This window comes from Rosa rugosa, chromosome 1 (assembly GCF_958449725.1).
Source record: "Rosa rugosa chromosome 1, drRosRugo1.1, whole genome shotgun sequence".
Taxonomy (NCBI): domain Eukaryota; kingdom Viridiplantae; phylum Streptophyta; class Magnoliopsida; order Rosales; family Rosaceae; genus Rosa; species Rosa rugosa.
This window is the reverse complement of record NC_084820.1, coordinates 21984275-22054443: the sequence shown is the minus strand read 5'-3', so window position 1 is coordinate 22054443 and position 70169 is coordinate 21984275. Positions and strand designations below refer to the sequence as shown.

Sequence of the window (70169 nt, the reverse complement as noted above, 5' to 3'; positions counted from 1 at the left end):
TTAATGCAAGACGGATCACAAGGTTTCATGAGCTCATTGGAGCTATGAATGTCGCTAAAAAGCATGACAATATCCTTGTGAAGAACTATAATTCGAGATCCGTGGAAACAGAGCATATTCCGGAATCCAATTATAGTCGCGCCTCTAAGAGAGGGCGCCAAGAGCGAAACCCTAATCTTAGGGATACTTCTGAACGTTCTGGTCCATATAATCGCTCTCCTTGGGAAGGTAACCGCCAAAATAGGCGAACACGGAACCGAAGAGGTAAACGTGGAAAGAGAGAGGGAGGCAACGCCTCTGGCCATGTTGGTGGCGCCACCAACACTAAGAGCCATCTAAATGACGCTTTCAAAGCGCCTCAATCAATGGAGTTCGAGCAAAGAGATGTATGTTCTCGATGTGGAGTGTCTGATCATTGGGTATACATTTGTAGAGCTCGTGAAGAACTTGTCACCGCCTACAAAGCATATTGTGAAGCAAGAGAAGCTCACTATGTGGAACAAGAAGATCAAGAAGATGATCTAGAGTGAAGGGTTGAAGACTACAAATCTAGTTGGGATCAATAGATCGCCAATTCTGTTTAAGTCTTTATTTTTCCAAGAGATGTAATAGGCAATTGTCATATACTTTGTAGTAAATGTCAATGGTTTAGTCTTTCGTCAAAGTAGGCTCACCCAAAGTATGTGTGATGTCTAGGAAGGTTCTGAGATTAGTGGTACTTAAGCGAGCCTTGCTCCACCGACATCTCTCTACTCACCTGGTCACATTTATTTTGGAATTGCCGAAAGAAATTAGACGACTACCATTGTTTTGCATTAGCTAGCATTTGGATTAGATTCTCCTAATGGTTAAGAAACAATGATGTACGTACTCTGTTGTCTTATGAACAAAATTTCGAGTTCTTTTCATTATGACTCCATTTTGATTCTGAGCATATGACTTTGTGACTAGTATTAATTCAAGGACATGGAATAGCCCAAGTTTCACTTGCCAAATGGCACCTTGATTACTGTCACAGAAACTCTCTACGCTCTTAGGGCAAACCGTACCCTATGAATAGCCAACGAATTCTATGCGAAAATGCATGTAGAGAACGGAAATGAGTTCCTTTGCAATACCTTTAATGATTGCGAACAAAGGCGCATCTTAGAGATGTTTATGTGTCTCTCTAGTGGACTCTATGTCACTATTCGAGCTATTAATCCAATAAAAGTTATGAGGGAAGATCTCTTGGATTTAGACACATATTGGCTTTGTCACGACAGGATAGATCATCCTAGTCATGATATGATGATCCGTCTACAAAAGACTTCACACGGACATCTTTTCTCTCGAGCGAAATGAAGCATGAATCAAAAGTTGATTCCTAGACTAAGTGTGACCGACGCTGCTGCCTAGGGCACCGCCTCCGTCCACCACCAGCCTAGGGCTGGCGTAGTCCCTATCCATGACGCCATGGATGGCGTCCATCATGGTGATGGCGCCCCAAGTGATGCTGCAATCACCAACTTACTTCAAAATAGCGTTTCAGACGCTCAGGCCTAACCAAAATTCTCATTGGTTGCTTCTAAAGCCTCTCTCTCGTTTTACAAAGCCCGTTCCTTAGGGAAATTAGGACTGAGACTGTCCTATGCAAAGGATATGAAAATACTCATTATGTTCTTACATAGCATCCGTAGGGATTCTATGGACTGATTCAACCAACTTGCGGACGTTTAAATATCTCATGATATTGGTTGATACGCAAACACGCTGGTCACGTGTTGTGCCATTGTCCACCTGTAAATGCTGCTTATGCTACACTCCTAGCAAATATCATATGACAATGGGCTTACTCCCCAGATCATCCTAATTCCGTCAATTGGACTTGACGATGCTAGAGAGTTTACATCGAAGACTTTCGATGGTTATTGTATTTGGACTAATGTTGGACATTATATTCCCATAAACACACCCAATTGGTCTCGCGGAAACGACTACGATGGTAGTCCGGACATTGGTAATGCGCACTAATTTCCTTATATCCGCTTGGGGTGATACAATATTGCATGTAGCTATGCTAATTCGTCTATGACCCACCGCCACTCAACCTACCTCTGCGTTACATCTAGTGACTGGGTACAAGTTTCGTACTTACGCATATTTGAGTGTGCCTTTATGTGCCAATTGGGCTGCCACAGTGCTCTATAATGGGTCCTCACAGACGAATGGGCAACTACGTTGGATTTGAGACTCCAACAATCGTCCGCCACTTCACGCCCTTGCTAGGCGATCTCCTTACCACTAGATTTGCGGATGTCACTTTGATGAGACAGTTCCCATCGTTAGGGGGGAGATAAGAACATAGATGTTCAGCAGGAAAGACAGGAATTGTCGTGGTCTGTCCCCACTGTGTCTCATCTCGATCCCAACTAAAGTGACGAGATCTCACAAATATGCTACAAACATGCCTGCAAGGAATGACGTCCCTACGAGAAGACGTAGCGCCACCCTACACGGAGGAAGGCATGGCGCCAATGCCAAAGAGAGTGGCACTCTGGCGTTATAGGTCATGGCCCAAGCTAGGATGCGTGGGAGGCCCATGAGTTCGAAGGATACTTTGGCACATTCCAATCCTTTGATCATCGACACTCAAAATCCGTCTCATGAGTATCTTCCGGGTTATGGTTATCGTTGGGGGACGCCTCAACGTCAGAACCTATTCCTGAGAATATAGAGCTCTATGAAACTTAGACTAGTGTACATGAGACGTGGGATAGAAACTTCATCATAATTGATGATGTAGTTGCGCATGAGTTTGTTGAGTCCGATGATATCGAACTACGCTCCATTGATGAATGAATGCCAATGTAGAGAGATTTGGCCTAAATGGAAAGATGCGATCCAGGTTAAATTGGATTCTCTAACGAAGAGGAAGGTTTTCGAGCCAGTAATGCCAACACCTCCTAACATAAAACCTATTGACTAATAGGTCTTCGTTAGAAAGCGTGATGAGAAAAAGAGATGGCAATCTCGCCTTATAGCGCAAGGCTTCTCAAAAAACGCCCTGGAATCGACTACGATGAGACATATTCTCTCGTAATGGATGTCATTACACTCCACTACATTGTCAGTTTGGTAGTTTCCGAATAACTGAACATGCGGCTTACAAATGTGGTCACTACGTATCTATATGGGGATCTAGATACGGAATATACATGAAGGTTCATGGTGAACTTCATTTACCCAAGTCAAGTGGCTCTAGACCACGGAGCGCGTTTACAATAAGGTTGGAACGCTCACTAAAGTGACTACTTGATTGGGAAGGGATATGCCTGAAGGAATTGTGTTCTAAAACAATCATTTTGATGTAATTATTATTGTAATTATTATTAATCAAAAGGGCAAGTTTATTGTTCATTGCTTATATTTAATATTTGATTGAACAAGGTCCAAGGAATATGAGTTAAAGAGAAAGTAATCTAAAGAGTTAGATGTGTGAGACCTTTACTCTTTCACACTCTTATCCTAAAAGGTTCCTAGTCATAGGATTGTCACTTGGACATTGATAATCCGGAAAGACTAGCACATACTATGTATGCTCAATATGGAGGATGATATGTCTCTTGTCATTTGTGTAGAGACACTAATACAAGTATGTGGGTGCTCTTAACTTAAAGAGTACACTGAACGCGATCATTAGAGTTCTTGTATGGAGTCTTACTTACATGTCAAACTTGAACTCTAAATTGCAATAATACAAATTAGTCCTTTGACCTGAGACACCATAGTTGTCTTATGAGTGAATGGATTATCTCTTGATGATGCAATAATATTGTGTCCCTTAATGGATATAATATATGCATTCATTGGTATAATCAATTCGGTCATGAAGACATGTGAGTGTACAACAAGGAATCTCTATCCTTATGTAAATAAGGTGTATGTTCAAAGATGTGATTCAATGAGTCTTTGGCCAAAGCATTGAATGAGATTTAAAAAGGAGTTTTTAGTCACATTCTAAGAATCACATAAGAATGAAAATCACATTAGGGGATTGACATATCAATTCCATACCCCGATGATGTGATTTAGAACATCGTGTTAGAGAATGACCATATTGTATTGTAATTCCAATTGAATAGGTTCTTTGTCATTCTACATTAACTAGGGTAGTTATGATATGTTGCAAGACGTCATTCATGACTTGTGAAGTCCCCGAGGATTAATAAACATTTATTATCCTAATAACAAGGGAGAATCAAAAATGGAGTTTTTGATTCGTAAACAAAATAGAATGGTTTCTATAAACTTCACTACCTTGTTAATGAGAACCTAAGAGATCGCACACCATATAAGTGGATCCTTGAGATTGTATATGAAGAAGATTAAACAAGAGTTGGTTATGAGCAAATAATTAATTAGATTTATTATTTGGACATAATTAGAATTTTTGGGTAAAACCCGAACCTATTGGGCCTAAACGATTGTCGGATTTTGGTGTGAACTTGGGCTTCACTAAATGAGATTTAAATAAAAGCCCGAGACACATTTTTAGTGCCCAATAACATGTATGGACCAGCCAAAATATTGGCTTTATGAAAGTCAATATTTTTCTTTTAGTAATTGGAGTTATTTCCTATTATATAAAAGTGAAAGCATGGACAAAGAAATAAGGGTGTCTCCACACTATTATTTTCAGATTTGAGAGAGAGAGAGAGTTCTCCCTTGGTCCATTACAAAATTAAAGGAAAGAAGAACACTTGGTGAAGATCCTTAGAGGCCATATCCTTTTGTGGCTCTACTTGTTACATCAAGGAGAATATTACAAGCACAAGAAGGAGTACAAGAAGGAGTTCTTAATTTAAGGTGCTTCAAGGTGGAGGAAACACACACAAGGAGAGATCAAGGAGAGGAACTTTGGTGGTTCACTTGGATCGGATTAAAATCACGCTCCAAGGGTGAGTAGAACATAAACTCCCTCTTTGTTCTTCCTTACCATGCATGCTATGTTTATATACATATCACAATAAGCCAAGATCATGGGTTAAAGGAATGGATTTTATGTTTAGTTAGTAGTTTAATTGTTAAACTAATTCCGCACTAATTAAAAAGTTTTGAAATTCATCTATTCCTTCAATGCCCACGCGTTTCCATAACAAGTTTTGGATTCTATCGCGGTTCATGTTGGACATGATCATCATTAGAAGCCCTTAAAGAGTTAAGGAAAACCGCTGAACACTTGAAATCCGATTTTGAGATGAAGGATTATGGGAGAACACGATTATGTCTCGGTTTGGAACTTGAGCATCGTGTCGATAGATGCTTAGGCATTTTGACAAGGTCAAGCCTTCAAGCACCCTCATGATCGTCCGTAGTCTTGATCCTGAAAAGGATCCTCTTCGTTGAAAGGATGATGACAAAGATGTGCTAAAGGCAGAAGTGCCTTACTTAGTACAATAGGCGCATTATTGTACTTAGCTAAATGCACAAGACCGGACATCTCATTTGCAGTAAGCTTGTTAGCTAAGATATAGCTCTGCGCCAACGCGACGCCATTAGGATTGATGTAAAAGATATTTTTCGGTACTTGAGATGTACGATTGATATGGGCTTGTTCTATCCCTACAGAGAGATGATGGGTTCAAACCCATCACACAGCAGGAACGCCGCCAACACTGGCCTGCGTCCTCTATCCCTATCCCAAAACGACATGTATTTTGGAAGGTTTTGCTGATATTGGGTATCTCTCTGACCCATACAAAGGTCATTCCCAAACTAGTTAAGTGTTCACCATGGGTAAAGACCGTGATATCTTGGAGGTCTACAGAACAGACCCTAGTCACTATATCTTCGAACAATGGAGAGATTATTGCTCTTCATGAAGTGATTTGTGAATGTATATGGATTGGATCCATAGTTACGCATGTTCGAACATTGTGGTTTGAAGTCTACCACAGATGAGCCTACGAGCATATAAGATAATGCTGCTTGTTTTGAAGCAAGGCTACATCAAAAGCGACCACACCAAGTATAATCAACAACAACAAACTCTCCTCAAGATCAATGTGAACTAGATTCGATCTGAGGACAATATGGCAGACTTGCTCACTAAGTCATTGCCTAAATTTCACTTTCGAGAAACATGTTGGTAGCATCGTTTGCGGAAGTTATCCGAACTCCAATGACCGTAGTCGTCAGGGGGAGATGCAAACATCAGGAGGAGGTGTCTACATGTATAGTCTCGAAACATGAAGGGTGTGTTGTGCTCTTTTTCCCCTTCGACCGAGGTTATTTTTGTCCCACTGGGTTTTTGTTACTCGGTAAGGTTTTTAATGAGGCAACGAGAGGAACACCACGTTTGGGCGACACAAGGGGGAGTGTTCAAGTAAATCCAGAATATGTGTCTGGCCCAAACTCGAGGTTACTTGCTCAAGTTGAAATAGGGTTTATATTAGAGATATTCTCGGAGAATCTTAGGAGATATCCAATCAATGTACGATTATGTTTCCATGTAAAACTCTATCTCTATGCTTGTAATCCTCTATATAAAGAGGTCCCTATTATCAATGAAAGTACGACTCAATTAATTCTCTCCCAATTCAGTTTTCCTTAAACATAAATAATATTTTAGTTATTATTTTATTTTTTTGAGAAGTTCAAGTTAGTTTGTTACTTAAAATCATTATGTACATATGTTGCATCAAGTAGGCCGTTTATAATAAGATATTGGAGGAAATTAAATAAATTATTTTTCTTATAAGTACCACCCTTTAGAAATAATTTACACTGATTTTTCCATCAGTGGGAAAAATCAAAGACCACCCCATCAAGACTTGCAATCTCTCTCAAGAAAGAAGAGGGCAGCTAGGGTTTCCTTGGGTAAACTTGGAGGCTCTCGTCTGGAGGCTTCCGTGCCATGTCAGGCTTTTGTCTGGTCAGTGAGCGGTGAATGCAGCCGGGCGGGGAGGTTTTCTTGATGGCTGTTTCTCAGCCTGTTGCTACGGCAGCGTGGCCTGAACCTTGACAAGCTTGCAAGCCTTGTGGTGGTTTTGCGTCTTCTGATCGTTTAGAGGCTCTGGCGGGAGCAGACTGGTGGTACCGGCATTCTGTTCCCTTGATCGGCGGCTGCTTACAGGATAGTGTGAGGTGGGGTTTTGACGAGCTCCTTTGGATCGAAGTTTTCTGATCTGATGTGGGTGCTTCGGAACCATGCGGGGAGAAGGTTTTAGGGGAGGTGGTGCTTCATGTCGGCATGTTGGCGATAATGGAGGAGTGGATGGTTGCCGACGGCTACTTGTGGCGATGGCTAGAGTCTCGTAACCGTGGTGGAGGCGTGGTGATCGCTGCAGTTTGGAGTTTGGCTAGGGTTTGGTGCTTTTGGGTCTAGGTTTTGTTTTGGGCCCAATTTCATTATTTGTTGTTATTTGTTTTTGTCTAATAATGCTCCATCTTTTACGAGTGGGTGTTGTGGGCATTGGCCCTGTATACCTTGTTTTCTTTAGGACGTTACAATGTGCCCAAGGGTTAGTACTGATGTACACCATGAGGGTCTTAGGCAGATGTACTGACTTTTTAGTGTTGTAACTTCTTATTGTTCAAGGCGTAGTAGTCATTTTTTTAATGTGCAGTCAGAGCACTACTTGAGCAATGAGTGTAATATGAGGGGTATTTGTACCCTTCATGCTTGACCGAATAAGGTCGTATGATTTTATATCAATGGATCAGTCTTCCATTCCCCTCAAAAAAAAAAAAAAAAAAAAAGACAAGCACTTTAGAAATTCAAACATACCTAAAAAAAATAGAATCTGATAATTGACACATCGGAACAAATAGAGTGCCTTGAAAATAGATATATGAAACAAGATAATTAGCGTAATAGATAGCAAGCCTTTACTAATACTTCAACCGGAGTTGAGTCATTTTTGCACAAGTATTCCTCTAACTCGGAATCAAACGACACATGGATATTTTTGTTTTGTTTTATTTTATTTTTAATTTTTTTCTACATAGCAATACATATGAATCATTTAAGACCTCCAGAACCTTAATTCCCTATCATATGGCGAGGGGGTCTCCGAAACATGCGGAGCGACCCCGTAAGGCGAAAATTAGTTTTCGTGATGGCGGCGGCGAGCCTCGTGCTCTCCAGTCCAGGCAGAGGCGAGATGACGGCGGCGTGGGATTGAAGAGTTTGTGGTCTCTTCTGCAATGATGTCGGGATCTCGACCAAGATTCTTGAAGGCTCCAGTTGAGGTGTTTCTCGGCTGAGGGTGTTTTTTTGGCCAAAGGTTGGCGGATCGAGTCGGAACTGGGACTTTGGTGTCGGCGATCCGGCTCTGCGTCGTGGTATCGAAGTTGGTTGGTTGGTGTCCGATCTAGGCGGCTAGAGGTAATGCCTTTGGTGGCGTCGGGTTGTGATGCTGCGAGTGTGCAGCGCTTTATGGCAGCGGCAGGAGGGCTTGCCGTGACGCCGGCGGTGGCTGGGCAAGATCTGGAGTTGGCTGGGATTGTTTTGCCGGTCCTGGCGGCGGGCTGCGCGTAGGAAGAGAGGTCGGAAAAACCGGCGGGAAACTCTAGGTTTGACCTAGGGCTTACCACTGGTTTGACATAGCTGGATACTGGGCCGATTGGGCCTGAGGTTGTGGCTGGATTTGGGTCTGATCTTCATGGGCCGCTGTCTTTGATTGAGCCTGTTTGTAGAGGGCTCAATTTGGGCTTTATACTGCAAAATCTCCAGAAGGGCTTGAGGAGCAATCTGATGCCGAGATTGTTGGCTACTGAGGAGGCTGAGAAAGGTGTTGGTTCCAACCCTATAGGGGAGAGACTAGCCCTTTCTTGAGTTCTCTAAGCTTTTAGACATTCTGGACTCAATCCTTTTGATGTAGGGGTAATTTCTATAGGCTTTCTAAAACGTTTCTAGTTGATATTTGTACCACAATTGCGTAATTGGCAGATTAGACTAGATGAATATATTTTCCTTAGAGAGCGAGATTAGTCTTGCTTAGTTTAGGTTTGCTGTTCAGCGAGCGTCCCTTTAGACTTTAATGAGTTTAGTTTGTGGCTTAGATAAGTTACCCAGTTTGTTCTGGGATTTCTTATGTAAGTTATGTTAGACTCTGGCCTGTCTTCATGGCTTGATTACTAATGCAATCAACTTCTATTAAAAAAAAAAAATACATATGAATCATTTAAGTTTACTTGTCAGAATTCCATGTTAACTACTATATTAACTACATTTGACCCTATTGATTGAAATTGTGTCATTTGTCAGTCTCATACTGAATCTCTGGAACATCTGTTCTTACATTGTCAGTTCTCAAGGCAGGTTTGGAATGCTACTTCCTAAATTTACAGTTAGATAATTGGAATAATTCATTTTTGGACTGGTTGCAATTCTTATTATCCTTTAAATCTGCAGATTCTACTCATAGTTTTAATATTGCCTTATGTACTGCTTATTTTATTTGAAAAGCTCGTAATGTATCTTGTTTTTGGAGATGAAACAACTCTGCCAATCCAGATGGTTCATGCTACAACTTCTTTTTATCAATCCTATGACAATTGCAATCCTGCTCCTTTTAAGAAACTAACCTCAGCCTATTATCGGATGGCTGCCACCTCAAAGTGGTTTTCTGAAATTAAATTTTGATGGTTATGTATTACCAAATCAGAGCAGTGCAGGACGTTCTATTTTTGGAAATGATGAAGGGAGCCTGTCCTAGCAGCTTCGAATCATCTAGGAGCCACATGTGTCAAACAACAGAAGCTCTAGCATTGAGAGCTGGTTTACATGCAGTCTGGCTACATGGCTACCACAATACTGAAGTTGAAGATGACTCCAAAATTTTGATCGATAGTTTGACTAGTCCTATTCAAATGCCTTGGAGAATCAAGCCTTTGGTCCAGGATATTCGTATGTTGACAAGCTTATTACAACAAGTTTCCTTCAAGTATGTTAAGCGTGAGGCAAATTTTCTAGCTGATGCTCTAGCTAGTGTTGGTCACAATTCTTCTGCTCAAAGTCGGTTTCATGCACTGCCTCTGGCTGCTAGCAGGGCTCTTCTTTTTAATGACCTAGGGGTTGGTTGTTTTAGAGGTTTTTGCTTGTAATTTTTTCTGGTCTATTGAATAAACTACATTTGCCTAAAGAAAAAGTTAACCACTACATGATTCCAGTTATCTCATGGTAACTCTTAATCTCTTATCGTAGCTGTCCCATTCCACCAAAAAGAAAAGAAAAGAAAAAAAAAAGGACGGGTTTATCAACATTGTTTAGAGAACATTCCCTTTGGGGAAAATACCCATGGCCTATCAAATTATGCGGATTTTGGAACCAACGATATCATTAACAACGTCTCAATATATACATTGTTAGGGTAGGAATATAGGTTCATTATATAATGATCTCATAACTAGATTTGAATTAAACTTGCTCCGTTGCCTACAGTTCATAACCTGGGAACCTCGAGTTTTCAAGAACATGCACGTCAAACCAGAGGCAAGCAGTTCCAGCAAGTCCTTGAAAAAGGGAATAGGCATGTTCGGCTGCATGTGTAGTCTGCCCCGCAGTCACAAGTTGTCTTGCATTATGATACAAGAAGCTTGCAAATGCATTTGCTCTCTCTTCGTATATGCTCTCTCCGGTTAGACGATAAAGAGAAAGAAAGGCATAGGCATTCCCAGCCACACCATCAGCAAGGCCTACCTTCTTCAGCAAACCATTCTTCCACACCACTTCTCCAGCTTCTATTGCAGCATCACGAAAGTCCCTATCTCCTGGAAAAACCTGAGAATAAAAACAGAATAATTAAGTAGTCGTTTAATTCAGTTATGCTTGGAAGAAGATCGAGAAACAGACAAACACACACATTACGACTCGCAAATCAAGTCGTCTATCAAGATTAGATCAAAGTGTAGTTAATTTCTAACTGAACTGGGTCTAGTTCGTATCCTTAATTGAATTGTGTAGAAATAAAACCAACTGCATCGATGAAATAAATCCACAAATTCAATTAATTACAACTGTCTGCAAGATTAAAACTTTGAAACATACAACCCAAATAAATTCGCAATACTGCGAGGCTTACTATGTAATCGCAATATTCCCAAATATGCACACATAGAACACCCTCTTGTCAATTTTAATAGAAAAACTTGAGCATCTTAACATAAATTTTCAAGTCTCATCATTGTGCCTATACTATGGAACTCAAGCATCATAACCAATACGTGTGTCAACTAGCCAAGCTGACAATTTCATCAGAAAAGTTAATTCTGCTGGAGTTACTAACCTGTGATGCCTTGCACAAGGTGATGGCCATACCGGCTGCACCATGAGACCACTGCACAAACTTATCTCTTGGGTTTCCTTCGCTTGAGGGGTAATTTCCACTGTGAGGAAACCGATTAGCCATCATATACCTAAGAGTTCCTTTCACATCTTCTGCATCCTCTTCTGAAAGAGGGAAGTGAAGTAGCACTTGCAAAATTCCAGCCAGACCATTTGCTGCGCCCAAGTACCTTGTTCCATGCCATCTGTACATAAGTGGGCATGAAGGGTTATCAGATGCTCCTGCCCTTCCTCCAGCCAACACGGCATTGACGATGGGCATCAGAAGTTCACTGGGCACATTCTCTTGTCCAAGGTGCTTGTTTATGAACAAAGCTGCCCATAGAAACCCAGCTCTCCCATAAAGAAGATCATATGACATTCCAAAACCACCTTCCTCGGGCCCAACAGATAGGGCCTTCTCTTGTGCTACCTAATACATGATAAACCAAATAAGCGTTGAGGACAAAAAGAATATATTAAATGAAACAGAAATGCTATCCGCTAATCTCTTTGCCCTTTGCAGCACATAAGACTTATTCATCCAAATATGATGGACATATTCTACAGATTCTAGTTAGTAATGGCATGCATTGAGGGCCTGGAAGGACAAAAAGATGCAGCTACACAAGTAAAGGATAAGTTTCCAACTTCAAAAGCCTCATAGGACCAATCAAAAGGTTCATTTCAGAGACATGAGCCATCTAACTGGTACTTCGTCTTTCAATAAAATTCTTTTCTCTTATTCCATAAACCTTTTTTTAACCAGCATGAATAGAACGGGTGATTACTGAACATATAAATCGTAGATAAGAGATTTTTTAGAGGGAAGGACTGACTAACTTGATAAGTAAAGTTCCTGACATCTTATGACCTGGGATCCAGATGGGACTCCACACAGAATAAGAACAAACAACAAATAAACGACTTCTATTTGTATGGAAAAAGGTGCTGGTCCAAGAATATGTGAAATTATATGCCAACACAGTGCTGTGGACAGTAACACAAAATAGAACCACTTTATATAATGAGCCTCATGTGTTTACATTAGTGCCTATATGCAAACAAAAATTTCTCTGAAGATTGACAGAGACAAAAGTTTTACTAAAACAAGATAAACAACTTTCAAGGTACCCTATAATCAAATTTAAAAGGATCGAAACACTATACATAGTCCATATAAGCTTTACAACTTATATACACCAGTGAATTCTGTGACAGTGACCTAGTAGTATCCATACAAGTAATGTCTTTTGGCTTTGCACAAAGTATAGAATTTGAATCTTGATAGGAACATCTTCTCAAGTAATACTGCTTGAAAAGCTCCATGAATGGCCAGGATATTTAATTGGGATCTAAAACATAGAACACACACACACACACACACACACACACAGAGTTTTAAGGCAGAGTCCAGAATAAGAAATGATATAACTCAATTTCCAAATGAAACAATACATAGTCCGTGTAGAAAGCACATAAATATCATACCAACAACACGTCTTCATTTCATGTCTCAACTCTCAACTCTCAACAAAGATATGCACAGAAAAAATTGGCATGTACAACAAATTACTTGGCAAGAAAGAGTCAAAATGGTATTACCTCCAGCTATCAAAATTTGTACAAGATACAATCAAGTGAATCAACTATAACATCCAAGGTGTCACATATCTTATGGACCTCACCATTACTTAATAAAATTTTGAAGTACTGCAACCCTCAAATTAACTAGCTTATAACAGCTGACCCTAAAACAAGGAAATCTCAATAAGCAATAAGAAAACAGTCAAACACACAACAGTGGACCATCCAATGAGAGTAAGAGGCTTGTTTTCAAGTACTGGACCACCAACTACAGTCGAAGTTGATATGGTACATTGGCAGATACGGTAATGAACGGTAAGTTACGACAACAACAATCACATATCAGGTCATTGTTGTCATTATACTTTTTATTTGTTTTTCTTTTTTCTTTTTCTTTTTCTTTTTGGTAAGAATATGCTCCAAGATATTGTAAGACACTCTATCAACCCTCAACAACAGGTGAGCCTAATAAGACAAAAGAATACTCATTATCACACCCAATGTTAAAGAGCCTTTCTCATCAAACCTTACTAAAAAAATCAGGGTCCTTCAAGCAATCCCAAGTTCACTGTCTAGAAGATTCATAGCATCACAATACGTAGGGAGCTCTACTCACTATTAAAATATCACAAAATGAGAATATGATCGTTTTCTATCCGTTATAAGTTGACTATAATAGTTTTATGCAAACATCTAAGCTATATTACTCTTGACAAATCTAACCCTTAGACCCTTTAATCAAACAACTAGTGGACACCCTCAACTCTTTACTTTGCATTATTGTCAGATGATTTCACTTTAGTATTATGTTTACCTATTTTTTAGTATTTTCATAAAAATACTGTCATATATGTATCAGAGAGTAGTAAGCTAAAAGTTGGACAAATAAAATTACCTCAAGGAAGAGGTTCAAATACAAGTCACGTCTTTGATGGTCCCCAACCAAATTAGCCACAACAGCTCCAAGGGCGTAAACTCCTCCTCTACCACACAAAAATGTCACGTGCCTGCATATAAATAAGGATGCCAAATTTAAAGACAAAACTGAAATATCATAGCATATGCTCCTCAAGTGTAGGAAGGAAGCAAAGTAATTTTCTATTCAACTGATTTCACAATTCACATAAAAAAAAAAAAAATGCGATCTTTAATAAGGATCCAAAATGAAATTCAAAATATATCCTCTTTTTTTACTGTAGAGGTAAGAATTAATAACCTTGCTGCATAAATAAACTATAGTAACATTTTGCATGGTCAATTTCTGAAAAATAGTCAAATTTTTGCAAACGCGTTTGAAATATCCTAACTATCAAAGTCTGAAGTACAAAAACTTAAACTCAGAGTGAAATTACAACGAAACTTGTTTCAAAATGTACTACAAACTACCACGAAAATGTTTATATTCTCAATATCAAAACTTTTCCAAAGAACAATATTCAAAACTTCGTCAAAAAAGTCTAAAATTTGATTTCTAAACGTATCACCTACGCAAAATTAAAAATCAAACATTTAATCTAGAAAGAGATGGAAGGGTGCAAGAAACCTTAAAATTCAAACTTTATGATTTTAACCAAAAAAAAAAAATCACATTTTTTAGCAAGACAGGGACATCGATTTTTGTGTAGAATTATCTACAACGGTCCCCACGTAAGATCTTAAAACGGGTCACTTGTCGGAACAGAGAACATGTAAATTACCTGGCGGAGACACGTGCGACGGCCGCGCACTTGTCGGCGATCTCGGCGCACAGTAGCAAGTCCTGTCGGTTTCCGGTGGCCTCGTACGACCTCAGGCACGTGAACGCCGTGCCGAGCAGACCCGTATACACAGTCGGATCCAACCCCATCCCGGAGCTCCGCTCTCCTTCCCACGTGGCCTTCACTACCTATAAAAACAAATTTTGAAATTACTAAATCGACATTTTCCGCAAATATTTATGAGCAAAAAAAATTAGTTTCGAAATAGAAGGGATAACATTTCGATGGTTTTCAAAGATAGCTGTTTAGGTAAGTCGGAACAGACCTGATCCTTGAGGGACACGGCTGCTCGGAGAAATGTCTCGCCGGGAATTAGTGACAAGTCGGAATTCGTGGGACGAACGAAATCGAGCCGTTCGTTGTTGCCTTCATCATGGCCTTCCGGGGACGACGACGATGACGAAGCTAAGTATCCCACCACGGACGACATGTCGTATTATCTCTCTCTCTTTCTTTCTTTCTTTCTCTACAAACTGAACTCTCTTCTTTGGCTTTTTGAAAAGCTTAAGAGGAGAGGAAAGGTTTTTGTAGGAGGAGCGGAAAGGTGTTGGGTTTTGATTCTATGGAATGGCGGTGTCTTCTCCTCTCCACGCGTGCCACGGAAGCTAGCTCAAGCGAGTATTTTATAAGAGATTCTTATATAGGACAAACGTATCACTGATACGTGGCCGTGGGACAGTTTAATCAAAACTCATAAAATTTTAAATGTGTTCTGAAACTATCTCTATTAAAATAAAATATTACATGTTTACTGATTGAGCAGCCCTACCGGTGTACGTTTGCCCAACGTAAGAATATCTTGTATTTTATTGCTGTTTGGTGCATGCGAATCACATTCCCTATTCCCTCTCCTGCAACTTGCACAGGGAACAATTCACGTTTTGGATATTATTGTTTATTTTATCTGAAGGGTTTTATTATTATATTCTGGTGGGAATTTAAATCACCATCTTTCACTTTCTTTTATCAAACCTGGGGCACGACCGACCTAAAAAAAAAAAAAACTGGGGCACCGTGCCATTAATGGTATTTGACGATAAAGGTCCACCATCGAAAGATCTACCACGAAAAAAAAAAAATCAATATGGCGATGATATGCACAAGGTATTGGTGTATGTTGACATTTCGATAGGATTTTGTTTTTAATTTTTTTTTTTTCCAAAAAAGGGAAAATCCCCTAAATTGGAAGGGAAGTTCTCAAGTGACAATGTAACTGTCCATTGCCAGCTCCCAGTATGATATTTTGTTTGTGATTTTATGGCATCTTGACACGTGGCAGTTGATCCCTTTGATTTTGAGTGTGGATGAGTGACGTTAGAAGTGTTCACACAAGTGATAAATGGTTTTGGATAGGTCGGTCCTTACGGACACCCATTATTACGACACAATTAGACAACCCCTTATGGACACAGAACTTGAAAAGAAAGCATACATTGTGAGAAGGGATTCAAGGATCGAACACCTACTGCATGATTGATCGGACAATCATGGTAGCGACGGATACATGTTGTGATAATGTGCTGAAAGTTTCACGATTATGACTCTCCCACGATCAACTCAATGCTTTGGTTTTGATCCTCTTGGTGAAGTCTGAAAAATGTTTATGAACAATTAAAAAGAAAAAACAGCTTTACACTGCGACGACTCCCATTGCAGGGAGCATAGTTTCCTTCTAATATTGAATTTCTGACGTGCTTGAACAGATGAAAACAATTAAACACCCTTTTTTGCTGACCATTTCAATCTTCTGAAATCAATATACAAGTACAATTTCTGCTAGAACTATAATTACATGTTCAAATTTGCAATTCTCTAGGACTAGAGCAGGATTCATTTACTATAATTTACTGTGAATAAAATAAGTAAAGAATCAGATTAAACTACTTAATATCAAAACTTGAAGAGCAGTGCAAAAAATACAGCTTATCTATTCTGGTAATGCTTCCTTCTTGGTATCTTGTGAGGGTTCCTTCTTGCTATCCAGTGAAGGTTCCTTTTTGAGATCCTGTGAAGGCTCCTTCTTTGCGTCCTGCAATAGTTCCTTTTTGGGATCCGGTGATGGCTCCTTTTTAGAGTAGGAATAAGCAGTACTTCTCTTTATAAGATCGCCAAATCTTCTTAGCAAGGCTTTCTTCTTTCTCGAGTTCTCGGCGTGAGTCCCATCTAGATGATGGTCTAGATGATCAAAATCCTCTGGATGGAGGGGTTCTCCATAATCTGTGAATGCAGAAGAAGTTCTCCGGTGATGATTAGCTGAGCCGGGAGACTGTACCTCAAAGATCGAGCCTTTGAGAGCCTCGTCTATTTCAATCTCATCATCATCATCATCATCATCATGAACAACATGAACAACATCATCGTGTGAGTTTGAGATTCTAAGCTCCTTGAGACTGAAGCTGAAAACTTTGCCAAGTATGTTTCCAGCCTCTTTCTCCTTATCACTATCCTCCTTTGTAGGCTTTGACTCCTTAGCCTCCTTCTTCGACTCCTTTGTAGGTGTTTTATCCTTGGACTCCTTTTTCACATCCTTCAATGGTGGTTTCTCTTTTTCCTCTTTCTTGCAGTCCTTCTTTGACGATTCAATAAGCAACCGCTTCAACTCCTTAATGTTTTCATTTGCAGCAATTTCATTCACCCTATAATTTTCGTTTTCTCGGATGAGAAAATTCAAGGCCTCCTCCTTTTCTTCCAGGCTATCTTTGAGCTGAGAATTTTCAGCTCGAGCAATGACTGCAGCTTCTTTGGCAATATTTGCTTCATTCAAGGCCTGTTTAAGTATATCGCGCAATTTACTATTTTCTTCCTTTGACAACATGGCCTTGTTATCCGTCTCGAGAAGCAACTCATGCAACCTATAGTTCTCTTGCTGTGTAGCATGTCTATCGTCTTCTGCTTTTCTAATACAGTCAACAAAGCCAGTTTCCTTCCCACTCCATGCCATAACCGACTCTTCGTGTTCTATTTTCAACCTGGCAGCAGTGTTTTTGTACCTCTCAGCTTCTTTCCTTACTTCATCCAACATCAATTTAAAATCTTCCTCATTGGTCTTTAGCATTACATTCAAACGCTGTTCTTGTTCCCTTGAGTGCTCTAACTCGGCTTTGGTCATCTGCAGTGAGTCCTTCAACTGATTGGCTTCCGTGGCAACTTCTTTAAGAGCAATAGCCAAGTCATCCATTGCCTTCTTTCCGTTTTCTTCAGCTTCGGCTGTCAACTTCAGCTCGTGTTTTAGTGCACGTATCTCCTCAAGTAATTTCTCAACCTTCAAACACGCAAGTTGCTCCTTCTTTTGAGAATCAACCAGATTCTCCTTTGTCAACTGAAGCTGGGACCTGAGACTCTCTAAATCATCCCCCATGGAAACATTAGTATCATGGCTGTCCTGAAAATGAGATGTGCTAAGCTCACTGCTCTGCACCGACTCCTCTTCCCATTTCTCCAATTTCTTTTGAAGAGAAGTAATTTCAGAATTTGATTCTTCAAGTAAAACCTTGGTTTGCTCCAGTTGGTTTGTCTGTGTGATCAACGAATCAAGGATTCTTGCTTCTGATTTCCTTCTTTTTTCTATTTCCATCTCGAGTTCCCGAATTCTTTCCTCACTATGACAAAACAAAGTTTTCAACTGAGCCTCATTGGTTTCAACATTCTCTGCCAATTTGATCTCCAATTTCCTTATTCTTTCTGCACTTTCGGACAATAAAGCCTTCCTGTGAGCCTCTGAGCTTTCCGTGTTCTCTGCCAGTTTGAGCTCCAATTCCCGAATTCTTTCTTCTCTTTCAGACAATGAAGTCTTTATTTCAGCCTGAGCATCGGAGGTTTTCACATTCTCTGCCAGTTTGAGCTCCAACTCCCGAATTCTTTCTTCTCTTTCGGACAATAAAGCCGTCATCTGAGACTCTGAGGTTTTTGCATTCTCTGTCAGTTTCTGCTGCAATTCTTGAATTCGTTCCTCGCTCTCAGACACTAAAACCTTCGTCTTAGCCTCAGCGTTTTCCACATTCTCTGCCAGTTTGAGCTCCAAATCTTTGGCCTTTCCAAGTTCAACTTTCAACGAGTCTATATTCTCCTGATTATGAGTTGACAATGCTTCACTAAGACGCATGTTAGCCTCCTGTGCCACCTTTTTCATCTCTCTTAGTTCATCAAGGGCTCGATCTCTTTCTACCTCTACTGCATGTAATTGCTCTTTCATCTTGCGATCTTTCTCTTCAGGTTGCTCCATATGTTGCTGCATGTCCAAGCTCCAACAATCTATTCGACCATGAATTGCATAAAACACCCACTATCAACCAAAATAAAAATCCAATACAAAATGAGAAAATAAAATTTAAAAAACCAGTATATATCATGTTCATCCTAAAACAGTTTGATACAAATCCAAATACAACCTGTTGTAAAAATCAAGGCAAATAATATGGAGGAGGAGAAATACCGCTTATATATTGATAGAGGGCTTCTTTTTGATGCAGAACTGGTCTCGCAATATGACCAAAGAAGGTTTCTTTGATTTAATTTCAAAACCCCAGATCAGAAAACCATGAATATTTCACAGATTAAATTCCATAAGCATGAATTAACAGATTGGAGAAAGAGCAGAAGCCAACAAGGTAAAATCCTATTAACTCAAAAGAGAGAGAATTGATCAAAAGACAATAGAGCCTTGCAGAGAACGAAAGTATCGGAAATTTCAAGGAGAATATACAAGAAAAACAAAGTACCTTAGCCTCGGTTTCGAGGTCGAATAGGGATGAATGTTGCAGCAAGAGTTTTCTATTTTTGGAAAGTCACTATTACGTAACGAGAAAAGCTACAAACATAGACTGGTAGAGATCAATGTTAAAAGTCCGAGGTTGGCGGGTTTTCCACAAAAGAAGCCTATTTGGCGGGTGTGGGAAGAAATCTATGTGGATATGACAAAATTGACCTTTCTGCTGATATATCCAATTTCAAACCCATGACTAACCTCTGGCCGGTTGGCATGGTAGTCTGTTGTGTTCAAATTGGCAACTAACTGGGTGAGAATTACAAAGAAATTTAAAAATTGGTCTTTGATTTTTCGTTCGCCATAGTAAATAGGCAAGAAGTAAAATTTCTTCATTCCAAACCGGAAACTCGAGAAGAAAATCAATATATTGCTTATGTACCGTCGGAAAAACTTCGTTTGACCAATTTTTTTTTTTTTCTAGGAAAAATCTTGGACACCTCCCCAGACCGAATTTTGGTTGCGCCTCTCGGACTTGAGCTTCAGCTCTTTTGAGCCTTTCAGAATCATCAACTAGTCCACAAAACATATGAAGCAGACTCTTCATACTTCTAACAATTGTAATTGTATCCTTCTGCCATTACATCCCTTCTATTGGTTAACAAGAAGAGCTCCATGAGAAACTGATGTGTGTGAAATTATTTGCAGCCATATGCAGGCTGATCTTCTTGAGCACCAAATGAATATTATCAACATCTGGATGCGATATATCCCCTCCAACGAAATTGTGCAACTTATTCCCAATCTCTATCCAACTATATGCCTGTTGCTTCTTGACTCCATGCTTTTTCATCAAACTCCTCACTCTAGCAACATCATTCCATTTTCCAGCAGCTGCATACATATTGGACAATATGACATAAGGCCCAGAACTCTGGGGATCCAAGTCTAACATATTCTTAGCAGCCAGTTCCCCTATTTCGACATTTGAATGAACACTGGAAGCTGCAAGAAGAGCTCCCCAAATCCCAAAGTCTGCTTCAAATGGCATCTCTTGGATCATCTTGCAAGCTTTCTCTAACTGACCTGCTCGACTCAATAGATCAATTAAGCAAGCATAATGCTCCGACCCAGGGGAAATACCATATTTATTGACCATTGAGTCGAACAAATCCATGCTCTCATTCACTTTTCCCACACGAGCACAAGCAGATAAGACACTAAGAAATGTTATGCCATCCGGTTCAAAGCCACTGACCCTCATCTGGTTGAAAAAAGCCAGAGCCTTCTCGTAGAGACCGTGCTGTGCAAATGCAGCAACAATGGTGTTCCATGAGACAAGGTCCGGACTCTCAATTTGTTTGAAAGCTAACTCAGAGTCAAGAATCGCACCACATCTGCAGTACATGGTAATCAAAGCATTACTTATGGAGACATTTGATTCGAGACCATGTTTAATAATGAGCACATGAGCTTGTCTTCCATCCTTCAGTGACGCAAGAGTAGAACAGGCCATGAGAACAGAAACAAGGGTCCAGTTATCTGGATGCAAACCAATCTTGAGCTTTTGTGAATGTAACTTCAATGCTTCCTCTCCCCTACCATTTTGTGCATAGCCTGCAAATGAAAAGAAGCATGTCAGGGGCAAGTGAAAGTTGTTAGGATAATGCTTTCAAACTTAAGGAAAATGTCCTCGATACATCAGACTACTGCAGATACTGATCAAACTAATTTTCAAGCACTCAATACCAATTCTCTCAACTGCAAATCTCAATAATACTATAATAACTAGAGAGTTATGTCACTGATGAACACAAATGAAATCCTCCACTGCCCAATTATGGTTTTCCTGATAGACTAGCGAGCTGCAATTAGCATACCTGTTATCATTGCATTCCAACAGACATCGTCCTTGAACTGAATTGCGTCGAATAAATCTCTAGCTTCTTCCATCTTACCCTCCTTACAGCACCCAGTGATCATAGCAGTCACAGCAACCACATTTTTCTCCGGCATCTGCTTGTACAATTCCCTAGCTTCATCAAACCTCCCATTCTCCACATACCCACTAATCAGCACAGTCCAAGAAACCGCATTTTTAGGCGGCATGACATCAAACAATGCTCTTGCCTTCTCCACCTCTCCTATCTTCGCAAACCCATCAATCATCGCCGTATAAGAAATCACATTCCTACACGGCATCTCCACAAAAAGCCTACTAGCTTCCTCCACCCGATCACACTTCAAAAACCCAGATATCATAGCATTCCAAGAAGCAATGTTCCTCTCGGGCATGGCTCGAAAGTAGCCGAAAGCCTCATCAACCATCCCATTTTCGACGCACCCGGCTACCATGGAGTTCCAGGACACCACATTCCTGAGAGGCATCGATTGGAACAGACTCTTTGATTCCTGAAAGTAACCGTTTTTCCAGTACCCAGTAACGAGAGCGTTCCATGTAACCACGTCTCTCTGGGGCATGTCGTCGAACAGTTGGCGGGCGGCTTCAATATGACCCGCTCGAAAGAGAGAGCCAATCTTGACGTTGCAAGTGTACACATCATGGGTTGAGAACAGCTTGAGCAGTGAAGGAACCAAGCGTTGGGGTTTGTAATAACAACCTGAAAGGATGTTCAAACGGGCGGTAGTTCTCAGGAGTATCAACATCATCACTAGAAGCCGATTTAGGCCTGGGGTTTGTTTACTGGCCTCCAAATGGCTGTTGACATGGATATTAAGCATTTGGAAGTGGACACTGATTCTGCTGTCTTGTTTAACCTTCCATCACAGTACTGATATTGAGCTTCGGCACAACATTTTGAGTCCCCTACTCTATCAACCATATTTACAGAGTCGCTGATATTTTAGCCAAAAGCAGTCTTGATCAAGATTCCCAATCCAGCTTTTACTACTCAAGCTGTCTTAGATGGCCTAGTGAGGTCTCGTTCCTTTGTAACAGCTTTGGCTGTTTAGTTTCTGTGTTTTTGTTTGGGCTTCAGGCCCCCTTGTGTAACCAATAAATAAAAAAACAAGCTTATTGGGGTATAGTTCATGTTAGATATTCCAATCTCTTTATCAACCGGCATCTATTGCAGTGCATACTCAGAGTGTTTCACTTTCTTCTGGGATACATCTGCTGCCATGTTGACGATTATCCCAGTCAGAATTGCTGGACTCTGCTTTGATCTTTCTTTCGCTCCCTGCCCTATCATTTGATCCATGCTTTCCGGATCTAAAGAATTTAAAAAATGAACGAATTTCAACTAAAGCAGTACATCCATAAACCCAGCATAGGAGGATGCAAACTTCGATAGATTTTAATCATTTTATAGCACCAAGATCAACGTTCAGAGAAGTTTCCCCGATGTACCAAACACTCTAAGACTCGGCAACTCTTAACTAAGAAAATACTGAAAATCATAAAAGAACCACACACATAAGCACAATAATATGCATCTTTATTACACATTTTCCACAACCAATGCACATTATAATCATTTTAAACAAATAGACATAACAAACAGGACTAGATTAGATGAAATATATGTTGTTCAATACCCATTGGTGAAGCTGCAGACAACCAAAATAACAGAATAACACAATTAACAATGGACCAACAAAATGTAGGTTCCAATACTACAAACCCAAGCACCATTAGTGTCTTGTCTATAAGGATATTCACTAGAACTAGGACCCTACAGCCTATCTATCTGATCTGACTTAACAAAAGAACCAAGCAAAACACCGCCTTCCAATCCCATTCAGCATTTGTTATATCACAGCCTTCCGTCTGCAGGCACCACACCCTCCATTGCAGGCGAGTCACTTAAGCACGCTCACCCCTGATCCTCCTAGCCAGCTGGATATCCTTGGGCATGATGGTAACCCGCTTGGCATGGATGGCACAGAGATTGGTGTCCTCAAACAGACCAACCAGGTAAGCCTCAGCAGCCTCCTGCAGGGCAAGAACTGCATGGCTCTGGAAACGCAGATCAGTCTGCAAACACAAGAACAAATCGTTAAAACACAATTATTCACTGGTAAAAACAACAGAAGATCAAACACACATGGCATCTGAAAGCTGCATATATACCTTAAAGTCCTGCGCAATTTCACGAACAAGCCTCTGGAATGGCAACTTCCTGATCAGGAGCTCAGTACTCTTCTGGTACTTACGGATTTCACTGCACAAACACAATTCATAACCAAATAAGCAATTACACCAACAAATAACGCATAAGCAAAACCAAGACATTGGAAACTTAAACTACACAAACAGGGAGCAAACAACTCACCGAAGAGCAACAGTTCCAGGGCGGTATCTGTGGGGCTTCTTGACTCCTCCAGTGGTTGGGGCAGACTTACGAGCAGCCTATCACAAAACAATAATCACATCACAAATAAACATAAACACAAAAATCACAACCACATAACAAAAATAACCCAGAACTACAAATTCAGAAACACAAACCTTGGTGGCGAGCTGCTTCCTTGGAGCCTTTCCTCCAGTTGACTTACGAGCAGTTTGCTTAGTACGGGCCATCTGAAACACATAATCGAAATCATTTTAACATTACTCATCAACAAATTAAAACTCCTAATCTGTTCACTAAGGTTAAATTTCGGGGACCATAATATGATTTCGAACCTAAATTTCAAACAACTCCTAATGATTTCGAACCCTAAATTCAAGAAATTGTCCCAGAAATTAAACATAACCATAACAAGAACAGATCTAAACCATACCACTAACAACAATTACTTTATACATCACATCTTATCCAAATTATAACAATTACGCCTTCAACAACCCTAATTAAGCAAACTCAAAATCCCAAAATCCATACACATTGGCATACAACAACAGAAAACCCTAAAATTTACCCAAACCCTAAATCACAACCTACAAAGCCAACGACTCGCCACAAAAACCCTAAATCAACATCATAAGCTTACGAAAACGCGAACAGAAAACGAAACCCTAACCCTAATTAAGCTTCAGAGAAATAAAAATTAATTTTAAAAAAAAAAAAATGAAAGAAAGAAAAGTCGTACCTCTCAGATTGCTTCGCTTCTTTCTCTCTCTTTCTTTTCTCCAAATGAACTAAAGATTTGAACGTACAAGAGGCTAAGGCGTATATATAGGGCCAGATTACAAAACGGTATTGAGGAACGGACGGTGGGGATCTAGCGTCCGTGTGTTTTCTCTTCGTGCTATCCCACGGTGAAGGAGGGGCTTAGTTGTGCTTTCTCGGTTTTGAATGGACGGTTGCGATGAGGGTTAGGGGGCATGACGCGGATCGTGAGGGACTAATGCTCGTTTCCTATTGGTGGAAAAAAGAGCGGTTTTGATTAGGTTCGTTTCATGACGCGGATCGTGGGAGACTAATACCAATTTTAGTGGGATTAGACCCTAATTTTGTTCAATGGACCATTCGCCGCCTCTTGGGGTCAAAATTGTCATTTTACTCATTCTCAGTCAATTCCAACACTTCCAGTTCAAATTGCATTCACTGTGCTTTCAAATTTTTGGTAATTCTTCGGAACATCCGTTTTACGAGTGTTTCAACCGTTCAAAATGCCTTCTTTTACTTCATATTTTGCAAAGTCAAGATGCAAAATTGCAAATGCAAATTTTTGGTACTTTTATAGATGGAGAAATGCTAGCAACCTTCCCCTCCAATCTTTTTATTTCTACCTTTCACATTCATAGCATGCTATGTGTATTTCACTATCTAAAAAATTTAAATAATTAATATAATTAAAATGACTAAATTCAGTTTAGTCCCTTGAATTTTAGGGTTAAAATCACTTTAGTTCCTGACTTTTTTTTTTAATCACGATGGTCCCTACACAATTACCCGGACTGTGGTAATTGTTGTTTTTCTCCTGTTCCGGGTCGTGTTTCTCCGTTTGTATTAATTGTAAACTGAGACACGGGTGATTGGGTGAATAGCAGTGATGCCATATCTACTCCCACAGTCCCATGTTGACATAATTCTCGTTTTCCTTTGAGATCGTGCGCCATGGGCAGTTTTCTTCTTCTTCTTTTCGCTGAATGGTTCTCTTCGTTGTACAATATTCACTTTCTTTTTAGTTAATTTACCACATTATCCCTCCTATATATTTTCTAAATCAATCGGTTTTTATAGCTATCATGGACATTATAGGAAGTTCAAGAATTTGGTGAAGCTTTGACACCAAATCTGACGCCTCCATTTATAGTAGTAGAGATAAGATGTCAAAAAAAGACTCAGTATTATGGAACATGACCAAATAAATGAAAGAAAAATTTTCGTTGAAAAACTTAGAAAATATAAGAAATGAAAAAAAAGTTAGAAAAACAAAAGAGTCAAGAGTTTTTTTTTTTTTTTTCATATTGATATAGAGCATTTAATAAGGTCAAACATAAATAAAGGTAAAACATGAAAGAATACAGAAGAAGCGTTTATTAAACCCATTGACCGTGGCACCAAAACCTAATTGATGAATGACTCTCAACCCTAGCCGCCTTAGGCTGACGCTTCAATGGCGATGTTTATCGTCAATCACTTTCTCAATCTATGCCAACTCTTTACCCGTTGGGGAGAGAGGTGGAAACTACCAAGAAGGGGTCGGCGGCAGACCTCCAAGGACGAGCCTCGTGCGCTTTCCTCCAAGCGACAACGATGGCTTGCTCCTAGAAGGGAGTAAAGTTTGCGGCAATTGGCGGTATGGTGCTCCTGCATCTGCCGTTTCTGATGAATCGGATCTCCGACTTGCCTCAAGATGGGGGCAGATAGGAGGCTGGCCCTCGGGTTTGAACTTGAGGAGGCCTTGTTCTGGCGTCATCGAGCTCTGGGATCTGAGGAAAATGGTGAGGCCGGCGGTTCATCGCCGAAACAAACTTGTAGAGGAAGAAGAGTCTGATGATGGTGGTCAGTCTCGGCCGCGTCGGGGGCGTCTCAAGGTGGACGAAAGTCTTGCTAATTCTCGGTGTTGGATTAGAGTTTTGCGGGATCTGAATTTGGTCGTGGATCCGGGTCGGAGACGGGATGGCCTGCATCTTGTATGTGCGGCGGAGGAGGAGGCCGTGACAGTGATCGGAGCAGGAGTGGGTATGCTCATTCTGGGTTGGGTGCCAAGATCAGTTTCGAGGCCCAACTCGATTCGGCGGCCCAAATCTGCTATATGGCCCAGGTCCAGTTTGCAGCCCAATTCTAAGAAGCTTTGGGTGCCTAGATCATTTTAGGTGCTCAAAACAGATTGGGTGTCAAGATTGTGGATTTTGGCCCAAGTTTGGACCAAACAGGCGGGCTCCGGCTTACTAGGGTTTCGGTTATGGGATCCTGGTGGAGGCCTGGAGGGTATGGGCTCATAAGGCTTTTCTTTAGCCTTCCTTTTAAGTCTTTTATGTACTATGCTTATTTACTATGCAATCGTTTCGATCATAGTAAGATAGGCATGTTTAGAATAAGTGAGCATGGATGTTTGTTAATGAGTGGTACTAGATATATATATCACGTTTTCTTATTTGCCCTCTGTTTTTCAAGGCAATGGAAAGGTATGTAATGTACTGCTCTAGCTTGAGACTATTAATGAGAAATGTTGAATTTCATTCAAAAAAAAGGTAAAACATGAAATGAAATTAGTTGTTTTTTCAAGGTAGTAAATACATAGATTGCAATCATAAATGAATCCACATGGCACAAGATAAGTGGGGAAGATAGAAAAAGAAAGGTTGGAGGGAAAGGTTGCTAGCATTCCTCTTTATAGATTTACCGTTATTCAGAACATCCGTTACAAGTATTTCAACCGTTAAATTAACATTTTATTAGATCCAGTCATCCAACGATTGAAAAAAGAGAAAAATGCACCATCAGTGCCTCAACTCTTGTGCACCGGCCAAGTTGATACCTGGATTCTCAGTGCTACCAATGTGATACCTGAACTCATATTTCGCTATCTATGAGATACTTCCGTCAGATTTCGCTGACGGTTCTGTTAGATGTGTGACGTGGTAAGCACGTGGGCCTAAAAAATGCCATGAAATGACTTAAATGACCCCAGAATTTTTTTTTTTTACAATTTTCTCTCTCCTCCTCTTCTTCTTCTTCTTCTTCTTCCTTGGTTAAGTTGTTACTGCGATCTCAATCTTCCCAGAAAGAAATTTCATATTGCCCCCAAAATCAAGAAACAAGCAAATAAACCAAGGGTTTCCAATTGCAATTTCTGCCTCCAAAATCACACCAAGATCCTTCACCACCTGAATCCCCACCGTGTTCGCCATCCCAATAATCGACTCTGATGGCATATACTGACAGTACGTGGAAGGAAAATGGAAGAAGGAAGCCGTGGGCGGGTTTGTGACTCACTGTGGGCGGAACTCCGTGCTAGAATCGGTGATAGCCGAGGTGCTAATGGTGGCGTGGCCGCTCTATACAGAGCAGCATCTGAACAGGAGTGTTCTGGTGAATGACATGAAAATGGCGATTGATGTGGAGCAGAGAGAGGAAGATGGGTTCATGACTGGGGATGAAGTGGAGAGAAGAGTTATGGAGTCGATGGAGTCGGAAAATGGAAGAGAGCTCAAAGAGAGGAGTTTGAAAATTGGGGAGATGACTTTGGGTGCTCTGGGAGATCTTGGTTCCTCAATATCTGCTCTGCTTTTGATGATAGATTGTTTGGGTTATTGCTTCATGATGATGGATGATTTGGACAAACCAAAAACACATTTCAGATTCTGAAGCAATTCAAACCCGAAACCCAGAAAATGTCTTCCTCGAAATCCAATCTTAGGAGCTCTTGTTCCTTCCCAAAACTCCTCCTAGCATGATTGAATGTCAACCTCTTCATTCTCTCTGTCACATCTAATATGGGATCGCTGCTATTGATGATGGTGTGTACTCGCATCCAGAGTACATGGGATAGCTACTATCATGACTGTCACTCACCCAGAGCTCTTGGATTTCATATCCATTTTCCTGCATTGTTCGTGCACGTAAGCCCGTTCATTAACGCTCAGGTCTATCCCAAATGTGTATACTGCAAGCAGATATCTCATATAACTAAACCACCATACATTCAGTTTCAATTAGCTATGAAAAAGCTTTCTCCCTTGCAACCATATCAACAATCCAATAAGTCGAAAACCGAAACAAACAGAGATTCAAATCGCATTGAATTATAAAGCACACAGTTCACCACATAAAGACTTAGTCTTTATCTTCTTCATTGGACTGAACAACTGAACAAAGGAGGAAGAAGAAGAAGAAGAGGAGGAGAGAGAAAATTGTAAAAAAAAAAAATTGGGCTGCATTTTGGGCAAAAAGACGTGTTTGCCCTTTTTTTGGGCCCACGTGCTTGGCATGTGACTTTTTTAACATCCCCGTCTGAAAAAATTTGACGGAAGTATGTCAACGATAGCAAAATCATAGATCAGGTATCACAGTGGTAGCACTGAGAGTCCGGGTATCAACTTGGCCGGTGCACAAAAGTTGAGGCACTGATGGTGCATTTTTCTTTTGAAAAAATCATAGCATGTTAGCATTCCAATGTGTATAAACTTCAATGCCAATGCCTAAGCTACCAGATTTTGCCTTTTCTTAATCAATTGAGAGTGTTCTTTCACAAGCCCAATATGTAGTTTTTGGTTTCTTTCAAATTTAACCTCTCCAGGTACAAGTAAATTATAGATTAGTATCATTAACAAGAGCTGTTAAACACATATGTAATACAATTGAGAAAAAAAACCCTAGGAGAGCGACTTCTCTAGTTCTCTCCCACCCTACTTCGACGGCGCCCATAACTTTTGCCTAGTCTCCTCTCATTCGGACCCCTTAGTCTCTCCTTCCCTCAGCCCTATGGTCTCCATCGACGCTGTCACGGCGCCCATCACCTTCTCTAGGCTGCTTTCAGGGAGATCATCATCCCCTTCACATCATTGCTCGTCTCGAAGGACGTGCCATTCAGATCGCGTTCATTCTCCTTGTGAGGGATGGTGGATTGCGTGTGTACATACATGTACATTTGCAAGCATAATTAGCTCTAATGGGCTACGCTCATTGTACCGCCAAATGTACTAATTCCAACCAAATGAATGACATGCAGACACACCGCCAGGCGGGCTACAGCCTCAGCGTCGGACCACCTCCAGATCGCCGCCGACGCGCCGCCACGCGTCGCGCCAAGATGGCATCAGAAGCTTCTGAAACTGGGAACTGAAGCATATCAGTCCCACATCGAAAACAAAGAGAAGATCAACCTCTGCCTCACCTATAAAAGGTTCTCTCCTCTCTCCTCATTAATTACGCATTCAATACTTACCCACTGTTACTTTGTCAACATAAATACATTGACTAACTTAGGCATCGGAGAGTTGAAGACCGCCCAACGCGGTCTCCCTCTAACGCCCTTTGTATTTTATTTGACAGGTAGCGGAAGCCTTGAGAACATCGCAAGTATCGATCCGCCCACCGGATCAGCGTTAACGAAGGTTCAGCTACTGCCGAACTTTTAGACATTAACATTGGCGCCGTCTGTGGGAACCCTTGAACAAAAGGTCATCCCACCACAATCACCATGACTAGCGGTAGCGGGGGAAACGCTGAAGAGCAGGCAGACCATCCCGCCATCCCCCAACCCTCCGACCCAGCGATAGGCGTTAACCGCGCACTATTCACAACCCCGGCAAACCCCGGCGGTGAGGTCAATCCAAGCAGCAGCCGCCCGCCGGGCCAAGATCTCGTCACTATGTACGAGCTAGCACTGGCGGATCTTCATAAGGCAAACAGAGAACGTGAGGAGGAGCGCAAGGAAAAGGCTGAAGCCCAAAGACAGGTGGCTACGCTCATGACACGTTTTGAAGAACTAAAGAAGACGCTGGAGGCCACCGCCCGCCCAGCACAGAGCGAGCAGTCACGTAGCACCAGGCGTAGTCGACCCGGCACCGGCACATTGGTACCAGGGCCGGTCATACAGATGCAAGTACCGCTGAACCCACCTGAGTTGTTGGGAATGGGACCACCGCCCATACCCCAACTAATGTTGGAACAGGAGGCGGAATCACTCCCGCACACCAACCGCTCGGAAGCTAGGGCGAGGACTGAAGGCAATCCGCCTGTGCCGAGGCACAGGCCGGCCCAGCGGATCATTCAGGCTGATTCCGCGGACAATGAAACCGCCAAGATATTGGAAAGGATGCACCAACTGGAGCAGAGGTTGATCCGGGCGGAGTCGGGCGCCCCAGCGCCAACTCAGAATCCGCTATTCGCTTCCAGACCTGGGCCCTTCACCGCTGCAATTCTGTAGGCTCTCAGACCGGCATATGCAAAAACCCCAAAGATGTCGCATTACGGCGGAATGTCTGATCCCTTCGTCCACATGGACACCTTCAAGAAGGTCACCAACAACAAGGGATTCGACGACGCCACCTTGTGCCACTTGTTCAGCGAAACGTTGGATGGCGAGGCAATGAACTGGTTCTTTGAGTGTCCGCCGGGGTCTGTCAGCTCATTCCATGCACTATCACACGCTTTCCTCTCCCGGTTCATCTTATTGTCCGCCGGGCATCACAACACAAGTCAGCTGTTCAGCGTCAAGCAGGGGGAGGACGAATCGCGGAAGGCCTTCGTCACAAGGTGGCGAGCGGCAGCGTCTCAGTGCCGTGACCTAGACAAAACAATGGCATCAGCGGCCTTCAGGAAGGGACTTCTCAAGGGGCCATTCCTCTATCACCTCAACTACAGTCATCCCAATGCGACGTATGACCACGTCATGAGTGAGGCGGTCATTCACGCCCAGGCGGAATTCATCACATATGGAGAGACCCCACCGCCACCAGCAACTCCAACAAAGTCAACACAGCCATCCTCCATTCATCAGGAAACCGCTGACAAGATCCAGTCAGCACCGCCAACTGACAAGAAAAGGGAGTGGCAGCAGGGCCACCACCAGAACAAGCGGCAGAAGGACCAGCATTACAACAGGGGCAACCGCCCAACCCATGGGGATAACCGCAACAAGCAGGCGGAGTCCTCGCAGCGGTATGCAGTATTCACGGTCCTCACGGCATCGTATGAAGACATCTACAATCAGTGCAAGGATCAGATCCCACCGCCACCCCCTCCAAAGTACCCAAAAACGGGCAAACCCAGGAACACCGGCAAGTGGTGCAAATACCACGAGGACAGCGGCCACAATACCAACAGCTGCAATGCTCTCAAAACGGCCGTTGAGACCTTGTACCGTGACGGCAAGTTGGAGCAGTTCAAGGTGCGCCAACCACCACCAGTAATTGCCAACGTTGAGACCTTGGGCCGCATCAACACCATCGATGGAGGTGCTCCAATCACCAGCATGTCTCACAGGGCAAGAAAGCGCTATGCACGCGTTAATCATCCGAATGAGTTCTGCAACATCCGCTACGAGAGATCCGCCAAACTCCCAAGATCAGGTTGGGAACCTATTACCTTCTCAGAGGAGGAGGAGCGCGGAGTGCATTTACCCCATGACGACCCATTCTTGGTCGATGCCATTCTTGGCAAATTCTCGGTGGGGAGAATCTTGGTGGATAGCGGGTCCGCTGTCAACGTCATCTTCAGCGGTTGCTACGACCATCTCAAGCGGAACAAAAAACTACTCCAGGATCACGAGCCACTGCTCAGCTTCTCCGGTGACGTCACACAACCACTAGGGTCGGATTACATGCGACTGGTTATTGGCACTAGTCCATGCATGGCGGAGGTACATACGGAATTCATTATTGTCGACTGTTTCAGTTCGTACAACGCTATCATTGGTCGACCAGCGCTTAACAATCTCAAGTGTATCATTGCCGGGTACATGCTTCTCATGAAGTTCCCCACGCCCAACGGCACGGGCTGTGTGAGGGGAAGCCAGCAGCTGGCACGAGAATGTTATTCAACGACTATAGCGCGGTCAACGCGCCGCCATGAAATTCTGACGGTGGGTAATGAGGCACCGCCACCAAACATCTTTGAGGATCCTAGAGATGAGGAGGAGAAATATGTAAGGAAGGAGCCGGTCAACCCGGACACGTCGTTGAAGGTTGTCTGCATCTCAGACGAGCATCCTGAGCGGACAGTCCGCATAGGCACCCAACTAAACCCAGAGGTGGAGGCAGAACTCACTCAATTCCTACGTGATAACGCCGCCGTCTTTGCATGGTCCTACGCAGACATGCCAGGTATCTCTCCGGAAATTATCACTCATAAACTGACCATCAAACCCTCCTTTTATCCCATCAAGCAGAAGCGAAGGGCCTTTGATGAGGAAAAATATCGGGCAATCGGAGAGGAGGTCGCCAAACTCCAGGACATTGGATTCATCCGCCAAGTCATCTATCCCTAGTGGATCTCAAATTTGGTAATGGTCAAAAAGCCCAGCAGGAAGTGGCGGATGTGTGTCGACTTCAAAAATCTCAACAAGGCATGCCCAAAGGATAGTTTCCCGCTACCTCGTATCGATCAGCTAGTCGATTCGACCGCCGGACATGAGCTCCTCAGCATGATGGACGCTTTCTCCGGTTACAATCAGATCAAGATGCACCCCAGCGACCAGGAATGCACCACCTTCACCACCGACAAAGGCCTCTACTGCTACAATGTCATGCCTTTCGGTCTGAAGAACGCCGGTGCAACTTACCAGCGATTGATGAACGCCATGTTCGCTGAGCATCTGGGAATAATCATCGAGGTCTACGTGGACGACATGCTAGTTAAGAGCATAAAGGCCAACGAACATGTGGCAAACCTCAGGATCATAGTAACCATCCTCCTGGCCTATGGTATGCGCCTCAACCCAGAAAAATGTTTCTTTGCGGTCACCGCTAGCAAATTTCTGGGTTACATCGTCAGCGAGCGAGGTATCGAGGCTAACCTGGATAAGGTACAGGCCATCCTTAACCTGGCGGACCCCGAGTATAAGGTGGACGTCCAATGCCTCCAGGGCAAGTTAACCGCCCTTTCTCGATTCATCTCTCGACTCACTGATAAGTGTGCCCCATTCTTCAAACTCCTCAAAACAACTCACAAGAAGGTCATCGACTGGAACCCAGAGTGTCAGGCGGCGTTCCAGGGCCTGAATGAATACCTAGCGGCAGTCCCTCTCCTATCTATCCCTGTGCAAGGAGAAAAACTATTCATATACCTAGCGGTCTTGGCATCGGCGGTAAGTTGCGCCATTGTCCGGCGGGAAGGCCAAGATGAGCTCCCAGTGTTCTACGCCGGCAGGGGCATGAACGGAGCAGAAACAAGATATCCTCCCTTGGAGCAACTGGCCCTCGCACTTATCGTTGCCGCCAGACACCTCCGCCAATACTTCCAGGCTCACACGATCCATGTGTTAACCAATCAGCCGCTGAGGCAAGTGATGCAGAACCTTGAACACTCGGGGCGCCTCAGCAAGTGGGCCATTGAGCTCAGCGAGTTCGACATAGAATACAAGCCAAGAACCGCCATGAAGAGCCAGGCAGTGGTAGACTTCATCGCTGAACTCACCGAGCGTCAGCCAGAACCCGGTACTGAGACAGAGCCCGGAACAGAAATGGTAACCGTTGAGGAGGCAACTCCCCTACAATCAGATTGGAACCTGCATGTGGACGGCTCCGCCAGCGCCAAGGCCAGCGGCGCCGGAGTCATCTTAACAGGACCCGGGGGACTGAACGCGGAGTACGCGTTGAAATTCAACTTCAAAGCTTCAAACAACATGGCGGAGTACGAGGCACTCATCGCTGGTCTGCTCCTCGCCATTGACTCAGGGGCTGACAGCGTCAACATATTCAGCGACTCTCAATTAGTCGTTAACCAGGTCAACGACAGCTTCCAAGCCAAGGACCAGCAGTTAGCGGCATATTTGGGGTACGTCAAAACGTTGCTAAAAAAGTTCAAATTTCACACCATCACACAAATCCACAGGGAAAAGAACGCCAAGGCTGATTCACTGGCGAGACTGGCAACCGCCCAGCCACATCAGAGTCGAGCGGACACAAGGGTGGAGTGCCTTGACAAGCCAAGCATCACAAAGACCCTGGCGGAGATCTTCAACATTGAAGTCAACCCCAGCTGGATGGACGAGATCATTGCATACAAGTGCAGCGGCACATTGCCAGAAGATAAGGTCCAGGCAAGACAGCTCAAGCGGAGAGCAACCCACTACAACATCCAGAATGGCAAGCTTTACCGCCAAGGATTCACCCATCCCAACCTCCGCTGTCTAACCCCAGAGGAGGGAAAGGTCGTCCTAGCGGAAATCCATGGCGGAGAATGTGGAAACCACTCAGGCGCCAGATCCTTGGCCAACCGCACATTGCGACAGGGCTACTTCTGGCCCACACTTGGTGATGACGCCCGGCAAATTTCAAGGTCTTGCCACAAATGCCAACAGTTTGCAGATCTCCCACATGCACCGGCAGAACCACTGTCAGTCATCATCGGCCCTTGGATTCACTCCACGTGGGGCCTCGATTTGATGGGAAAGTTCCAAACCGCCAAGGGCCAGTTCAAGTACATCATCGTCGCCATCGACTACAACAGCAAGTGGGTAGAGGCGGAGCCACTGACGGCAATCACTACCGCCAAGGTCATTCGATTTCTCTGGAAGAACATCTACTGCCGCTATGGTGTCTCACATACAATCATTACAGACAACGGTACACAGTTCAACAACAAGGAACTCATATCGTTCACCGCCAACTTGGGCACCAAGTTAATTTTTGCATCCGTCGCCCATCCCCAAACAAACGGCCAGGTCGATGAAGCATACAAGATAATCAAGAAGCTGCTAAAAAAGAAGCTCGACGATGCCAAGGGTTTGTGGGCGGAGAAGCTTCCAGAAGTCCTATGGGCCATCCGGACAACTCCAACTACCGCCACCGGCGAAACTCCTTTCTGTATGATGTTCGGCACAGAGGCAGTCCTACCTATTGAAGTAACTCAGCCTACCGCTAGGGTCGAAGGCTACTGCCCAGACACCAACAGCGACGGCGTCAACTTGGACAGGGACCTCCTAGAAGAAAAAAGACACAAGGCTCATTTGCACAACTTGCAAAACAAAAGGCTGGTATCGCGTTTCTACAACGCCAGAGTCAAGGCCCGGAACCTCCAATTGGGGGACTGGGTAATGAAGGAAGTCATTCCGCCACCAACAAAACTCCGCCCAACTTGGGAAGGCCCATACAAAATTGTGGAAGTCGTTAGCCCAGGCACCTTCTACTTAATGGACAAGGATGGCGTCACGTCGACCCACCCTTGGAATACCGAACACCTTCGGTATTACTACAAATAGTCAGACCGCTACCCAAGAGCATCTTGACTTAGCTAAATTTTTGTTCAATATTTAGCTAAGGGAAGCTACCCAACGGGTACTACCCCACTTTTGTACACTGATCAATCAGGTATCAATGAAACGAGGAATTATTCAAACCATTGTTACCAAGTCTAGCACTGAGGGCAACTGGCAACGCCAGCAATCGTCAGCGGACCTCGTCCGCTACGTAGTGCACTTGGACCAATCTTAATTCCTTTAATGTTTCATTGATTGGCAAAAGAAAAATATAACTCAAAGTACTACCAGTACAAACACATCATAGCAAACACCAATTCAAAACTTCATTTCATTTCGCAACATTCATTACAAATTGTTATGCCTCAGCGGCTACAAAAAAAAAAAAAAAAAGAATCTAGTGTGGTCCCAGCTGGCTTCAGGGGTTGCCCTCGGCATCTTCTGCTTCAGCAGGCGGCGGCACGATCGCTCGACTCGTTTGATCGGACCCTCGCGGTGTCGGACTTGGGGTCTCTATGGTGTCGTCCGCCCGGGTGTGCGCCGCCAGGAATCCAGCACGCGACACCTCCGACGGGGTGGGGTTGGGAGTCTGCTGGGACCCTTCCGTCGGATGTGCGCCACTTTCTCCACTGCCTGAGCGGGCGCCTCCCGCTGGGGCAGGCACGACATCTTTCTCCGGCAGGGTACTCTTGGCCGGCGGCGCATCAGGCTGTGACGCTTTGGCGAAGTCGATGGCGCCCTTCCGCTTCAGCATGTCTATGTTTGCTAGGGCCCCAGCCTTCGCTGACTCGGTCATCGCCTTCTTAAACTCCGCTGACTGCTTGAATGCTTCAACAGCGGCGGCCGTGGCAATATCCCCTTCAGCCCTCAGGCGGGCAACTTGGCCTTCCAGCCGCTTCAGCTCCGTCACCCTGGCGGCGGACTCCCGCTGCACGATAATGAGTTTCTTGTCCTTAGCGGCAATCCGCTCCTGCAGCAGCGCGACGTCCTGCTCCAACTTGGAGACGCGTTCATTCCTCTCCAAGTCCCGCTCGATGGCCACGTTGAGCTTACCGCGGGCTTCGGCAAAGTCACATTCCGCCTTGGCCAGCCGCCTTTCTGTCTCCGCCAGCTTCTCCCTCGCCCCCGCCAGCTCCCTCTGGAGGCTTTCAATCTCCTCCCTGAGCTCCCCTTCGACCAGAGGCTGCTTCTTCGCCGCCTCAAACATGTCGTGCAGCCCAGCTGAAATCTGACCAAACGCCGAGCTGTAGGGCGAGTGGTCAATCGCTGTCGGGCGAAGATCCCCGCTAGGCCACCAAACCCTAGCCTTTCGCACAGGTGGAAGAGGAACTCCCGCTCACCATCCTTCATAAACTCCGTGTAGGCGGCGAATGAGTCCAAGTCACTGGCGGCGGGCGCCTCCCCGTCCACCACAGCAGCTTTCGACGGGGCTTGACGGGTCTTCTTCGGCTGCCGGGCCCCGACAATCTCCACATCCTCCCCCTCTTAGACTCCCCCGACGCTTCCTCTCGAGCGCCTTTGTGTTCCTCGCCGGCGGCTCCTCCCTTGGCGCGGTGACAACCCCTAGCGGCTGCACCTGTCTTTCTTTCTGGGAACCACGCCTGTTGGCGGGTACCCTTTCCTTTTGAGCAGCCACTGTTGCTGCCCCCTTTTTGCCGCCTGACACAGGAACCCCAGCTTGAACGACCGGCAGGCCGTCGGCACCCAGATGGGAGTGGTGCGGCATTGGCAGCACCACAGGAACCTCGGACTGGCTTACCGCCAGGGTCTCAGGGTTCACCAGGGTCTTCTGGGCCGCCAGACCCTCGGCGTACATCGTCTCCAGGAAGTTTTCAACCTCCGCACGATCCATCGCTTTTTCGAAAGCGTCACGACTGGCTTTATTGCCTGGCGGAGTTTCTATAAAAAAAAAATAAATAAACCTGTCAGTCTCGGCTACTTATTACAAAAAGAGAGCAGCCTGGCGGAAATTTCTTACCAACGGAGCGAGTAAGTTTCTGCTCGACTAACAACTCCCAGCCAGTCAGAAGTCGGAAGTCCAGCAAGTTGCGGTTTCGCCAACAACCTCTGATCCGCGCCACGCGACACTCCTCCTCGAGCGTTAGGTTGTACCGCAATCCCGCTGCACAAACACAAGTCGATTAGTAAAAGTACCAAGACTGCAAAATACAAGAACCCGCCAGCTACGTCCAGCGGAAACTGGTTACCAACCTCGGATAGGTTGGAACTCCGACTTAATCCTAAACGTCGGCCCTTCCTCGTTCGCCCCCGCCTGATACTCCCACCCCTCTGTGGCGACGCAGAAGGTCCCCCGCCAGTAGGACATTGAATCCCTTAGATTCTCGATCAGCTTGGGAGCTCCCTGGCGGCGGCTCAGGTTCACTTGCCCTCTGCAGCCCTGGCGCTTCACGTAGAAGTGAAGCACTTCCGCCACAGTAGGCCCCTCGCACCCAGACAACCGCCACAGTGAGTTCATTGCCAGCATCAACCGCCACATGTTGGGGCAAATCTGACCGAAGGCAAGGCCAAATTCGCACACCAGGATTTGGAGATTTGGCACAAGCGGGAGTGTCACTCCTTGGCGGAATATCGCCTCATGCACGGCCGCAAATCCGACTGGGAGAATTGACGCCTTCTCATCCACCGTCGGCGGGCGCAGCTTCACCGAGCCCGGCAACCGGAAAGTCTGCTTCATTCGAGTGACGGCGGCGGCGTTCATCCGCCCTCCTGCCTCGTCGACGGCGGTGCCATCCTGGAGGAACCACGCTGACTCAGCATTCTCCCCCGCTGCTTCTTCTTTGCCAGCGGAGCCACTGGCAGCGCTATTGCTCGCCAAACGCTCGTCGTGCCTAGCTTTGGCAGCAGCGGCCTCACCCGCCCTAGAGCTCTCTGGACGTGGACCACGACCCATAGCTACTTCCCAAGGTATGGTCTGTAGCGGCTCAACCTCTAGCGGTTCTGGCAGTGAGGTTCCTGCATGGGCAGACGGACGCAACGAATCAATAAACATCCTATCCGCCGCGCTGAACGACACGTCAGACCCGGAATCCTCACTGCTCGAAATCTCTATGACGTTAGCCATCCCAAACCCTAAAACCCACACCAGTTAGCACAAACACAGATCTAGCCTATTTTTACATCAGTTATAGCCAAGAGCATCAAGAACAATTTACCCAGAAAATGCCAAAATAAGAACAAACGCACTCAACCCAGATTCGACCATCTAGCAAATCCCTAAACGCTAACTCCCTGCCAACCACCATAACCCAACCCCCCCCCCCCCCCCCCAAAATCTCACTTTACACCTCAGAACACGCCAAAGAAAAACAGAAATCATCCCAAAAAACCAAAAACAACAAAACCCAGAAAATAGCAGATCCAATGAAACAGGGAAAAGGGAATCCAGATACCAACCTCGATGGTGAAGCCTACGATACGATGGTGCACAGTAATCTTAGGGGGGTGAGATCGTCCTTTCTCCGGGAACGGTATCTCCAAGCTCCGGCAACCTCTTTCTTCAGTCTCGGACGAACAGAGCGAGAAGACGACGACTGTGAGTTTGAAGCTTTTACCAAAGTGTCAAATCTCGCTGGGTTTCCCCCCCTTTTATGTCAACATCAGCGTGTTCTCAGCCGTCCGCTAAAAAACGACATCACACGACAGCCGTACACGTGTCACAGACCAACACTTACTCTCCGGATTAACCGAGGCGTCGCCTCGGTTACAAAATCCATAATTACTATCATTTATGGCGAGAAGACGGCCAGGCTTAGGAGACAAGCCTCCGCACGCTAACCCTCTGCGGGTTGGACACGTGTCAACCTCCACCAGACGAAGCGTCTGGTGGAAGTAACTACTTGGGATGACTTCCCCAACCCTCCGAAGTCTCCGCTGAGCGAAACCCCGCCAGCGGAACTTCTCCCTTGTCACCTTCCAAGTGACGAAATCTCCGCTGAGCGAAACCCCGCCAGCGGAACTTCTCCTTTGTCACCTTCCAAGTGACGAAGTCTCCGCTGAGCGAAACCCCGCCAGCGGAACTTCTCCCTTGTCACCTTCCAAGTGACGAAGTCTCCGCTGAGCGAAACCCCGCCAGCCAAACTTCTCCCTTGTCCCCTTCCAAGTGACGAAATCTCCGCTGAGCGAAACCCCGCCAGCAGAACTTCTCCATTGTCGCCTTCCAAGTGACGAAGTCTCCGCTGAGCGAAACCCCGCCAGCGGAACTTCTCCCTTGTCACCTTCCAAGTGGCGAAGCCTCCGCTGAGCGAAACCCCGCCAGCGGTACTTCTCCCTTATCACCTTCCAAGTGACGAAGTCTCCGCTGAGTGAAACCCCCGCCAGCGGAACTTCTTCCTTGCCATCCTGCAAGCGGGGCGTCTTCCGCTACACACCTCTAGCGGAACCCCCTTTTTCATCTGGCAAGCTGCGTGCTTTGTTCAGCGCAATATCGCTCAATGAAGTACCGCCTGGCACGTCTACTGGACGCTGCTTCCTGCTGCAATCAGCGGCGGATCCCGAGGCCACGCCTCACTAACAACACCAGCCACGCGGCGTTACGGTTAGACCGTCCCTACGGGACACGGAGACTTGTCAACAGTCTACGACGGCCCTGATCAGGCACGTTGACCCCCGTCACTCGGGTACTAAGATTGAGTTCGCTACTCAACACCCTCTGCTCTGTGCAGCTCCCCCTCAACAAACAATTTGCCGACCATCCGGATGTCCATCTTAGCCGGGGAGTGAGGGACTCCCTGGGGGGCCTAGCAGGGGCCCACCCGAAATGGTATAAAGCGTTTGCTCAGTAAAACCAACGGTTGACAACGCACTGACGCTAATTATGCTCTTGCAAGTCTAGCGGACGAAAACGCTTCAAACCGCCGAACAACTCCCCAACCAAGATTGCCCTCCTTGACTGGGGACTTGGGGGACTTGTACATACATGTACATTTGCAAGCATAATTAGCTCTAATGGGCTACGCTCATTGTACCGCCAAAGGTACTAATTCCAACCAAAGGAATGACATGCAGACACACCGCCAGGCGGGCTACAGCCTCAGCGTCGGACCACCTCCAGATCGCCGCCGACGCGCCGCCACGCGTCGCGCCAAGATGGCATCAGAAGCTTCTGAAACTGGGAACTGAAGCATATCAGTCCCACATCGAAAACAAAGAGAAGATCAACCTCTGCCTCACCTATAAAAGGTTCTCTCCTCTCTCCTCATTAATTACGCATTCAATACTTACCCACTGTTACTTTGTCAACATAAATACATTGACTAACTTAGGCATTGGAGAGTTGAAGACCGCCCAACGCGGTCTCCCTCTGACGCCCTTTGTATTTTATTTGACAGGTAGCGGAAGCCTTGAGAACATCGCAAGTATCGATCCGCCCACCGGATCAGCGTTAACGAAGGTTCAGCTACCGCCGAACTTTTAGACATTAACAGCGTGTCACTTGGCAGCCTTGGCTGCGTTGGTAGTTTTGCGCAGCTTTCGGCCTCGACCACGACGGGGAAGGCTTTGTGGCCAATCCTATCTTCTGGGGTGGAAATTTTGGATCAGGGTAGGATTTGCAATCACTCTGGTTCTGCAGACACCTGCGGTGTCGTTGGGCTGGTCGAAGGTTATTCGGTGGTTCATCAGCCAAGGCGTGCTGCAGTTGACGGAGTTGAAGAGGCCGCCGAAGACGGTGGAGATCTGCATCGGGGTACCCTGCTCATGGGTGTCTAGATCAATATGGGTTTGGGCCAAAATCCGAGCCCAGCAGTTGGGCCTGCATTTCCCATGGGTCTGGATTTGGGACCCAGGAGACCTTCTATCTGGTTGCTGGTTAAGTTTTACTACTTGTAATATTTTGGGTGTGCTGCTCTTACTCTTTGGTAAATTGATCATTGCTACATTCTATGAAGAGTCTCAGTACAATCACGCTGTGAGTACCACAATTGAGTGTCTTGGCGAGCAGTGTGTTTTAGGCTGGGATGAATTTAGTTTTGATTGGTCTACCAATTCCTTGCATACCCGAATTGCAGATATTGATGATTTGCTCCACAAATCTCAAGGTCATGACAATGGTGTTATTGTTGGTAATTATCTTGAGGAGGCTAGGATTTTATCTTCAGTTTTTGCAAAGTTCTCTATTAGTGCTTTAGAGCAATGTTTTATTGTAAACGGACAAATTGTTGGTGTAGTACACCTTCTGATTTGTTCTCATTTAGCTCTATGGTCAAGCCGAATTTGGCATTTGTATGCTCCCAATCTCATGTGGGATGCCCTCTTGAGCGATTTCTATCGCTAATTCAATGAATTCTCTTCTTTAAAAAAAACAAGAGCTGTTAAACCAGCCACCAACATAAGACCCAAAGTTAAAACTATCATCAAGATATCCCAAAAGTAAAAAAAATAAAAAATAATAATAATAAAAAACAAGAAAGAACTCTGGTATTACAAAGAAACATCAAGAACAAATCAGGTCGTTTATACAAGTACCCTGGTAAAAAGACCAGCAAAATAAATACCAGCCAAGATATACCCAGTGAGCCAAAACCTCAAATCAAATGCTGGAGTTGCATTTCTCTGTACCACTTTATACATCCAATTATTCAGCAGCATCTACAAGAACGTAAAACTACCGCTAACGTAGCTTAAAATAATTTAGACTCCTTTCACTAGCTGATTTTCTTGTACAGAGGTATTGACAACTATAAGTAAACTGAAACAAGCTCCAAAGATTCACCTGGCAAATCTCACAACCTATAAAAATAATCAGACACCAACCTAACCAGAATAACATACCACCATACATCATGAAGGCACGGCAATGCTGCATATTGGCGAAAAAACAAGCAGAAGCAACCGCACTCAAGTATCTGTCTCCCTATATTTCCGGCCTATCAACCAATATAATCTTCTCAAACCAAAATAAGCTAATTGATTGACATAGCTTGTGCTCCCGCCGGATTGACGAGACATTTGGCCCACAAGATGTAACGCTATAAGTACAATCTTGCTATGATAATTGTTGAGTTCCTAATATAGTAATCATGTGTTGTCAAAGTTAAAACAGTCATCAACTCTGAGGTGCTTTGCAAGCCGGAGGACAGTAGATTGCACTACTTCAGAATCTGGAGAGACAGAATTGGGAAGAAAGGGTAGACAAACCGGCAAATATTGTTCACTATCTTCTGGAGGACAGAAGAGCGCAAGCACAGCTCTGCAGAATATAAATCTGGAAAAAGACACACCTAGTAAGCATTTCCTTTATTTTAACCAAAAATCCAAGAAATCTAATTCGTAGAATGAAGTATATCAAATGCTGCTAAAGTGCTAAGCATAGCATTTTTTTTTTTTTTTTTTTTTGAACAGAAGCATAGCGGTCTATTACAGACAAAAAGATTTGTTGATTTATAAGATGGGAAAGATAAGTACCTCAGAATAAGTCGCCGCAGAAAGGGATCAGGTATAACTTGTGCCCATACCAGATTCATGTTTGTTGATGTACACAGTATTACTTCCCACTTAGAGAAGGCATCAGAAAGTATGCTCTCAGCACCCTTATAAACGTCCTAAAATCAGAACAGATAAATTGAAACAACTAGAAGATAATGGATTGATGGAAATACAATAACTCTAGCTTTTCAATTTTCTTCTTTTGCTTGAACCGACTGGTCGTGCAAGTAACTACTTACTGTTTCAGTAGCAGAAGAGGAGAGACCAACTAATTGGCAGAATGCTGAGAGAGGAGCGGTCAAGAAAAAGGTGAACTGACTTCCGTTTTGCGCTAAATCAGCATCAGCTGGATTCTTGAATGCTGGTCTCAAAGGTGAAAGAAGCAGAGCAGCCGTCTCTCCCCTTTCCGCACCATGTAAAACCTGAGATCATTAACCATCTGATGTTAATAGTTTGACAGACAAACAAGAGGCAAATGCAGATCGATCAATGCGTCTTATTAAACATCTGGCAATACCAACACAAATTGAAGAAAGTGTCGCCTATCCCATCAAAAGGGAAAAGAAATCCATAAAAGATACATTTGTGTGGGAAGAGTCAATAGTTCTAGACATATATTCCGCAACTACAACCTTCCGAAAGATTCAGGAGGCAGATTTAGTCGTTTGAGTTTAGGTACCAAAGACATACTTGAGCAACTGAGCCAGAATGGCTTAAACTGTGCTTTCGATGTGTGTATTCGGTAGTAGAATATTACTCTTGGACAGATCAAAACTTGCTACAGGATCAAGCATATAGTATGAAAATGTGATTTTTAATACAGACACCATATCTGCTTCAGAAACCAAGTATGTCTAAAGTCATGCAAAAGTTTTGACAAACCTGCCTTGAATGCATGGCTGTTGTCACTATCAACTATCAAGAAAAGAGGTCTGCGAGTAAAAGGAATTATGTCTCCAGGGTAAAGGTTATTCTCACCTGAAATAAAAAAGAGCGAATGTAAGAGTGGAACAACAATACAGGGAAGACAATGCAAAATAAATAGAAATAACAAGTTACTGTGCAGAAAAATGCTCACAATAAAACAAACTGGAATGGTCATTCAATACAGGAACCTACCGCCATTTCCTCTAGGACCAAACCACAGATACTTATCATAATAGCCACTTGACTCTGCCTTGCCATTACAAGATTCAGGCCGAGAAGTATTCTGATCTGGGAGAGGAACTTTATTTTTTGACGATTTTTGTGATCCTCCAGAGTTGTATAGCTGATTTACATTACTACGACCAGCCGTCCCTGCACATTGATCAAGTTCACTAGTCTGGCATGAAAAGATATATTGAGTTGATTTTCATCCTAAGAACATCAAAGTTCACCTGAGGCTGACAGGTACAGTAGCATAACACTGTCCACAGGGAGTTCTTCACATATTGTTGCCATCACCTACCAATTCATTATTAACAACATCAGTCTGTCAGTTAAAAATTCGCTTTAGAAAATGAATATATCCCATATTTTGGAAACTTTCACATTGGCAATTGTTCAACAGATAGTTGAGGAGCCCACCCCATCCAGAGATGCAATTAAAACACCTTTATGCTTTCATTTCTATTACAGGCACATAAAAGACCGGTGCATGAAAAGTATAACTAGCACCGCCTTTTTCAATCAAAGCTCTAATTTTACTACGTAATACAGCTGACTCAAACAAATATGTTCCTCGAACATGCCCGCCTGTCAAAATAATACGAACAAAACAATCCTCATATTGCCAGGACAATGAAGCTGTGATGCAGTCCTCTGTCAGCTTGTAAGGAGCATGCCAAAAAACCCCACACATGCAAGCTCACATAATGCCCTTGATTTTGTAAATTTTAAGTTTATATATAAATAGATAATTGTGAAACAATTATGTAAAATTGTGAAACATAGTTTTGTCTCTTTCCTATATTTTTCATCCCTTGTCAATTTTTTTTTTTTTATCATTCTCAATGTCTGTCCATGCCCTATACATCTCAGAGACTTGAGTTTCAACGTTCTTAGATGATCCTTAATTGCAGAGGCAGGCCCTGGTATACCATATCATAGTTTACTCCTACAAACTGAAAAGGGAAACTGTGATAAAAATGATAAGCATGTCCTTAATACTAACCGCTATCAAATGTGTCACAGATGGACGATAGATAACCGCTTTCCTTGGATTTGGAGGTAAACTTGGATCAGTCATATCTGCAGCCAAGTTCATATCAATGACTCCAGAAGCCGCAGAAGCCCCAGAGTGCTCAATAAAAGAGCCGTTCTCTTTTGATTCAACAGGGCGCTTTTGGTAGAAAGATCCGCTTGGCTCCCATTCCAAACATTGCAGCATTCGGTATGTGTCCAATGTAAGTTCAGCAAATTTGGCCTGCAAGTCACAGTGCATGAACATTAAGAAAGCTTTCCTTCTCTGAGAGCTGTTTATTGCTATCATCTGCAATCAAATAAGATCAACGATCAACAGTGTGAAGAAGAAGATTATTCACCTCATTCCGGTGATAGCTTGTTAGCAGTGCATCTTGAAATTTTAGAACTCTCTTTGCATGGAAACGAGCCACATATGGGAGAGACGCTGGATGTGAATCAAACATGGCAGAGTATCGCAGTGGCCTGACATTCATAAAGGCCGTATCAACTTTCATAAATCGCACAATTTCTTGCACCACTAGCCTCCATTCTTTAAAATTAGTTTCCTGAGAAGAGATAACTCCAATGTCCAAAATCATGCAGATATCTCAAAGAAAAAAATATGCAAGAATTTATTTGAAAAAAAAAAAAAAAAAAAAACAAATATTTTAATTGAGACACAACCACAACATAGATATATGCATTATCTACATATCCCATCAAAGCAGTAAAGATTTGAATAACTTTAACATAATGCAGTTTTAGTTGCTTCAGTTATGAAACTTTTTCAATGAGTATCTAAGGAGAAACTAAACGATTCTACACTTCAAACTTCACATTGCTTCATTAAACAACTTAGTAATTCGAGCACCTCACAAATTCACACAATCCTAAAAGTAGTCTCTATGTCTCTGTGTATAAATTCCATCACTCCAAACCAACCCTCATGAGTGTGTCTGTCACCTTGCGAACAGAGTAGCTCATTCACGGGCACCAGTCCTATATATAACAATTCCATGTAATTTCTTAATTCCTCCGAAAGTCAGAATCATGCCACTTCGACTGAGTCTGCCTTTTGACTAATTTGCTATAATCCACCGCAAAAACCAGCAAATAGGTATGGCAAAGGGACTTCACTACTGAAAAAGGAGATTTCTATATGTTTTCCTTTATCTCTCAAACGTTGAGAATTATGAGACCCACCACCCACTTGAGTGGGTTGCCTTCCCCACCAACGTAAACCTCAGCTAAGTGGGGAGTGGGTTGCCTTCCCCACCAGCGTAAAACTCAGCTGGAGCTACCGGTTTCATTAAACAATGCACATCTTCTCTCTTTATTCGGTTTTCATTACAGCCTAGCTCTCCCATCTGTTTTAGGTGACAGGCATTAAATAACACAGATCATCATATTGATCAGTGCACAACCCAGATTTCAGTATGCGGAACAAAATTTACATTCCAGTAACAAATCAACCAAAAAATAAATAAAAAATGATAGAACTAACTAAATAGATACTTGAAAATGGTATTTTACCCTCGTTTGGACAAATTAGCACGATAATGGAGTTTAAAGCAAAACTAACCCGGTAATTGGCTCTGCTGTCATCAACCAGAGCCTTGAACCGCTCGGCGAGCAGCTGAACCATCTCGGTCCGGTTCAAAATCAACGAAACCAGCAAGAACCTAGCGTAGAATCTCAGCTCCTTGAACCGGACTCCAAGATCCTTCTTCCCCAAACTCTTGGACCCTCCCTCGAAGTACCGCCGGCTCAGTATGGCCTCGTAGAAGACGTACGCCTCGGCCAGAAACCTCGCCTCGCTCGTCCTCATGTACTGCCCGAAGTACAGCTGGCCGATCCGGCTGGCGATCTCGCCTATTTCCCACCGGTTCAGACCGGCCTCGACGAGCTTGGCCCGGTTCTCCTGCTGGTACTTCCACAGCCGCATGTACGCCTTGAACACCTTGTGAAAGTAGTGCTGGTTGTGCACGCGCCCGTACCCCGGCACGTCCCGGACCCTCGCGAACTTCCGGTCCGCGCTCTCCACCAGCGCCCGGAACGTGCCGGAAACAACGTCGTTATCTGACATAACCGCCGCCGTTATCTCAAGTTTTCAGTGATAACAGTCGCCGGAGGTCATCGGAAAATGTGTGAGGAGGTGAGAGAAGGTAGTGGACTTTTCTCGATTGTCTCGGTTTATATAATTTTTCTGTGGGGGATTTTTTTTTTTTTGGGTTGCTGGAATTTAACTGTGGCAGGACTGGCAGCGTTATGAAATTTTGGCTGGTTTGGATTTTGATCCGTGACGTTTTTTGGGGGTTTGGTTTTTGGAGCGACTACGGGTGAACATGTGCGAAGGAGTGATGAGAATATTAAGTACCCAACTGCTCTGAAGGACTGTTTTCCATGTGGTCCTTAGCTAGAGCTTACTAATGAAAAGTTTTTGTTGATGGAGATTTTGTGCCCATGGTTTGTGTTTTTGTGTCAAAGTTGCATGAAGCTTACAAATATTATCCGACTCGACACAAATTCAGTGTTTTTTATTTTTGTATGTAAGGAAACGAAAGGAAAAATGTTTGTTTTTATTTAGATAATTTCGTCGTTTATGTTATGTGACGAGAATTGAGGAGAATTTCAGATGATGTTACTATCATATTGTGAGAGCTCGATACCCCACACTTTGTATGTATTTGAGAGTATCACTTTTTTCTAGCGCTCATCTCTTGATTCGGTAAGCATTAAAGAAGAGGTATATCACTTAACTTATCATCTCGATAGGAAGAAATACTTGACAGAACCCATTGTACTGAATGTCAAACCGTGTATCGACCCTGACCTTCATATGATGTCTCACATATCTATAACTGACTACTGAGTTCAAGACAAGCTGACAAGTATATTCTCTAATTCCACATAAGCACGTTACAGACCACGTCCCCATGTTGGTCAGCCACATTTGAACTGTTGGGAATTATTTTCCATGTATACAATGACATGTCCTAATCCTAGGACTCTACATCGAGTGAAAGGTCTAACACCTTCAAGGCAATGTTCCATGAATACTCACCTCATATCACATTTGAGACAATGTTCTCTGTGCTCTAACACCTTTATTATGTCAATTGTCACTCAACTATTTTGAGTATCTAAGAATTATAAGTCGGTAAACATCTTTCTTTTTTTTAAAAAAATAAAAATAAAAAAAATCCTTAGCCAACCTCAATCCTTACATATATCAGTGAGAATTGTACCCTTACATAAGTCGGTAAACATCAGTTCTCTCTTGAGTGTGATCTATACTTTGTGGGCATTCAAGAGTACTGATCGAACTAATTCATCCTTCCTGACTTATGTTTTTTTTTTTTTTTTTTCCGAACATTTGACGATCATGTGATTGATAATTGATAATGAGAAATTATACACTAAATATCTCTTCCTCTGAAAAAAGCTCCGATATATCAGCTGGCATTCCCTGGCAATAGGTACTTGAATGCACAAAATTTCATACCAAATTAATATTGTATGATCATAACAATTAGTTTATGATGGAAAAGTACATCAAACATTGGGCATAATGTGCTTAATCATATAGAAAATTAATCGTTCTCATTACGTATCTAATGGGTCGATGAGGTAATGGAATAATATTATTATTGAATTTAGAACTCCCTAAAGTCCTAAACCCTAAACTTCATATAATAATGTGAATTCACAGTTTCACACCTAGCTATCCCACATCAAATCTTACATTATTTTGTCTATGATAATTACAGGACAAGTACATGAAACAAAATCAATATGTATTATATTAGGGTGATCACACTCACATGGCAAAGAGAGAACTTGACCGCTAAGTTTTAACTTTGGCTAATAGTTTGACCATTAGGTTAATAATTACTTCATTTCTTGTCTAAAGTCTAAACCTGTGTTTTTTATTCATATTTTTCCCTCGACTGTCTTTGGGGTTAGTTTCTAGATGTCATTGTGAAGGGCATCCTAAAAGGTAAAATTCTTGTGAATGGTATAATTGTTTGGTCTTCATTTTTTTTTTCTTTGGTCAAGTATTTACTGGTCTTAGTTTTCTTGTCAAGTCGGACCCCCATTGTGACCTACTCCTGCATATCAAATAAATCCTCAAAATTGTTGAACAACTACCGGACTCTAAGGTGATATTGGAATCTTATAATATTATGTAGGTGTTAATAATACATTTTAAAGATAAAAAATTTAGTTTATAAATTAATATATTTTTTCGTGTTAATAATACATTTTAAAGATAAAAAATTTAGTTTATAACCACTAGGGATAGTGGGGTGGTAGAAGGTTCCAGTCTGGCTTTCGAATCCCCATGAGGCCTTTGTGGCCAGCTAATGGGTGTTTATTGCCCAGTGGCGTTCGGAAGGAATTAGTCCGGCTCTGCTAGGATACCCCCGAAGGATGTGTGTGTTGCTAACTTTCTAACGCTAACCTCCCCCAATCAAAAAAAAAATTTAGTTTATAAATTAATATTTTTTTTCTTTTTTTTAATGGAATTCGTCAATTTCACCCAACTGAAGTGAAATCATATACATACAATAACTCACCTCTTAAAGCCACAAAGAAAAAAAATAGTCATTAGCTAAGCAATCTCACATAATCGTAGTAGAAAACTAGAAATAATTAACTAAGCATTCCTAAAGAGAGGGTAATGGAGAAAGAGAAATAAGTCATAGCATTAAAGCCTATTGCAGTAACTCTCGCAATGGGGGAGGACTAGTTATTATTTATTGATTAAGAAGTTAAGAACTACGGCTAAGCTATATATTTGCCTTGAATCACCAAAACACCTACTAATTAATTAGATCTAAAGTTCAGGTCTTTTAAAGATGCTCATGAATGTCAACTTTTAGGTAAACACGTACATTGTAAGCTGCCTTTGAATAACCTTTTCTTTTCTTTTTTTTTTGGAACATTTCCTTTGAATGACTGGACATACATATATAAATTAAAGGTTTCTACGGTTGACATTCTTCATAAGATATAGTACCCCTCATTTTGATGCATTACGAAGAAAGGAAGCATACAATAACATTCCGACCAAAAGATATAATACTATAATAGCATAACTGCGTAAGGCACTCTTCATGCACGGAATAAAAATAATTCATTGTTTAAGAGAAGGTAAAAATAATTTCAAACAGGATGAATATATTCAATTATTTCCTTTTTTTTTTTGAAAGGAAATACGTCAAACTATATTAAATGATAACAGAGGTTACATGGAGCGATGCAAAAGCATCGAAAGAAAGCAATAAAACATAACGAGGAGCACAAACGCATCCATAATAAAGAAAAAACAATAAATGATAAGAAGATGCACAGACGCATCTAGAATGAAAGGTAACCAGGATGTGACTTGATGTCGAACGACATCGCTGCACTGCATATGTCACGAAAGCAGTGTAAATGTAATAGTAACCGTAACCGTAACCAGCGAAATGATCACCTAGGAGAGGTGATGCACTCACCAGGAGTTCGAAAGTAACCGAGGGTGTCAGAAACTCAAAAATTAGCAAACGAACTCCTAAGAACCAGAACCAATACCAGATCAATATGAGCAGCTGTCTCGGATCCAAGATCCGTATTTGTAGGCGACCAGGATCCCAAATCCGGATCCAAATTCGGCTCGAGACCCAAATCAAGTCTGCAAAAGCAGTTTTTACAAAAGCCCAAACCCATGTGAATATGATTAGGGCACCCAAACTCCTGTGCACCCTAGAGTCATCTCCAATCTTGACACCCCAATGCCTGCACACCCAAATACCACTGATCAGAGCCGCCGCGCCGTTATCTCCGCCTGAAACAATCCGGGGCTCCCTCAAAGCTTGAAGGAAGAGATCAATTCGGGGAAGGTATCCGCACCATAGACCTGGGAAGACTCTCAACGTCAATTGGATCTGCAAATTCTGCCAAAATCGGCCCGAACGCATCTCCTCCAACCCTCGTCGAGAAAGACTCAACCATGGATCCATCTTCTCGCGCCGGGCGGAATCGATCTCACCTTTTACTGACTCGGTGACCCCACCGCCTGATCGATCTGGTCTGGGCATGCCCCAAGCATCTGAGCACAAACCAACCCGACCCACCTTGCTAGATTTGAGACGCGCCCGCTGAGGCCGCGAAAAACCACCGCTGTGAGCCGCCATCCGCGATGATAGATCAGCTAACATCCTCAACGCTGATCGAGCCGGCAAAGTGCACGCCGCCTCCTGCTTAGCACACGGCATCAGCCGCATTGACATAGGATAAAGTGAAAAGGAGGGGAGAACAGAGTCTCCACTCCAGAGAGCCGACACCGGAGAAGGTGAGGGAATAGAACCCCATTGAAGAGGGAAGGTGCTGCAAAACCGCGCCCAAGGGCGGCGGCCGCTCAACCCTAGCAGAGTACTGCTAGGTCTCATAGGTTAATTATTTCCTACTTGGTAAAGCATCCTCTCATTAGATTTAATATTCAATCCAAACTTATTTTTCGCAAATCAAATGAGACCTTAAAGTTTATAATGAATATGGTCATTACGTAATGACAAATCAAATTATGTTTTATGAGTACATAATACACTTAAAAAATGGACGATGTTTGACCAAGTGAAAGTAAAAAATACGGGTAAGAGCGTATATTGGTAATGACATTAGAATTGGTCTAGCATCTTACTTAATATTATTGGAATGACAATCCTACTCACCTTTTTTTTTTTTTTAATAGGATTTGATATTATTAGAACTCAAAGCCATAAAAAATAGGTCAGAGTCTAACATACACTTACATAAGAATCCAGTGAAACCGAATAAAACCTATCTAAGCCAATACTAAACTCATTAAAGTCTAAAGGGACGCTCGCTGGAAAGCAAGCCTAAAACGAGCAAGAACAACCTCGCTATTCTAGGGAAAAATCATTCATCTAGTCTAATTTGCCAGCACGCCATTATGGTACAAATAACAACTAGAAACATCTTAGAACAACTCATAGAGATTACTCCAACTCTAGAAGGCTTGTAACCAAATGTCTAATAGCAGAGACTTAAGAAAATGTTAGCTCCTCCCCCTTAGGGTTGGAGCCAGCACCATCCTTAGTCTCTTCATGAGCCAACAACCTCAGCAACAGGTTGGTCTTGTTGTTCTTGTCCAATGCCACTATAGCAGACTTAACCAACCCAAGCTTGAGCTCAAGTCTAGGCCCAAAAGCCCAAGAACCCCTCAGTCCAAGTTTGAGCCCAGGCCCAACCACCCAAGCCCAAACCCGAGTAAAAGGGAAAGGAGACCTAACCCTCTGCTCCCAGGCCACCTTTGCCGTCGTCATGCGCTCCGGCGACCGGCCGTTCCACATCAGGCCGTCGCCGCCTCTCTGCTCACCGACCAGCGAAGCCCACATACCTAATTCCACCTGCAGGCCACAGATCGGGAGAAAACGTCCATCCTGATACTGCTCCTGATGCTGAACGATCAAGCACCAGAAGAAGCAATCGCCACCTCCCCGATCCTCTGCAGTCTTCTTCCCCGACACCGGCAGACGCGACTACCGCTACCGAACACCAATCAAGCAAGCCGCTCACTTTGTTCCACCCAAAACAGAAGCGATCCGAACTTTTGACACCACTACGGCACCCAAAGTTTCCCAGCCATGACGAGGTCCCTCGCCGGTGCTGCCAACAGACAGCAACCGGAAATCTCCCGCCGCCGCACTCTGCACAATCCTACTCACCTTAAGCAGACTTGAATTTCAAAAAACAAGTACTAGATTGCGTTTTTTTTTTTTTTTTTTTTTTTTTTATAATTTGAGAGAAGAAAATAGAGATATATACTTCATCTTATTAGACTTTGGTCTTAACATATTTTCTTGGAAAATTCTAAGGTGCTGGCCTGTTTGTTATACAACCATTTTTTTGAATATTTTAGACCGTTGGATTAATAATATATCCAATGGCCTTTAATATTTAAAAGGTTGGTAACCTGTTCACCCCTTAACCAAATCATTAGTAATTAATTATAGAATCTTTTTCGCTAAAAAATAAAAAAGTAATGAGTTTTTATTACTAATTAAGTACATCATTAGTACTTTCCTTAATAAATTATAACTGAGGTCTACTTTGAGTAATTCATCATGAAATCAAATAATTACTTATATGATGACAATATATTACCTTATAGATGTGGAAATTTAATTCTATTATGGTACTTATTCCACATACGAACATATTTATAAAAAAAAAGGGAGAAATGACGAAAAATGTTGTAAAAAATGTCCTCTTTTTTGTAATTACAAGGTCTAGGACCACATTTACAAGTTTATGAATCATTTTATAAAATTAAAAATGAATGTGTTGTTTTGGGTGGTAAATCTTCATATATTAGACTAAATAAAGCATGTGTCCTCATTCACGTAATAAAGCTCTCAACTGTGTAATTGGGTGGTACCTTGTGTAATGTTCCTCATTGAGAAAATAATTACATTATTGACAGCGATTATTACGAATATAAGGATAAATGATCAAAAATATTGTAATAAATGTCCTGTTTGTGGTAATTACAAGGTCTAAGACAACATATACCAGTTTATGAACTATTTTACAAAATTGACAACAAATGTGTTGTACAAGTGGTAAATCTTCATATTTCATACCAAATAGAGCATGTGTCCTCATTCACGTAATAGAGGTCTCGAATGTGTAATTGGGTGGTACCTTGTGTAATCTTCCTCAGAGCAATGTTTTGAAGAGGCTACAAAATTTGACTTCCAGGGATGTAATCGTTTTCTTCGATACTATTGTAAGTTTGTAAAAGAAAAAAAAAAGGGTTAATGCAGTGATCAATAGTCATCGATCTCCATTGAAAAAAAGAAGAAGAAGTTATGGTTGTAATTTGACTAATTTCTTATTACTGTCGAAAGTTTGATCCACTAAAGTTCCATCATTTCCTTTTCATCTTTAGCACGCAACAACAACAAGAAGCCTAGGCGGGATTGTCTGCACAAAATCAACTAATCAAGACTCCTAGAACGAGAGTGATTCAAGTTTTAATCTTACCTGTCTGAATAATCGTGTTATATATCTTGCTGTGCTGTATAAATGTATCATACAACTGAGAATTATAATTAAAATTCAAAAAGATAAAGCCTCATCGATCAATCTGTTTTTTTTTTTTAATTTTTTCTTTTGTTACATTAGAGAGAATCAAACCGTTGATCTAGTGTAGTCCTAACTCCGAACCTAATTTTCAACTCTCTCCACCACTCACTTTAACCCCAAAGATGATGAATCCGTCTTTACTGATGTATATCTCTAGTTAAGGGCTCTTTGCGTGGCTTTATGCAATGCTTTTCCAATTTTTAATGGAAGTCATTTTCGTTTTGCTTTAGTAGGTAAAGATCTATTTCCTATTCAATATTAAAGTTTGGACCATTTTCAACTATATGAGACATATCCTGTCATGCATGAGAAACCTACTGATCGTATATATACGTTCATTAAAGGAAGACAAGCTCACAAATCCTTTCTTTAATTGAAAATGGTCCTAAAAATATGAATGGTTGAAATGTCTTTCTTCCATCACTCAATTAGCTAAGAGAGCCTAGCCAAATCGTATGCAAGCGTGTGGAAGTTGGGTCAGGGAGAAAACTACCACTGTGCACTTTTTAGTTGAAATGCCTTCGGTTTTTAGGTGCTATTCTGGTAGGGTTTATTGCCTTCAAAATGTGGTTGTATTTGTGATAGATAATTTTTGACAGCTCCACAAGGGTGAGTAATTTTTATGTTACTTGCGAAATTACAAATGATAAAATTCTCTCTCTCTTTGTCAAAAAAAAAAAAAAAAAAGCCTAATTTTTGTTTGATAAGATATCTGGGAGGCCCAACCCCACGTCTGGTTCCATTTATTATATTAATATTAGCATTTTGCAACGAGAGGGGGGGACATAAAATCTGAACCCCGCTACAATAGAAGCATTACAATAATTCTCGTATAAAACATCCCAGATAATAGTAGGAGTCTCATCTAACCAAATAACATCAATCACTAAAGAGCTAGCAAGGTGTGCAAGCCTATGCAAGATAAAATATATGTTATGTGGATGGATTGTGCTCGTAAATCTATCTCTAAGCCAGTGGATTGTGGACTAACATGACAAATGTGTCTTTCTCATACCAGCATGTATAATTGTACAGGACATCGATCTGCATTGACATCGATCGTCAAAGTTATAGTCATAAGTAGACCTTATTGTATTGATCACATCACTCTCTATCTCGTACGTCTATAAATGATCCTTGTATTGAGGTTTTGCACTTATCGGTAGATTGCATATTTTCATTTGATATTTGTATTTAAATAGAAAATTACATGAAGATATAAGTGTGCGTTTTGAATACATTGTGGAAGAATTAACGAACCCTTCAACTAATATAATTCTAACTCAATTATCAATCACTTAAGATAACCGGAAAGGCAAATATAGCTGTAAGGTTTAATAAGTTATAAATGAATGAAAAAGGGTTGGTGAAAAACAAAGGTCAATACTTTCACAAATCCAGGGTCAATTGAAGATTTCATTTTTGGAACCTCGGAGAGCACAGATACCTTAAAAAAAAAAAAAAATTACCTAAATAGAAATGATGCTAGACTGATAGTTTAATTATGATCAACTCGTAGTGAGTGAGTAAAAAGCATAGCCATTAATTATGATTTTGGATAATCAATAGTTAAAAGTCAGAGATACAGATAGCTAGGCACCACCTGCAGTGATGTGATCTCCGCCAATGGAGAAAAAAATAGGTAAGCAATCGAGTGCTAGGGCTTTGGAAATGAGGCTAAAGGCAAAGGCCATGTCCATGTCAATGAAACTTACGAAAGCAACAAATAAAAACTAAAAAGAATCCAATGGAGATCGACCAAATGGAGTGCAATCTGCAAAGACTTTATCTCAGAGTACTGCTGGAGAATCTTCTAAAGCATAGGGCACACATCAGGGTCAAAAGAGGAGGGAGGAAGAAAAGAAGTCATAACTCATAAGAGAGGTGGAAAGCTAAAAAGCTATATGAACAAAAGTAATCCATGTAATGAGGGGGGGGGGGGGGGAATAGAGCTTCAAAATTGAACTGTATTTGTGAACGAATGGTGTTGGGCGGTGGCCTGGTGCATGATGCGGCTCCCCGTTTTGTTCTTGTTTGAAATAGGACATGACTGACATAGATTTCAGGTTGCTGTTGGCCTGTATACGGAACTGTACATGGAGACATGCACAGAAACTGTCACTGATCTAGCCTTGTCAATATATCTGTTTTTTTTTTTTTTTTTGGTATCTATGACATTATCAACGTTATCTTTCTATTCTAAAAAAAAAAAAAAATCAACGTTTTCTTTTGGGCTAATTTCATTTTACCTTCCTAAATTTTACACTTTAAATCAGTTATGCATTGCAATTCTAATTTCATCACATGTACCTTTGTACTCTCCAATTTAATCAATTTTGTCCAATCATAAGTTTTTTTCGTCATATATATATTCTGTAAATTGAACATGTGAATCTAATAAACTCCCTTGTACGACGATGTTTCACTAATGTGGGGTACAAAATTATATCACAAGTGACCAGAATTTCAAAATATATTACCTAATAGTTGGCAAAAAAGCTAAGGAATTGACAAGATTGATTAAATCAAGAAATATATGAGAGTCGTGTACTGTTCATTTTAGTGAGAGAAGCTCCTGCTTCTCTCTTACCCAGGCTCTCTGTTCTCTGTAGCAACCTTTTCTTCCCCAAATTTTCCTCACCCATGTGGTGATTCCTCATCCTCTGTGGTGATTCCTCACCCAAGTGGTGTTTTGATTTCCTTGTTTTCCTCTTCTTTTGCATCTGATTTTGTCCTCACTGTTCAAATCTGTTTTTAGATCTTAGATCTGAATCTCTAAGATATATTCTCAGATTTGTTCTCATGGTCATTCTCAGTTTTTGTTCTGCTTTTGCTCCTCAAGATGTCCAAACCGTGAACAGATCTCCTTCTTCTTGTCTACCTTGCTCTGCCATGGAAGAGTTCGAACTCCTCTGCAATCACCTCTTCAGATCTCAGGTTTCTTTGCTAAGATCTATCTTGGTTTGGTTGTTGTTATCCTTTTATGCGAGATCTTCTCGTAATCGGTCAACTGGAGAATGTATGGCTGCTCTGTCCGTATCCTCACCTCTGCAGACCACCCTTGGTTACCAGCCCTTGCTCCTAACTTCCGTCGGAGCTCCGGAGTCGAATCTGCTATGGCGGCTGCAAGTTGGAGATGAAGAAGAAGCTTTGATTAGGATTTGGGTTTTTTGGGCTGCTTTGGCCTTTTTGTTTTCAGCTGTTTCTTTCTTGTATGTTGATTTCTCTGGTCTTGCTTGTTCTGGCAGATGACCATGTGAATCATGCTTTGCAGACTTCGTCTGTATTGGGCTGTGTCCCTTGTACTGTTGTTTGGCTTTGAGCCTTGTTAATTGATGCTACCTTTCGACCAAAAAAAAGAAAAGAAGACAAGATTGATTAAAATTGAAAGTACAGGGGTACCCGTGATGAAATTAAAACTGCAGAGGCACATGTGATTTCTGGTATAAAGGTTAGGGAGAGAAAATGAAATTTTATCTTTTCTTGGTTTTTATTTTTTGTTTTATAATATCATAAAATGATCTTATTACAAGTTTGTGAATAAATTTGTTGTTAATGTTGTAACTTTACATGCATTATAAATGTTTTATCCAATCTAAAATCGACAATTAATGGCAATGAATATGTTGTTATTGAAATTGGTATCATAAATTTCTTCTAGTAGTTCATAACAACATCACCCAAGTCCTATGTCAGCTTTCCATTCTGTCCAATTTCGTCACATCTATAGAGAAGCAAATGGTGTTGCAGATAGATCAGCACACTTTGCTAGTACATGTATGCTTGAAGATGTATGTTAGGGGAGACTCCTTCTATTATTCAAATGTACTCTACGAGGATATTAGTAAGTTGTACTCAGAGGCTAGGGCTTCTAATGAGGACATTAGTAAATTTTTGGGAGAGCTAGCTTCTAATGAGGACCTTATAATAAGGAATAAGTGAGAACTTTTGAATGAACGGTTAGATGACATGCATATTGAAATTTTTAAATATCAACTAAATTTTAAAACATTCATCCTAGGGATGGCAAAAATTCTCATCGGGTATTCGACCCTAACGGGGAGAAATTCTGGGGAAATCGGGTACGGGGTGGGGATAGTATTTTGATCCCATCCCCATACCCACCCAATAAGAATTATCTGAAATATATATATATATATATATATAGGGTGGCGCTATTCACACACCATTTTTCTCTATTCACACACCCCTTCTAATTTTCTATTACTTTAATTCAATCTTTTTTATAAATTACCCTAACTACCCTCCCTTGTAAATCTGTTTCTTTTTCTTTTTTCTTTTTTCTATTTGGCAATTCAATCATGAATCAAACATCATTATACAATAATTCAATTTTTTTTACCTATAAATAAAGGAAGAATAATACGTTTATTAAGTAGAAAGACCTGTATTATTAGACAAAGAATATGTTTCCCAGGTAATCACTTTCACCCAACTAAATCCAAATTGTAAAGTTTGTTCTCATACTTTGCAAAGTACCAAACTCAATGCTTGTTTGTTTATGACTCTTAATCCAGGTGCATCATCCTCAAATCGAAAAGAAAGAAAAAAAAATGGAATCAGCGTTTTATCCACTTCAGCCACAAGCTTCCACATTGCAGCTGATAATGTACACAAAATTTGGAGATGCTCTACATAATATTGAATGCAATGAGTTGCAATCTTCGTGTCGGGAAAAAATTATGTTCTACTAGCATAATATAGTAGAACAAATCATATTTATAATCATAAGGCCATTATTATTAGGCTGTTGTAAAGTTCTATAGTTGCTCAATGGATTCAAATACACCAAATAATTTCAGTTAGAATCTTACCAGGAATAATGGATTCAAAGGGGCTCGAATGATCACTGAACTCTTTTTTTTTTTCCATGACTCCATTGCAAATCAAATGTAATGTAAAATTTTCTCAAAAGATGGGTCTAAAGTTTCTTGTTCTATCATGATTAAACTTCAAAGCATCATAATAGAGAGATAGAATGACTATGCTAGAGAAGTTTTTGATGAAAAAGAAAAGAGAGAATCGAAAAGAGTTTTAATGTCCTCTGTGTTTGCGGGAAAATAAGGGTTTAGGATTTGAAAATGATTGACTTGCCAAATAGAAAAAAGAAAAAGAAACATAATTATAAGGAAGGGTAGTTAGGGTAATTTTTAAAAGAAAATTGAATTAAAGTAATAGAAAAATAAAGAGGGTGTGTGAATAGAGAAAAAGGGTGTGTGAATAGCACCACCCTATATGGAATATCGACTTACGTTGTAGAGAGTAAAGAATGTATAAAGAGAGATGAGGGGAAAATAGAGAAGTGTATTATTCAGTCTCAGAGGCCTCCCTTATATAGAGGTAGGGTTTACATGATAAGTGTTCACACTATTGAGATATTACATGTAGGTCCCTAACTAATAACGTGGACAGCCACATAAGAAATAATATTTACAACATATATATATATGGATTAAATTATGTTTAGTCCCTGTACTATGACCCTTTTTTCGTTTCAGTCTCTGACATTCTCAATTAATCTGAAAAGTCCCTAACGTCAAAATTTCAGTCTGATTGGTCCCTCCCGCGTCAAATTAGGAGTTGACCTTAGGTGAAATGTCCAATATACCTCTCTGTTATTTCTTTTTCCTTTTTAATTTTTTTTCTTTCCTTTTTTTCTTTTTAATTTCTTTTTTGCTTTTTCTTCTTTTTTTCTTGTTCCTTTTTAATTTTTTTTCCTTTTTAATTTCTTTTTTGCTTTTTCTTCTTTTTTTTTATTGTTCCTTTTTAATTTCTTTTTTTTTCCTTTTTTCTTTTCTTTTCATTTTGCCTACTTTCTCCTTCCTCAACCCACCAATCTCATTCCGATCAAACTCCACAACCCATCTGTTTCTCTCCCCAAATTGAAACCAAACCCAGCAAAGACCTAGCTTGGAGGTGCAGAGATGTACATCGAGCAAAAGCAAGAGGCTAGGAGCTGATCGATCACTTCTTCACCTTCTCTGAAGCCATCTCCCTCTGTTGGGATCCGCCCTCGCCTCCATCATCGCCGACGCCATCTCCCAAACACAAGCATATCCCAATCAGCTCGGAAATTCGCCGCTAAACCACTCCCCTCTTGTTTTCACAACCTACTTCTCTCGCTCCCACTCAAATCTCACTTTTTTCTCTCCACATCAAGCCTCAATTTGGAAACTTTTCACTGAAAACTACCATTTTTTCAGACCCTGAGGTTTTTGGGTCTTGCTCAAAATGGTGATTTAGATTTTGGGTCTGGTTGAAATGATGGTTTTTGATGGCCAAGTTGACCAAAACCAGAAGTGAAGAAGAAGAATAGTGATGGAAAAGAAAAATGGCCGCCGGCGTGGAGAACAATAATTGGGGTTTCGGGTCAATCTGGATTGGTTCGCCGACGTGGCACTACCGATGCAGCAAGATATGATGGTCATTAAAAAGGAAAAATAAAAAATAAAAAAGAAAAGAAAAAAGAAAAAAAAAAAAAAAAAAAGGAAAAGGAAAAAAGAAATTAAAAAGAAAAAAGAAAAAAAAGGGCCGCCGGCGTGGAGAACAAGAATTGGGGTTTCGGGTCGATCTAGATTGGTTCGCCGACGTGGCGCTACCGATGCAGCAGGATACAATGGTCATTAAAAAAGAAAAAAAGAAAAAAAAATTAAAAAGGAAAAATGAAAAATAAAAAAGGAAAAAAGGAAAAAAGAAATTAAAAAGGAAAAAGAAAAAAGAAAAAAGAAAAAAAGAAATTAAAAAGGAAAAAGAAAAAAAAATTAAAAAGGAAAAAGAAATAACAGAGGAGTATATTGGACATTTCACCTAAGGCCAACTCCTAATTTGACGCGGGAGGGACCAATCAGATGGAAATTTTGACGTTAAGGACTTTTCAGATTAATTGAGAATGTCAGGGACTGAAACGAAAAAAGGGTCATAGTACATGGACTAAACATAATTTAATCCTATATATATATATATATATATATATATATATATATATTATTTATAATATATATTTTTGATATTACCAGCCCTACAAGTATTTTTGATATATATATATATATATATATATATATATATATATATATATATATATATATATTATTTATAATATATATTTTTGACGTGGGATAGAAACTCCATCATAATTGATGATGTAGTCGCGCATTTCGTAGCGCATGAGTTTGTTGAGTCCGATGATATTGAACCACGCTCCGTTGATGAATGAATGCTAACATAGAGAAAATTGGCCTAAATGGAAAGATGCAATCCAGGTTAAGTTGGATTCTCTAACGAAGAGGAAGATTTTCGAGCCAATGACGCCAACACCATCTAACATAAAACCTGTTGACTAATGGGTCTTCGTTAGAAAGCGTGATGAGAAAAAGAGATAGTAATCTCGCCTTATGGCGCAAGGCTTCTCGCAAAATGCCCTGGAATCGATTATGATGAGACATATTCTCTCGTAATGGATGTCATTGCACTCCACTACCCTGTCAGTTTGGTAGTTTCCGAATAACTGAACATGCAGCTTACGAATGTGGTCACTACGTATCTCTATGGGGATCTAGATACAGAATATACATGAAGGTTCATGGTGAACTTCATTTACCTAAGTCAAGTGGCTCTAGACCACAGAGCGCATTTTACAAAGAGGTTGAAACACTCACTAAAGTGACTACTTGATTGGGAAGGGATATGGCCACACGTTTCCATAACAAGTTTCAGATTCTATCGCGGTTCATATTGGACATGATCTTCATTGGAAGTCCTTAAAGAGCTAAGGGAAACCGCTGAACACTTGAAATCTGATTTTGAGATGAAGGATTTTGGGAGAACACGATTATGTCTCAGTTTGGAACTTGAGCATCGTGTTGATAAATGCTTAGGAATTTTGACAAGGTCAAGCCTTTAAGCAACCCCATGATCGTCCATAGCAAAAGGATCCACTTCGTCCAAAAGATGATGACGAAGATGTGCTAGAGGCAGAAGTGTCTTACTTAAGTACAATAGGCGCATTATTGTACTTAGCTCAATGCACAAGACCGGACATCTCATTTGCAATGAACTTGTTAGCTAGATACAGCTTTGCGCCAAAGCGACGCATTGGATTGGTGTAAAAGATATCTTTCGGTACTTGAGATGTACGATTGATATGGGCTTGTTCTATCCCTACAGAGAGACGATGGATTTGGACCCATCACACACCAGGAACGCCGCCAACACTGGCCTGTGTCCTCTATCCGTATCCCAAAACGATAAGTGTTTTTGAAGGTTTTGCTGATGTTGGGTATCTCTCTAACACACACAAAGGTAATTCCTAAACTGGTTAAGTGTTCACCATGGGTAAGACCGCGATATCTTGGAGGTCTACATAATAGACCCTAGTCGCTATATCTTCGAACAATGCAGAAATTATTGCTCTTCATGAAGTGGTTCGTGAATATATATGGATTGGATCCATAATTACGCATGTTCGAACAATTGTGGTTTGAAGTCTACCACAGATGAGCCTACGAGCATTTAGGATAATGCTGCTTGTTTTGAACGAATGAAGCAATGCTACATCAAAAGCGACAACACCAAGCATAATTAGCAATAACAGACTCTCGTCAATATCAAAGTGAACTAGATTCGATCTGAGGACAGTGTGGCAGACTTGCTCACTAAGTGATTGCCTAAATTCTACTTTCAAGAAACATATTGGTAGCATCGTTTGCGGAAGTTATCCGAACTCCCATGACCGTAGTCATCAAGGGGAGATGCAGACATCAGGGGGAGATGTCTACATGTATGGTCTCGAAACGTGAATGGTGTGTTGTGCTCTTTTTCCCCTGCGACTGAGGTTATTTTTGTCCCACATGGTTTTTGTTACTCGGCAAGGTTTTTAATGAGGCAATGAGACGAGCACCAGGTTTGGGCAACACAAGGGGGAGTGTTCAAGTAAATCTAGAATATGTGTATGGTCAAACTCTAGGTTACTTGACATAGTTGTAATAGGGTTTTGAATTAGAGATATTCTCGGAGATATTCATCGATATCCGATTAATTGTACGATTATCTTTCCTTGTACAACTCTGATTCTATGTCTTGTAATCCTCTATATAAAAAGGTCCCTATTATTAATGAAAGCACGACTCAATTCTCTCCCAATTTAAGATTTCCTTAAACAAAAACATAATTTTAGTAATCCAAATAAAATCATGATTCTAAACTTTCAACAAGAGCTAGAGCTAGAGTTTCAAGACATACCTTTCATCTTTCATATCAATATCCTTAATTACTTTAATCGTCCAATTATTTGAGCTATGATCTTTTGCCATAAAATGTAACAAGGTTAATACTGCTATAAGCTAGTCTTATTCACAGATATTTTTCACTAAGTACTCCTCAAAATTTTTTCTCTCTATAGCCTAGTTAGCAATTGTTTCAACTCCAAAAAAAAAAAAAAAAAACTAACAAATTTAGGCCATTCTAGGAACCACTTAATCTACTATCACAACTAAACATTTTTTTTTTCCTTCTCTTTCAATAAACCATTTAAAGATCCGAATTTCCTAAAATAAGTTCAACTTTCCAATAAGAAGATCTCTTGAATATCAATTTACCATATAGGTATCAAGCTAGCCCTAAATTGTTTCTAGATCCTCATTAAACAATTCAACGTACGACTACCTTATATACTAAGCTCTTCTTGTAGACAAAGAGATTTGGATGTCTCGTGAATGCTTAAGAAATCTTCTAAGGTTTTGGTACTCATACTTCCCCAATAATCACTAGTAAATACCTAATAAACATCCATATGAGCACTCTTACTCTACTCACACTAAAGCATATGACTTCCACTCACTGTATATCTAATGTTATCCAAAATAACTTAGTCTCAAAAACCTGCGTCACAAAATCATATCCCATTACCATATTGACTAAAGCATAAACATGGCATTACCACTGCTCGATCAATGCCAAAGTTTGAGTGAATAGTTTGGGAGAGGAAGAAATTCAAACAAAGGATCGATCAAAGCTACTACCCACACTGACTATAACAGTTTGATTAATAGAAGAATATTAAAGAAATAGTTCTTGATAACTACTCTCTTCATTTCATAAATTCTTATACTTTGAATTAGTATATGAATTAATATAGCATATCTTCAAGCAAAATGTTTTCTTTCAAATTTAACTATAAATTGCCTCTCCTTCTTTTGGTCTGCGTATGTTGATGGTTTATATAATGAAGTTGTAAAAGAACCTTTTTAAAGAACTCAAAATTTGAAGGCATAAAAAATCATAAAACAAACTACACACACACAAATATGTCATCTGTATTCTAGCAAACTTACAAGCTCATCAAAAGAAAGTAGCAAATCCCAAACAAATCACCATATCATCTACTAACTTGGTAAGGTTAGCATATAAAAAGATAATTGCAATTAAGAGAATAGGGATGCATAATACGTACTCATCAAAGCTTTCGTTAGCCTAAATGCATGTATATGCTTACATATATAGAACCCACCCCGTTTATATATTTTTTCATTTATAAAAACCAAAATTTAAAAGGAACTTTAGCTCTGATACCAATCTGTCACGCCCCCAAATTTAGGACCAATATTGTATTGAATTATGGCTCGTGAATTTTTGACATGAGTTAAAACAAATAAAACTTCCTCCTTGAATAAATCAACAGAAAGTGAAAGAAATTATATATATGTATGAATAGTACTTTTATTAGAAAACGAAATCATTATTATCTTTATAAAACCAAAATTTAGCAAAGTTTAAGACATTACACGTATTCATTGGAAATAATAGTAGGAAAACATTCTTTTATTTAGTAGGTTCATCCCGTTTCCCCAAGCATCTACTTGTTACCTGAAAACAAGAAGGTGTAGCATCATGAGCAACTGAGCAACACAAACCCAGTAAGTACACAACTTACATTCTTATATTAATGTGTCTTATAAGAAATTAAATTTGAACAACTAAGTAAAAATGTACCGAGAACCATTTATATGTTCATACCAATTCTTAAATATGTATATGTATACACACAACATACATATATATATATATATATATATATATATATATATATATATATATATATATATATATATATATATATTCAAATATATTCATCTGCATGAATGTTTATGAGACTGGTAATAAATCACATAGACACATCTCTTTATCGAATCGACAAATATTGCAGCATTAATAGGTGAAATAACCTCAAAACAATGTATGCTCGATTCTCTTTTCACTTAACACTGTAACATATGAATAATTAATATATTGCAAACATATATTTGATCAAAATAATATATTTATACTTCTCTTCTTAGTGAATATTTCAGATTAACTGGTAACAATTCATAAATCCACGTGCTAGGGTCCATAATACCAAAACACGGGTAAGCCGCAGCATACCAAGGACACTACCAAAGTATGTATACTCAAGGTCGACACTTCCTTCCTATGAGTATAACAGTGCACTATCTGTAGGGGCTAGGGCCCAGGCTAACTTCTCATATCACAAAACACTTTTACCAGTAATTCACTTAAGCACGGGGTAGTACTAATCACCCGGCTTCACATCTCCAAGCATAATTACGTCAATAAAGTATAGTAAGTTTTAAGTCATAAATAAGACAATTACTTAAATACTAACAAATCATATAAGCTCACATAATTTAAATACAATTGAATATTGTCAATACACAATTAGAGTGAGCAAATTAATATATACATATTATATATATAATTCAACTTGAAAGTAAATGTGCAATATTGAAGTAAAGGTACTGTAAATTAAAAAGTAGTAAGAGAATATTAGTTAGTAGTCAAAGAATTAGTAGTCCTTTTTCTCATAGTATTAGAAATCTTAGTCCAAAGTGTCCATTCGTCTATCAAAATAATAGTACCAAGAACCGTCAACTTTTCGTTTTTATAACCTGTTCACTTTATGTCCGAATTAGGCAAGTGAGGACACCATGTCAAAGGATTTTTCGTAAAGAATTCAATGAAACTAGTCATGTAATCTAATTTGAAGTGATTTAGTCCAGAAATGGTGAAAAACCCAGAACAGTGCAGAAACTTATATTCTTGATATTAACCTTTGATATCTAAGTCTTTATGTGCTGTATATTTTCTTATTGCTTCTCAGACTTTCCAGAATAAAAGTAGAGGTCCTAAACTTCAAATTGATATAAAGTTTATAGAAAATGGTTAAGAAATGAGGGAGATATGAATTTTTGAAGTTGTGATAGCTATGTGAGATTTCCAGCGAGTTTGCTAGTTGAAAACTTTGATTAGCTACAACTTCTTCGTTTCTTAACCTTTTTTAGTGATTCAAAATCCTAAACTGAAGCATTTTTCAAGAGGAATTTAATACTATGATTACTTTTGACAAAATAAACTTTTATTATATACGAAAATATAGGTTTGCAGCAAAGCAAATTCTTTTCCATTTTATCATCGGTTATGCATTTTGATAAATCTTAGAGGCAAAAGAGTATAGGAATGTATTCGTGTACTTAAGAAACTCAGAAGTGAAGTGAAGATTTTGGTGACTTCTTTGACAAAAAGGGAACTTCTCAAGAGAATAAGGGTGAAGGATTTGTATGAGGAGCTTTAGTTGATCGAGTTTTCTCTTCAACTAAGGAAGCTTTTGATTAGCTTTGCATTTGGTCTTAAAGCTTGAAGAAAATATATATGATACAGATCATATGTTTATATAGGCTAGAAACATGCACTAGAAATCAACTCTCAACAATCTTATTTGACTTATAAGACCAAGTATTTGAGTGAGTTGGAAGAAAAAAAAATCAGCCAGCCCAAAAAAAAATCAGCCAGCCCTTCTAGATGTATTGGCATTTGAATTGTAGATATATACATATACATAGATATACATTTACTTAAACTAATAAGTAAGGAATTTTGGTGCTTTCTTAAGGTTCAAATATGTGTTAGCAATAATCAGTACTAAAATGACATGCATCATAAAAATAATATAGATAATAGTCTTGAGCTCAATAACAAATATCAAGCGTACACAAGAAATACGAATTAAGGTATTTTGGTAAAGTTTACTAGAAGTCTAATATTGAAAAATTACCTATATATCTTGTAAGTATAGTATGTGGTGTCATTGGTTTCTAAAACGAAATGCTTAGAAGATATTTGGATTATTTCTAAGTTTAAGGAATCCTAGAGTGCTCTATAGTGATACTAAGCTTCGGGTTATCACAACAATAAAAGTTTATTTGGAGTAATAAAGATTAATTTCTCTAAAATTAGACAAATAAAACTTTGATTGAGGAAAAAGATGAGGGGATTATATAAATTCAAAATATTTTATTGGAGTGCAATAAACTAAAAGTTAACTTTTTGTTGTTCACTTTTAAAACAAACTTTCTTCACGGAAGTTGTAGAGGACGTTAAATTGAGTCCGTAGATATGTAACACGTTAAAATCGGAGATGTAATGAATAAGTTATAAAAGATTTACGTTAGTGACATTTTTGTAATTTTGGAAACACGAAAAATCAATTCCAAACCCAGATTTTTTTTTTCCGATGCCAGAACTTTGCGGTGTTGCTGTCATCTTGGCTGGCCATGTCTGGCCATGAAATTTGTCCCATTCTCTTCGTCTTTGAATCCTCTTTTCAACCATATATGTCTTGCACCATGTTATTCACTATACACAAAGAATCAAAGAAAAGACGTTTCGGCCTTTTTTCTGGCATCTTTTTCAAATTCCAGCCAACTTCGTCCAAATTGGAAGGGGAGACCGACTGGGCTTTGTTCGTCTTGAAATTCTCTACAAACCTTCTAAATATCACATCTCAATTCAACCCGAAGATGAAGATCCGGCAACCGGAATTTAGTGGCAATACGTAATTTTTGTTTTTTCAGAGCCTAAAATGGACATATTGGTCTTAAATTAGGTAAGTGAGAATGAAATCTCTTGGTACTAAAATAATAGTAAACAAAGAGAAACGTAATATGCTACTAACTAACAGTACATCGATATTATCTAACCACCTATTAGGTATTAGATTTTAACCCAAAAGAATTTGATGTAATCAATAACTAGCCGCTTAACATGTGCTTCGCACATGTCAATTGACTTTTTTATTTATTTTTAAATTAAAAAAAGTTATAGCAATTTTTCTCCTGATTTTGGGGAAGCTTATCCTTTTTCATGGGGAGTATTGCAATTTTTTCAAACATGATATAATCTATTGACTATCTTATGCTCATACAGAAATAATTTATTTATTAATATCTATATTATGTGAGGACATATACGGTAGTTCAAAAATTTAACTATTCTCTCAATAATTGGCTTAATTATATAAGATAAACCACTCACTTATTAGTTATAATTCTATTTTTGAAAAGGATTTGATGTTATTAGATATCAAAGCCATAAAAACAGGCCAGAGTCTATTCGTCTAACATGCACTTACATAAGAATCCGGAGAACCTATCTAAGCCAATACTAAACTCATTAAAGTCTAAAGGGACGCATGCTGGATAGCAAGCCTAAGCAAGCAAGAACAACCTCGCTATTCTAAGGAAAAATCATTCATCTAGTCTAATATGTCAGCACACAATTGTGGTACAAATACAACTAGAAACATTTTAGAAAAAAGCTCATAGAGATTACTCCAACTTTAGAAGGCTTGTAACCAGATGTCTAATAGTAGAGACCTAGAAAAATGCTAGCTCCTTCTCCTTAGAGTTGGAGCCAACACCCTCCTCAACCTCATCTGGAGCCAACAACCTCGGCAACAGGTTGGTCTTGCTCTTCTTAACCAAAGCAATTGCAACAAACTCAACCAGCCCAAGCTTGAGCTCGAACCCAGGCTCAAAGAACCAAGCCCAAATCTGAGCAGATGGAGAAGAGCCCATCAACCTAAGTTTAGGCCCAGGCCCACAAGCCCAAGTCCATACTCGAGCAGACACACCAGCAACCCTTGCCTCCAGTTGCCAGGCTTCCGCTGCCGCCATCAGTCCTTCCGGCGGTCGGCCTTTCCACCACCCCATCAATCCGACAAGAGAGTGACGCGTTGACCTTGATGCTTCCTTGAGCACCAGAGGTGTAAACCTTGCCTGTTGACTCGAAGGTTCCTCCTCTCTGCACACCAAGCAGCTGCCCCACGGAAAGAAAAACGGTGCCGGCGATGATGAGAACACCTTATCCGACCTCCGATTCCCTTGCACAGCAAACCTGCAGATGACTCGACCCAGGAAGGGATCGATCTACCGGGATCCGAAATCAATTCCAAATACGAAAGCTTCTTCCCGCCCAGGAAGACACGATCCTCCAAACCAGAAATACCGACGGCGAATGTCGCTAGGCACGGCGGAAAACCAACCGGGATGGTGGCGCCGCTGCTAGACTCAAAACCCTAAGTAGGGTTTTATAGATATGAATTTTAATGGCACAACTCATGAGATTATATTAGTTATAATTCTATTGTTGCTTTTCTAACCTGAAATTCTCCGATCCTTAACAATTAATAAATTCATATCTTTTCATGACTTGGACAACCAACCATACTTATTAAATATCTGAAAACTTGACATAGTAAAATAACTCCAATGAATAAGCCCGACTTCAATAGGCAAGGCCCAAACTCGGCCCATCACTCCACCTCCCTAAGGAAAAATAGTTTAGTTTTGCTATTACCAAATATCAAATTATCAATACACGCAATGAAGATCCAATCAAATATGTATGCGAA

At 41.2% G+C, this 70169-nt stretch overlaps 5 protein-coding genes across 9 annotated transcripts; all 5 read right to left on the bottom strand.

The window, feature by feature from the left end:
- Nucleotides 1-10298: 10298 nt before the first annotated feature.
- On the bottom strand, nt 10299-15266 carry LOC133723716 (lanC-like protein GCL1). The gene is made up of 5 exons (XM_062150598.1): nt 14921-15266; nt 14596-14783; nt 13794-13905; nt 11274-11744; nt 10299-10768 (listed from the first exon to the last, which is right to left on the bottom strand). Exons 1-5 carry the CDS (start codon nt 15083-15085, stop codon nt 10424-10426), a joined length of 1281 nt encoding a protein of 426 aa, XP_062006582.1. The 5' UTR covers nt 15086-15266; the 3' UTR covers nt 10299-10423.
- Nucleotides 15267-16359: 1093 nt separating this feature from the next.
- On the bottom strand, nt 16360-19506 carry LOC133723690 (WEB family protein At3g02930, chloroplastic). 4 transcript variants are annotated; one of them, XM_062150577.1, is made up of 3 exons: nt 19374-19505; nt 19088-19270; nt 16360-18906 (listed from the first exon to the last, which is right to left on the bottom strand). In XM_062150577.1, exon 3 carries the CDS (start codon nt 18887-18889, stop codon nt 16583-16585), a length of 2307 nt encoding a protein of 768 aa, XP_062006561.1. In that variant the 5' UTR covers nt 18890-18906; nt 19088-19270; nt 19374-19505; the 3' UTR covers nt 16360-16582. The 4 variants fall into 4 exon arrangements, with proteins under 4 accessions (XP_062006561.1, XP_062006575.1, XP_062006568.1 ...); XM_062150591.1 differs by having other exon boundaries at nt 16360-18937; nt 19088-19156; nt 19374-19504; XM_062150584.1 differs by having other exon boundaries at nt 19088-19156; nt 19374-19504.
- Nucleotides 19507-20015: 509 nt separating this feature from the next.
- LOC133724555 (pentatricopeptide repeat-containing protein At4g02750-like) lies at nt 20016-21838 on the bottom strand. Its single transcript, XM_062151321.1, has 2 exons — nt 21238-21838; nt 20016-20974 (listed from the first exon to the last, which is right to left on the bottom strand). Exons 1-2 carry the CDS (start codon nt 21836-21838, stop codon nt 20016-20018), a joined length of 1560 nt encoding a protein of 519 aa, XP_062007305.1.
- A 956-nt stretch (nt 21839-22794) lies between these two features.
- On the bottom strand, nt 22795-24501 carry LOC133723677 (histone H3.3). The gene is made up of 5 exons (XM_062150558.1): nt 24413-24501; nt 23829-23900; nt 23653-23729; nt 23451-23541; nt 22795-23354 (listed from the first exon to the last, which is right to left on the bottom strand). The coding sequence occupies exons 2-5, from the start codon at nt 23898-23900 to the stop codon at nt 23184-23186; spliced, it is 411 nt and encodes a 136-aa protein (XP_062006542.1). The 5' UTR covers nt 24413-24501; the 3' UTR covers nt 22795-23183.
- Nucleotides 24502-42051: 17550 nt separating this feature from the next.
- On the bottom strand, nt 42052-47484 carry LOC133723662 (uncharacterized). Of its 2 annotated transcripts, XM_062150551.1 has the most exons (9): nt 46830-47481; nt 45607-45813; nt 45237-45488; nt 44461-44527; nt 44201-44380; nt 43968-44059; nt 43321-43503; nt 43061-43197; nt 42052-42860 (listed from the first exon to the last, which is right to left on the bottom strand). In XM_062150551.1, the coding sequence occupies exons 1-9, from the start codon at nt 47331-47333 to the stop codon at nt 42674-42676; spliced, it is 1809 nt and encodes a 602-aa protein (XP_062006535.1). In that variant the 5' UTR covers nt 47334-47481; the 3' UTR covers nt 42052-42673. The 2 variants fall into 2 exon arrangements, 1 of the variants encoding a protein (XP_062006535.1); XR_009853189.1 differs by lacking the exon at nt 42052-42860 and having other exon boundaries at nt 43964-44059; nt 46830-47484.
- Between the last annotated feature and the right edge of the window lie 22685 nt (nt 47485-70169).

Excerpts from the sequence above, each read along its gene's own strand:
- LOC133723677 (XM_062150558.1), bottom strand. The coding sequence starts at position 23,900 with ATGGCCCGTACTAAGCAAACTGCTCGTAAGTCAACTGGAGGAAAGGCT. Across the intron at positions 23,542-23,652 it reads CCTGGAACTGTTGCTCTTCG|TGAAATCCGTAAGTACCAGA; the intron begins GTGAGTTGTTTG and ends GTGTTTGTGCAG. Across the intron at positions 23,355-23,450 it reads AAATTGCGCAGGACTTTAAG|ACTGATCTGCGTTTCCAGAG; the intron begins GTATATATGCAG and ends TTGTGTTTGCAG.
- LOC133724555 (XM_062151321.1), bottom strand. The coding sequence starts at position 21,838 with ATGCCCCAGAGAGACGTGGTTACATGGAACGCTCTCGTTACTGGGTAC. Across the intron at positions 20,975-21,237 it reads TTGGAATGCAATGATAACAG|GCTATGCACAAAATGGTAGG; the intron begins GTATGCTAATTG and ends TTTCATTTGCAG.
- LOC133723690 (XM_062150569.1), bottom strand. The coding sequence starts at position 18,889 with ATGCAGCAACATATGGAGCAACCTGAAGAGAAAGATCGCAAGATGAAA.
- LOC133723716 (XM_062150598.1), bottom strand. The coding sequence starts at position 15,085 with ATGTCGTCCGTGGTGGGATACTTAGCTTCGTCATCGTCGTCGTCCCCG. Across the intron at positions 14,784-14,920 it reads CCGTGTCCCTCAAGGATCAG|GTAGTGAAGGCCACGTGGGA; the intron begins GTCTGTTCCGAC and ends TTGTTTTTATAG. Across the intron at positions 11,745-13,793 it reads ATTTGAACCTCTTCCTTGAG|GTAGCACAAGAGAAGGCCCT; the intron begins GTAATTTTATTT and ends ATCATGTATTAG.
- LOC133723662 (XM_062150551.1), bottom strand. The coding sequence starts at position 47,333 with ATGTCAGATAACGACGTTGTTTCCGGCACGTTCCGGGCGCTGGTGGAG. Across the intron at positions 44,060-44,200 it reads TGGTCCTAGAGGAAATGGCG|GTGAGAATAACCTTTACCCT; the intron begins GTAGGTTCCTGT and ends TTTTTATTTCAG. Across the intron at positions 43,198-43,320 it reads CCTCTTCTGCTACTGAAACA|GACGTTTATAAGGGTGCTGA; the intron begins GTAAGTAGTTAC and ends TTCTGATTTTAG.